The 72,089-nt window shown below is 35.3% G+C and overlaps 4 protein-coding genes and 1 long non-coding RNA gene across 6 annotated transcripts; 1 reads left to right on the plus strand and 4 right to left on the minus strand.

Moving 5' to 3' along the window:
- The first annotated feature begins 12,068 nt into the window (after positions 1 to 12,068).
- Positions 12,069 to 16,939, plus strand: LOC126726980 (uncharacterized membrane protein At1g16860). Its single transcript, XM_050432423.1, has 4 exons — positions 12,069 to 12,973; positions 15,726 to 15,881; positions 15,964 to 16,175; positions 16,319 to 16,939. Exons 1-4 carry the CDS (start codon positions 12,233 to 12,235, stop codon positions 16,509 to 16,511), a joined length of 1,302 nt encoding a protein of 433 aa, XP_050288380.1. The 5' UTR covers positions 12,069 to 12,232; the 3' UTR covers positions 16,512 to 16,939.
- Positions 16,940 to 20,808: 3,869 nt separating this feature from the next.
- Positions 20,809 to 24,829, minus strand: LOC126726983 (tropinone reductase-like 3). Of its 2 annotated transcripts, XM_050432426.1 has the most exons (6): positions 24,540 to 24,826; positions 23,195 to 23,308; positions 21,961 to 22,095; positions 21,520 to 21,645; positions 21,316 to 21,417; positions 20,809 to 21,205 (listed from the first exon to the last, which is right to left on the minus strand). In XM_050432426.1, the coding sequence occupies exons 1-6, from the start codon at positions 24,675 to 24,677 to the stop codon at positions 21,056 to 21,058; spliced, it is 765 nt and encodes a 254-aa protein (XP_050288383.1). In that variant the 5' UTR covers positions 24,678 to 24,826; the 3' UTR covers positions 20,809 to 21,055. The 2 variants fall into 2 exon arrangements, with proteins under 2 accessions (XP_050288383.1, XP_050288384.1); XM_050432427.1 differs by lacking the exon at positions 21,961 to 22,095 and having other exon boundaries at positions 24,540 to 24,829.
- A 2,579-nt stretch (positions 24,830 to 27,408) lies between these two features.
- On the minus strand, positions 27,409 to 32,839 carry LOC126726984 (uncharacterized). Its single transcript, XR_007656110.1, has 2 exons — positions 32,768 to 32,839; positions 27,409 to 27,839 (listed from the first exon to the last, which is right to left on the minus strand). It is a non-coding gene; the product is annotated as an uncharacterized LOC126726984 (long non-coding RNA).
- LOC126726981 (tropinone reductase-like 3) lies at positions 27,930 to 30,348 on the minus strand. The gene is made up of 6 exons (XM_050432424.1): positions 30,140 to 30,348; positions 29,518 to 29,634; positions 28,961 to 29,095; positions 28,569 to 28,694; positions 28,389 to 28,490; positions 27,930 to 28,274 (listed from the first exon to the last, which is right to left on the minus strand). Exons 1-6 carry the CDS (start codon positions 30,275 to 30,277, stop codon positions 28,125 to 28,127), a joined length of 768 nt encoding a protein of 255 aa, XP_050288381.1. The 5' UTR covers positions 30,278 to 30,348; the 3' UTR covers positions 27,930 to 28,124.
- Positions 32,840 to 38,321: 5,482 nt separating the features above from the next.
- On the minus strand, positions 38,322 to 41,513 carry LOC126726982 (tropinone reductase-like 3). The gene is made up of 6 exons (XM_050432425.1): positions 41,354 to 41,513; positions 40,736 to 40,852; positions 40,179 to 40,313; positions 38,956 to 39,081; positions 38,776 to 38,877; positions 38,322 to 38,661 (listed from the first exon to the last, which is right to left on the minus strand). Exons 1-6 carry the CDS (start codon positions 41,489 to 41,491, stop codon positions 38,512 to 38,514), a joined length of 768 nt encoding a protein of 255 aa, XP_050288382.1. The 5' UTR covers positions 41,492 to 41,513; the 3' UTR covers positions 38,322 to 38,511.
- Between the last annotated feature and the right edge of the window lie 30,576 nt (positions 41,514 to 72,089).

Below are 72,089 nucleotides of genomic sequence, written 5' to 3' on the forward strand. Positions count from 1 at the left end.
TAATTAATTATTAAGGGCCTAGGCTCATTGGCTTACATACTAACACATACAACAATATCCTCATCAAGTCTTCAATGGTACACATAGTACCTTACCATTACGTAAATGAGTTCATATAAAAAATTAAAATAAAATAAACCTCATTTTTAATTCAGGAAAAAAAAAAAAGTTTGAAGGAGATTCAAATTCAAATTTTCCTTCAAAAGTGGTATACTTTGAAGAGAGATATTCGTATAGTTGTTATTGTTTAACATATTTGGATCTACTTTGTAGCCCCAAAAAAAGAAAAGAAAAATAGCAAACCAAACCATCTAATCAATTGAGTTTCAACTAATCAGGGAATAACAACAAACATGAAACAAGTCATATCTATCAACAAAAGCAAAATGTGTTTTATCCGTACCACAAGGTGGGGTTTCTGAAAGGAAAAGTGGGAGGAAGCATGGTCCATGAAAGAGTTACGAAAAAGTTGAGGTATTAATTATAAAATCAATCCAAACCACTAAAATAATAAAGAAAGAAAAAGAAAAACAAACAAAAACAGAGTAGGAATTGAAACCCAAGAGTATCACTGCATGCGTTGCCGACTACATCTCTCCAGCTATTGAGTGTGTCATATTGTCACTCAATTTATAAGTCAATTAGTTCACCTTCCTACTTAAAATCATTGCCCCCTCAATTATATATGTCAATCAATGCACCCTCCTCCCTTAAAATCACTACTTTTTACACACTAACCATATCAAGTTTGCCATGACAGGACACAACCTAGTGTCAAGTCAGTCTTGTTGTGACAATGAAGTTGTATCTTCTACGGGATAAGTTAGCTCAACAACGACTTAAAAGATCAAACAAATTGAATATACAATCTACGATTTTCAATTATATGTTAAAAATAAATAAACATTAGTCGTTAATCCGTACAATACAAGAAAGAGTCAAACAAAAGTTGTAAATTTTCACTTATAAAAGTTAAAACTTAAAAGGAAAAAAAAATTACTAAGACCAATAGTGATAACTCTAACACCAATACTGTTATATGGTCTCAACTTTCATATGAATAAAATGACTTTGTTAGAGAGTGAAGACAAATAAATGTACCAAATATTGAGTAAAGATTGCTTCAGTCATCTGGCATAAATAGTAGAACTATTTAAAAAAAAAAAAAAAAAAAAAAAAAAACTTCCTTTGGACACTTTTAAGCCAATAAACAAAACAAACCCTCATCACATGTACAAATGGGAGAAATTTGAAAAGAATAGATTTTGAAATATATGAATGTAAAAAAGAAGTACCAATTGAAAGGCAAAAAATAGCATTAATGGAGTAAAAATGCAAATAGATCATATATATGAAAAAAATAATAATAATAAAGGATGAGGTATTAAATTCAAGTTGAAGATGAGCTACTAATAACATATTACATTTCATAATTTATATCAAAATTTAAATTTATAAAGATGTAATTCATGCCTCTTAGCTAACCTTTTCTTTACATACCAACAATAAAAAATAAAAAATAAAACAAAGTTATAAATCAAAGTTTACAATTGTTTTATGTGTTAGTTTTTTATTTATTATAATTTATTATAGTTTCTTGATTACACCTAGCATCATTGTATATGAATGCTAAATACAAATGTATTCATAACAGATTAATGCTGAAGTATGTCTGGTATTCCATAGCAAAAATGATTCTCAATAGGATTTGAAATCATGAAAAAGAAATAAACTAACAAAAAAAAATATCCAAAATATTTTCTTTCCTTTTCAAATTAGTGGTGAGGAAAAAAAAAAAAAAAAACTACAGCTCCTCGAGTATCTTTAGGGTATTTGTTAATAATCCATTTAAAGAAAGTTTTTATGGGAAATGAAAAAAAGTAATTAATATTTTGACAACTTTTTTCATTTCCCATAAAAGTGGTATCAAAACTTTCTTAAAATGGATTATTAATGAGTGCCCTAAGGGCACTTGTTAGCATTATCCATATATATATATATATATATATATCTACCAATCCTTCATTGAGGCATTCCCTTAACTTGACACTAAAATCAATGTAATAAACTCCAATATACCAGAGCTAGGAAGGAAAACTGATTAAAAAAAAAAAAATCTACCCAAACTCCTTTCATAATTCATACCCAACAAAAGCTAACATGTATATATATATATATATATATAGATGGGTTCAAGTTACACCTAGTGTAACTCTTTAGAGTTACACTTTTTTTAAACCGTTGGATTTAAGTAAATCCAATGGTTAAAAAAAAAAACACTCATTATTACAAATATTTTTATTAAGATCTCATTAATTACCTTCATTTATTACCTTCTAAACCTATCTCTAAACCCAAAAACGTTTGACATTTCTCTCTCTCTCTCTCTCTCTCTCCTCCACCATTGTTCCACTTCTATAGGTTGCCAGAAGAAGAAAAAAAAAAACCAAGCCAACACTAAAAATACGCCATATATATAGATGAACATTCAGCAAAAAAAAAGAAAATATATATATAGACGAACATATTGGTGGAAATGATGTATAAAGATTTTTAGTCTTCCTAAACTCGTGGAAATTAAGGTTCACAACAATGACCTTGAGAGGTTTGAATTGGAAGAATCAAATCGTTATTATCTATGTTAACAGAGAAGCATATATCCGAGCTCAACTTGCTTCCTTTAAAAAATCTGAAAAAGCTAAATCTAGATATGCCAAACTTAATAGAAAAGTGGCTTCATGACCATCTTTCTAGACTTCCAGCCCTTGAGACCTTAGAGATAACTTCTTGTCATATGCTGAAAGGAATAAAGCTTTCTAGTTGTCATCATCATCTTAAATCATTGGGATTGTCGTCATGTGACAATATGGTAGAAGTCATGGTTGATTCTCCTATATTATGTGGACTCTCATATTATGGCAATACTAGCAATATATCTATTTCCTTGAATGCTTCAGATCTGTTAGAAGTTAAGTACTTATGTGGTTCCGGCTATCGTTCTTGGAATGCTGAAAGGATTAAATTCCTCTCAAAGATAGGAAATTTAAAAGTATTCGAATTGAGTAGTTTTTCATTTAAGGGATTTCCTTATTTGATTATATATCTTATTCATAAAGTATTCGGCTATGTTTTTTTTTTTTCTTCTGCTGGCAACCTGTAGAGGTGGAACAATGGTGGAGGAGCAATGGTGGAGGAGACAGAGAGAGAGAAACAGAGAGAAACGTTTTTGGATTTAGAGATAGGTTTAGAATGTAATAAATGAGGGTAATTAATAAGATCCTAATAAGAATATTTGTAATAATGAGAGTCTTTTTTTAACTATTGGATCTACTTAAATCCAACGGTTTAAAAAATATGTAACTTGAACCCATCTCTTATATATATATAATAAAAACAAAACAAAAATGGGGGAAATTTTTATTGCCTTTAGCCTTGGAGCAAGGTTGCTCTCTAAGAAGCTTGGCTCACTCCATAATGGTTTGCAACCACCTACAAATCAAAAAATCTCAAATCAAACTGCTGAATTTTTTTGAGATTTTTTGGTTTACGGTTTTGTTTTTCTATCTCTAAACGTAGGATTATAAGTTAAATAAAAAGAGGCTGCATTAGGTTTGGGGTTAGTGCCACGAAAGATTTCGGGTTAGAAATAGTTTTTTTTTTTTTTTTTAATAATGCTGATGTGTATAAATGTGGGAGCTCTAAAAATGTGGGCTGAGTTTGTGTTTGCGCTTGAGTGACAGATAGAGACTGGGAAACAGTTTGAAACAATTTAGGTCTATGTTTATGTATCAAGTTTTACAAATATAAAATCATAAAATCAGATTTTATGTTTTTTTTATTATTATTGGGTTTTAGAAGTATAAAAATCGGAATTTTTGTTTTTTTATTTAAATAATGCTGATGTGGAAATTTGTGAAGCTTAGCAAAAAAGTAGGAGGCTTCGGTTATATATATATATATATATATTGATTATCTCACATCTCGTAATTCTCATCCAATAATATCATATATAACTTGCTCGATTTTTTTATTGGACTATGTGGAATCTAGTTTTTATGACTCGATTCGATATAAAAGTACTACAGTTTTAATGAGATTTTTTCTAAGGTTTAGTTCATGAAGTAGAAGCTTGGGCCAATAGGCTCAAACTTTTGGCCCATTTTTAGCCTATTGTGGATCCTCTGTGCAAAATATAAATATCATTGTTTCAGATTAAGATTTGTCGTGTTGTTTTGAAAGAGAAACATTGTACTACCACATCTTATATTTTTTCACTAGAAATAGTAAATCATTATGACTTCGTGGACGTTGGCCAATTATTGAATCACGTAATTTCTTGTATCGTGTGATTTTCTTGTATGTGTTATTTTTCTCAAGGACAGAACTAGGATTCGAAATCAAGAGGGGAAAATATAATTTTCTTGAGAGGGACAAATATAATTTTTCATGAACTTATTTTCTAAAATCTTAAATATATACCTATTATTTAATATTTTAAAAAAATTTGGGGGGGGCACAGCCCCCCTCTTCTTCAACATAGTTTCGTCCCTGATTTTTCTGTATGTTGTTCCACCTCTTACAAATCTAAGAATTCGTGTATATTCCATTATTTTCCCTCTTGAATTCTTCTTCTTTTATTTTTCTAAAATAGGAGTAGGCACAACAACAATAACAACAACACCAACAAAAAGTTTCCAAATTTTTTTCTTGTTAAGAAGTAAGCAGATTCTAGGAGCAGATCATAACAAAATGAATGTATAGTAATATTATTTTTCCCTAAATTATAAGAATTACAGCTACACAATATAACTCTTTTCAAAATTTCTTGCCGATCGCCAATGTGAAAAGAGTTTTACTCAACTCAAAATCTCAGCAACACTCTACCTCATCCACACTTTCTTATTATTATTATTTTTTTTTTGGAAGAGTCTCTCTCTGTTTTGTAATGACCAATTGAAGAAAACAAAAGCTAGCATTGATCTCTAACATTAATTTCCAATAAATACATTAATACAAGGCTGTATATATAAATATACAAATTCATTAAGACATTGGCCATGCACGATGTCAAAACGTTTGATGCACATGTTTTTTTGCTTAAGAAAACAAAAGATCACCCACCTCCCCCTTTGACATAAAGATCCGAAAGCGATGGCAATTATCGTAAGATTTCAAAAGCAATTCAAACAAGGTCTCTTACACTCATCGGGTCGACTATCACTAATTATAAGATCAAGTCAAAGGTGCTTCTCCTTAATAAAGGGTCTCAACCAGCTCTTTATGTCATTGTTTAAGTCCTCTCTCTCTCTCTTGATTGATTCATAAGACAAAGTGTCCTTTTTAATATAGATTTATACCTTTGGTCCATACTATTGTTCTGTTAACTTATCATCAACTTTACATACAAATGAAAATTTTAGGTTAGCACTTAGCCATTAAAAAAAATGTTAGTGAGAATTGACTAAACCTATGACTAATTAAGACAACTACTTATGATGTGTCCAAGTCATGATATTAGTAGACCCATGTTGAGATTAGGTTACAAAACTACCCAATTTATTGTAGGGAGAAGTAGAGAAATAATTCTCTAATACATTAAGGGCCGTTTGGTTCTCTGTAATGTGCCCTTGATGTAATGCACATTACGATATTAAATTTTTTTGGTTTATTTTACTTTTTCTAACATTACGATAATTTAAAATTATAAAATATATCACATCATCTTAATCTCACCACATTCCTATACAATATAATATTGTATTCTTGTATTGAGATTATATTAATGTAAGATTATAATAACCTAATATTACGGCGTAATGTAACATCACAACATACCAAATGCCCCCTAAACATATGTAACATCATTATTGAGACTTACACATATTATATGTGAAAATAATTTTATACTATGCATCAAATGCATGAAATGTATGCCTCTTTAAATATAAGGAAAAGATTGGATTTTTTTTTTTTTTTGTATTGCAAAAGTATTTTATGTATCAAATGCATATGTAACATCTTTTTCAAATTGTGTGGAGTACATCCACGTATGAGACTCACATACTTTGAAGGAGATGCTACATACATCTAATATATATAAGATACCACCTCCTTTTATTGAGTTAGAATGGTACTCTAGGGACCATTATTAGGTTGTTGAGTGGTCTTGTGCTACAGTGGTCCATTTGTGGGTGAGTTTAGACTGAGAGTTTAAAAAACAAGCTGTCAATTTTTATGATGAAAAGCTAGCAAACAAATGTAATTTTCACAAGACAAGAATCCTTTGCTAAAAAAAAAAAAAAAAAAAAAAAAAAAAAAACAGGCTTTTAGGGGCAGAACGTCAGAACCAATTATCAACATGCAAGTTTGGCCCACGAGAAATTCAATGACGAAAATACCACCCCTAGTTTTCTAAGGTAATGGGATTTTTGAAATCAATAAAGTTTAGGCACAACTTTTTACAACTTACTACAATAGTTGATTGTGACTGAAAAAAAAAAAAAAGTTTATATAAAAGTTATTTTCTACCATTTTCAATTATTTCAGTAAGTTGACAAAAGATATATCCCAAAACTTATTGTTTTGAAATCTCTCTAGGAAATTTAGAGAGCATTTAAAGCATATAAAAAGAAGGAAGCAATTAATTAAAAGACAAAACTCTATAATTTTTCACAATTATTGAGATGATATATTCAAGATTGGGTCCAAGGTTATGTCACTAAAGGCATTACCTAAAACTTTCGATTAGAAAAATGTAAATATTCTAAAATAATTAATTTTATTAGAAAGTTTATGGGATGTGTAAGCCCTTCACCCCTCAAGGCTCCAAAAATTGCAAGTTGAAACCCTATGTTTCACCCAAAAAAAAATTGTTGTATGTGTGTTGAATCTTCATTGATAATAAATTTCCTACAAAAACTTGAGACTTCAATTTTTGTATGCCAATTATCCACATAGTAACTTATGAACTTAAATCACCCAATTTCCCATTCAGCCACACACCAAACAATTTCTCTCTCTCTCTCTCTCTCTCTCTCTCTCTCTCTCTCTCTCTCTCTCTCTCTCTCTCATGCACACACAACAACAAAATCAAAATTAGAAATTAGATTTTAGCTTTCTTTCACCATGCCTCACCTTACCCATGATAAATTAAATTTCTTTTTTAATAAAAATAAATTTTTAGTTTTATGTTAAATTTTAAACGTGAATTATGATTTTTTATTTTCTATATAAAATTAATCTCCATTTGATTAGTATTAATTTGTTGAGTTATATATTAAATCCGTCTTTGTTTAGATAAATTGACATGGTTAGATAATTCTATCATTATTAAGTGAAATTGCATTAGTAACTTCGCTAATTTGGATAGAAGTTGTGTCTGAGTTCGAATTTTCAAACCTAAATATAAAAATAAAAAAGTGAACAAAATATGGGTTGTTTACACATTTTTTGCTGAAAAAAATATGACATTTTGATTTCTAACTCTTTTTTTTTTTACGTAATCAATAATATTTTATTAGAATACACACAAAAATAGAAATATTAATATTTTAAACCGAATTTATTATATATTATATAAATAAAATACAACTATAAAAAGACCTAACCAATTATAAACTAATGTTATAAACAACGGATACTAAATACACACAATTAATATGAGATAAACATTTTTTTTTTTTTTTTTTAGTTCTAACTCCCTCTTTCTACATGCGAACAAGGAAATATTCGTCCTCATGTGCTTTTTCTCTCTCTTTTTTATTTTTTATTTTTTAACACCTTATTAGCTACTATTGAATTTCACCACCGACTCTCAAGAGTAGTGAATTTCCGAAGTTGCCCTCCTCAATTTCTCAAACTCTAGTCGCTGAAGTGAAGTGTTAAAACTTAAAAGTTAAAACATGGTTGAAATTTTTTTTTTTTTAAAAAGTGTGAACATGGGGCCCAACAAGTTGGGATCCTATGAAATTGAACCTCTTGTTAATAAGTGGAAACTAAAACTATTCAATGAGACAATAACCACATTTATTATTTGATGCCTCACACTTGATTCAATCACGACCGTCCGATGAAACAGTAGGACCCACATTAGCACGATTTAAATGCCGAGGTCCTTCCTCTCGTGGAAAACTGATGTTGGGTTGATTATAGACAACCGCTAGGAGCCTAGGACCAAAACTGATTGATTCATCCCATTTATCACCCTTTTTTTCCCTTCTTTTTTCATTAAATGTTAAATGTGTTATGTTATGAGTTTTTTATTTTATTTTATTTTATTTATTTAAGATACCATACAAAACTTAGATATCTTACTCGACAACAAAAAAATCTTACTAATTGAGCTAATAAAAATCTACCGTATTATATTATAATTGATGTATACTAAAAAAAGTTAATGATTTATATGAAAATGACATTACACTAATTTCAAATTATTATATCAATAAATTTTGAAAAGTGTTGTGAAATATTTTGAGTACCTAATATTGTTATTTAATTTAGGTTAAAATGTTGGAATTGCTTCTAATTAATCCATTAATTTTCCAATTTATGTTATGGTTGGCCACATTTTTGTTTTTTGTTTTTTTAATATAAGAAAGTAGTGTCTTAGTCTCTGGCCAAATTAGTTCACTTGTTGCACATAAGAAACTCAAAAACCTGATAAACTAATAATATGGTAGCTGAAACTTAAGACCTTCAAGTTTATAACATATCCTGAAGTCCATTGAACTCGTCACCTAGTGTCCTTGAAAGACTTCATTTTCATTGTTAACCTATTTTAAAATGAATTTTTTTTTTCCTATTTTTTGTCCAAAGCAACATCATTTTTTATGTGAGTTTACATTAAGATATTTATGGAAAGAGTATATTAATGATATTGTTGTAATATTCAGGGGAGTAAATTGTGAGTTCTCATAAATAGGAATCAATGTAGAGGTACCTTCAAATTTACACAATGCAAATAGTATTAAATAGGTTGAGAAATACAATACCTTTCACAACTGTTTATATAACATGTTCTATATTTGGTGCATACAAAAAGTGGTTTTAATAACGACTACATATAAAAATAACAACTACAATCACACTTTTCACTCTAACAAATTGTAGTAAAAAAAAAACAAAAGTTGACCTCAATTAATAGCATTTTAACCCTAATTTATTTTTTTTATTTTGATTGTGTTTATTACTTGGCAAAAAAGTTTTTTTTTTTTTTTAATTTTAATTTTTTAACTTAGCAAAGGTGTGATTGGAATTAATCATGCACCGTTCACTCCATCCCATCGTTAAACAGAATGTAATGCTACACAACATATGTAGAAGATCTTCTGGCAAGCAAATCTAAATTGTAGGACCCAATCACCCTCAGTGCCAACTTCCTAATGGGACAAATGGATGCAGTTCGACCACGACAGATGATAAGAAGTATAACTTACTTTGAATAAAAAGATAATGTTACTATGAGGGTGCTCTCTTTTGTTATCAGTAAGCTTTGGTTTTCATTGGATTCATTACAAAATAGATGCTTACTTTTTTTCATTGAATCATTTATTTGGATGGGAATAACTTGCAAAATCAAGATTAATTCAAACACTTCCATTGTACCGGTTTAGTCATGCAAACAAAATATTTAATATACAAAAAGTTGGAGGAAAGTGAGAAGATTTTGTAGAAGTTAGACTTAAGCATGACTTAGAGCCTAAACATTGAGTTTAAATAATTTATATGTAATAAAATCAGTTATTTTATTACTCTTATTAGTAATAACTTATTATTTTTTTTGTTTAAAATTATTGGGGAGGGAAGGGAGATATTGTCGAACCCACAACTTTAGTAGTGACAAGAGAAGTTGTAGGTGCCATTGGCCTACAAAGTACAAACTCATTTCCAATGCCATAAATATGATATATATTAGTTAGTAAACATTTATGGCCGAAATAACTATCCATACTCAAAGTTTTTTTTTTTTTTTTTTTTTTTTTTTTTTTTTTTTTTTTTTTTTTGTGAAATAAGAGGCTTGAGTTTTGAATTCTGCCTACACCAAAAATTAAAAAATAAATTGCAAGTTTGCAACTACCTACCATGAAATGTGCATCATACATTCGAAACCGATTGTATTTATTATTTTATATATAGAAAAATAATGATTGATCATGAATGTTAAATGTCTCAATACATTCTTTTTTCATAAGGGTAATCATTATTTAATCAAAACAGATTTTATCATAAAACAGGTCTTATTTTAATAAATAATGTTAGGACCATAATTTTTGTCACAACTTGCCTACATGGAATGTCGTGAATGGTGAAGTTTTTGACCCACTACTCGTAACTTGCTACATGAGTAAATTGTGGCAAAAGTTATGATCTTAACATTTTTCCTATTTTAATATGTGATGGTGTATCAATGGCTACACCCATCCTTTGAAGAGGAACATAATCGACAGCTCTCTGCACCTACAACACAAATGAAAGCTCGGTAGTGGCATTCTAATGCCTAAATTAGTATCTATTTTTCAATATAAAAGCTTAAATTTGGTAGATTTCAGACTCAAAGATCATTCATTTTCAAGAATTGTGTATTTCCATTTAGAGATCAGTCTTCTACTAGACTCTTAATCATTTTTTTTTTAATGAACAATAATATTTATTATAACACACATGAAAATAATAATAGTGTTTTAAACTGGGTTTATAATACATTACATAATCATAGTACAACTATAAAATGGCGTATCCTTTGTAATTGTAGATCATTAAATCGTGAGTTTCTCCAAATATCCTACTTGCAACAGTTCCTTTTTTCTTTTTGGGTGGAAAATTGTTCCACTATCTTGAGCCAACCGACAAGGGATTTAAAAAAATTCACTCTTAAATTCAATATTTTTAATATTAATTTGTTAGTACTTTTTTTCTTATAAAGATCTTGGTCAATTTAATTTGAGAGTCACACCTACAAAACTATTGTCTATTTATTCCATGAATTAATTATCCTAACTCCCATTTTAACTCCAGCCCTTATTAACAACATTTAAAAAAAAAAGGGGGGGGGGGGCTAAAGTTGTGTCCAAGACATTTTTTTTTTTTTTACAAAGGTGGGTGTTTAGACCTCTTCGAGTATCTAACTATTTTCTCAGAGTACAACTATAAAATGACCTATCGTTTGTAATTGTAGATCATTAAATCGTGAGTTTCTCCAAATATCCTACTTGCAACAGTTCCTTTTTTCTTTTTGGGTGGAAAATTGTTCCACCATCTTGAGCCAACCGACAAGGGCTTTAAAAATATTCACTCTTAAATTCAATATTTTTAATATTAATTTGTTAGTACTTTTTTTCTTATAAAGATCTTGGTCAATTTAATTTGAGAGTCACACCTACAAAATTATTTGTCTATTTATTCCATGAATTAATTATCCTAACTCCCATTTTAACTTCAGCCCTTATTAACAACATTAAAGGAAAACGGGGGGGGGGGGGGGGCTAAAGTTGTGTCCAAGACATTTTATTTTTACAAAGATGGATGTTTAGATTTTTTTAGATTTCTTCGAATATCTAACTATTTTATCATGTGTATATAATCCCTGTTTCATATGCATCAGGTTATTAAATGGAGGGTTCTCATGAAGGTGGCCTCAAGATATTGGCAAGAGACTCGCAGATATCATAAGGGATTAGGAACCATTAAACCAGACCCATTGAGGTTGTTAAGTCCAAGATTTGATGAAGGAAGAAAAGAAAAAGTCTAAGAAAAAAAAAATTTCACAACTTCTTACTATAATTGTCAGTTTGTGAGCGGTGGAAAAGAAACTAGGTCTCGTGTAAAAGTGTGAGATAGTGATTGTGGTAAAAATTATGAATTATTATATGTTACAGGAACAAAGAAAAAGGTAAATAAAAATGACTGCATAAAGTCCCATCATGTCCCATCAGTTTCACACAAAAAGCCAAACTAATCACTTCTCTGAACTCAGCCTCAGCATCAAACACACATACAGTTTTACTGTACCGCCATTTCAAGACATAGGACACATCCGTCATTATTCAAACTCCTCAGTCCCTTTTCTGCCATTTCACACACATTCTCTCTCTCTCTCTCTCTCTCTCTCTCTCTCCTACTTCCACCTACACACTCACTCACACACACACTCACAGAACTCTCACACTCACTTCACAACTACTCAACACCTCTCTCTCTCTGTCTCTCTATCTTTAGAAACAAGAAGGCGAAAATGGGTAGTCGAATTCAGTCGCACCAGCTGAGCAATGGGCTGTACGTGTCGGGTCGACCCGAGCAGCAGCAGAAAGATAAGCCAACAATGGGTTCACGCGCCGTCCCCTATACCGGCGGCGACGTCAAGAAATCCGGCGAGCTCGGCAAGATGTTCGATATCCAAATTCTCGAAGGCCCGGGCCCACACCCACCTCCGTCTTTGAAATCCTCACGCCCGTCAACAAGCGGGTCGCTGCGATCCGGATCCGGGTCCACCTCCGGCCCACTGAGTTCCAAGCACACAACTTCCTCCGGCCCAATGACGAGAAAGTCCTCTGGGCCCATGCCGCTCCAGCCCACGGGCTTAATCACCTCCGGCCCGCTCGGATCATCAACTGGGCGTCGGTCGGGTCATCTGGACTCCGGGTCCGGGTTCGGGCCGGGGAAACCGAGCTACGGTGCGGCCGTGACGAGCTTGGGTTCGGGGGCGGAGGTGAGGGTGGGGATTGGGGTGTCGAAGGCGGCTGTTTGGGTGTTTGTGGTGGCGGTGGCGATGGGGTTGCTGATTGGGGCGTTTCTGATGGTGGCGGTGAAGAAGGCGGTGGTGCTGGTGGCGGTGGGAGGAGTGTTGGTGCCGGTGGTGGCGGTGGCGGTTTGGAATTGCCTCTGGGGGAAGAGAGGGTTAGTAGGGTTCGTGAGAAGGTACCCCGATGCTGAGCTTCGTGGTGCTCTTGATGGACAGTTCGTCAAGGTCACTGGGGTAATTTCACTTCCATCTTTTTTTTTTCTTTACTACGTATTTATTATTATATTATATTATATTTATGTTATTAATGGAATCTAAGTAAGATTATAAATTTTTTTTGGGGTTTACATTTAAGGTAACACATGTCAATTAAGGACCCAACCAAATCCTAGGACCTTGTTGTGGTTATTTCGTAATGATCAACAATGGATTAGGTGTAAAAAAAAAAAACACTAAAAATTATTTTTTAATTTTTATTTAGTCTGTTGAATATGTATAGCAGACCTCCAAAGTTTTAGGGATGTGGTGATGATGATTTTGGAAAGGAATATGGGTAGTTTAGTTGGGTGAAAAGAAGAGAGAGGCCTAAAATAGAAAGAGATTTATTTGTTTTTTATATTTACTTTTAGGCTTATATATGTGATGTGTGTACTTGGATATGGAATTATGGATGGATGGGTCTTTTCTTTGACTAAGGCAATCTTTAACTGAGATTGACATTTCTGCTATTTATTTATTTGGGTTTTGTTTTGTTTTGCCTTTTGTTTTAAGATTCCTTAGCTTTGGTTTGATAATGATGTTATGGATTTTTATTAGGGAAGTGAGTGAGATTTTAGATATTGCATATGAGACCCAGTATTTGTTCTTGGGTTTGAATGCCTTGTTTGCACTTTGCATGGTGTGGGATTGCTTTGCAAGTTAGGAACTTGTTGAAGGTACTACTTTGATTGGCATGTGAACTTGTCCGGGGGGACGATATGTTGCAGGTTGGCAAGGTTGCATGTGCTGGTTAGAATTTGGAAGGGACCACATTTTGCTTTTTTGGTGGTAAAAGGATATAGATTTCAGTAAGTTGACTGCCAAACATGGTTTTGGAATGGGGATTTTAAGTAGGAGTAATCTTTTGTTCTACCCTGATGGTTTTACTGCATGAATGCATGTAAACTACTTGGAAGTCATGAATGCCAATTGACTACAGACGCCACTAGACTTTGCCAATTTCTTAAGAGGGTCTCCAAGATTGATTTCAAGATGGGCCTTTTAATGTGATTTTATACCACTGAAATGATCATGTTGGTTCATTTAAATGAATGGTCTCTTTCATTGTTAATGTTGACAAGCTGATGTAATGTTTCATATTTTGTTAGATGAAGGTAGAAGACTTTGTTGAACTTCAAGCAACCTTGTTTACTCTGGTCCACATGAACAATGCATTCTTTTTTCTTCTTCTTTCTACTTGTTACTGGGTAACTTCTCTCTGTTTATTTTTTAGATAGGTAGATGGTGGGGGGTGGATGAAGTTGGGGTTTGAACCACAACCTGTTTGATCTGGACCAAACTGGTCCATCACAGATGGTTCTGTTGGAATACTACGTTGGATCTGGGGTTTAGTTGTATTTCAAAACCTGCCTAGTTTTGGCAGGCACTAGAGGAACCTGGTGAAACTGATCCGAACAAACCCCCCCTCCTCAGTTTCGTGCCTTACCCCTAGTTGCCGGCCTAGTCCCTTTTTCACCTCACCCACTATGCCCCTCACCAGCATCACACAGCATCAGATCTGGCCTCATTGTCACAACTCACCATTGATTGGTGCAAAACTGAGTCAAATTTGGCGTTGGATCATTGTCACCACATCAGATCCAGCCAATTTTTCTTGATCTCCCTCCTTTGGCAACCACTCACCCCCAACCTAGGGAAACCGAGCAATCTGACTGCCGACTCAAAGAGGAATCTCGATCAAGAATCCAACCCATTTTGGTTGGCAACAGTTTGAATCTTCTGCACCTGATTGAGATTGGATTGGATGATGGTTATGCAAGAAATTAGAACTGATACAACCCGTGCTCAGCCTGAACTATAGGGCTATCACTTGAATCCCTTCATTGATTTTAATTTGGAAAGCGTAAGAATCATGTTGAAAATATATGGCAGATTCTGGTTGAGATTTGAATGAACTTGGATGGAGACTCAGGGAATTGTTTTTGGTTAGCCTGAAAAGGCAAAAATTATATTGGGTGGTGGCTAAGAGAAAGAGAAAATGAAGGAACGAAGAAATTATAGACGTTAGAATCTTGACTTTATCAATAAATCTGGTTTCTAATTCCATGATAAAGTGGTTAGGTTGGTTGATATGAATAATAGCCATAACATGAAAATTGAAGTAATAACTTTATGAGGAAGAATATCAATAAGTTGTATGGGAAATCCTGTCAACTGTTTTGGTTTAGAGGTTGCTATTTTAGCCATTTCATTATCTGTTGAGATAGTCTGAATGGCAAAGGACTATTCTTAGAAAATGAATAGAGTAATATAATTTCTATAGGATTTACTAAGCTTGATTTAATGGACGTCCACTCCTCAGGATACTCAAATATTCCATCTCCTGATATCAGAATTATGTTCTGCTCAAACAGTATCAAGTAATCTCCAATGTGAGTTTAGTAGGAAAATACTTTTCATTGAAGCATTTAGAAAGGTTTATCTTATCAAGTTTTGGAATTTCTGTTGTCAGTCAGAAGGCTCTAAATTCATCTCCTGCAACAGAATACGTGAGCTGGTTTTGAAATTTTACTGGTTGTAGAAGTTTCTTATCAATATACTTGTGTAGTTTGACTTTTATATGATTAAATAACTATATTCTTAATATCTTGATTGATAGGGAGGAAAAAAAGAGAAGATAATTTTTCTATTTTCCTATTTTTCAGTTTATTCTTTTATATAAGTTATTTCAAGTGAAGTAATGTATCATATTTCTCTCTTTATGTAGGTTGTTACTTGTGGTAGTATTCCTTTGGAGTCATCCTACCAAAGGGTACCAAGGTGTGTATATGTGTCCACACAACTCTATGAATATAAGGGATTGGGTGGAAAATCTGCAAATCCTAAACACCGTTGCTTGTCATGGGGATCTAGACATTCAGAGGTTAGTATTTCCTATTGGCTTGTTTCAAATAATGGTTTGAGGATCAAAGATTGGTAATAATGTAGTTACTTTTAATGAACAGAAATATGTGGCTGACTTTTACATATCAGACTTCCAATCTGGGTTAAGAGCATTAGTAAAGGCTGGTTATGGGGCTAAGGTTGCTCCATTTGTAAAACCAGCAACTGCAGTTGAAGTCACAAAAGAAAACAAGGACTTATCTCCAAGCTTTTTACGTTGGCTAGCTGACCGCAGCCTCTCTAGTGATGACCGTATAATGCGCCTCAAAGAAGGGTATGCCAATGATTGTTTTGTTATAAGCCTTCTTGTATGCATTGTTTTGAGAATTATAAGATTAGAAGTTGAGATTCTTAGATTTTCAGTTTTCATACTTTTTACAATTGAATGCTTCATAGAGGATGCTTGTTGTCTTTCAGGTATATCAAAGAAGGGAGCACTGTAAGTGTAATGGGGGTTGTTCGACGCCATGATAACATACTTATGATTGTTCCACCTTCAGAACCTGTCTCAACAGGCTGTCAGTGGGTCCGCTGCCTTCTTCCTACCTACGTTGAAGGATTAATTTTGACATGTGATGATAATCAAAATGCTGATGTGGTTCCTGTGTAAAAAAATTTTATCTTGTCTTTATGTTTTGATAAATTCCCAAGTAAATATTGGAAGGGTGGAATTGATGGAAAATTGCCACACCGCCTGAGTACGCTGTTCTTTCCTGTCCAACTTTAAGTGTGTAAATTACCCTAGAAGATCAGAGCAAGAAGCTGAAGATCACGTAATAATCAATGAACTCTAGTTGGTGGTTAAGATGCCACAAGCTAGGATGCTAATGGAGATGATGGGGGAAAATGGATTTCCACCATCAAGAAGTTAGAAGATGTATTGTGAGGAAGTTGCACATTTTGATTTTTGCTAATTTGATATGTACATAAGTCGAGTTGATAAGTTGCGGTAAATGGTTCAAAATGGTTTGCTACTCTCAATTATAGAATAAACTGTAGAATTATTAGTATTTATGTATTAAGATCTGATTTTAATTAGTCACTGTTTGATGGTGTGAATTGTTTATGGGGATCTTGTCGGTAATCATATTCATCTATTCTTGGTGAAATTATGTCTCTGACATAAAGGTAGACCTCATCGCAAGTGAGATTTACATTTATGTGAGAGGAAGGTGTAGTCCACCAAATATATTGAATAATTTATCCTGTTCTTGCTATGTACCAATGAAGTTTTCCATTCTAGTGTTAAGAACTTGTACTAAGAATAATAGGGGTGTTACTTCTTATTCTTATTCCTTTTGAGTTTCTCATTGGTAGATTTGTTTTATTGAGGTATTGAAATGTATGATATTGAGAGAAAGATATAATAAATCTCGCTATTTTTATTGGCTTTCGTCAATTAATTAATTCAGTAACTTATTATTAGTTTTCTCTAATATTTCAATAAGTTTATCAAAAATCTTGTAATATAATTGGTTGACATCTTAATTTCTAATAGAGACATTCATGATTTAGATCTCCCGACTATTGATGTATAAAAAAATTTTCAATAAATTTCTTTGTAAAAAATTGTAATATTTAGTTATTTTATAGACAAAATAGTAAGATATTAAGGGTAGTATAGTGATTTGATTACACTATATATGTGTTCACAAATTGAAAATTGCATGATATAGTGGTTGATATAGATAAGCATGTTTTCATGCTCACTAAAAAAATGCATATATCCTTTAATTATTATTTTTTTTACATTCTTGATTGTGTAAATTCACAAATATTTAATTTTTATGGTTTTTGTGTCAATTGTTGTCAAAACAACTAAACATGAGTAAGAATGTCATATTATAAAATTACTATTATAGTAAATTGCCCATGCGATGTACAGATGTATATATAGGTATATACATGGATAGATTGTAATAATTATAATGTTGGAGTTTGAAGAATATTGTTTTATAAAGTTGTTAAAGTGAAAATTCAAGTTTTGGAATTTTTTAAGTGAAAATTCAAAGTTAGGCATTTTTGATCGATCAAAACTTTGGCTCGATTGATCGAAATGGTAAAGAAAAAATCCTAAAGTCTTTGGATGTCTCGATCGCTGCTTGATTCCTGTTTGACCGATCGAAAAGAGCATTCGATATATAGAAAGTAATTTTCGACCGATCGAAAATCGTGAATTAGGATTTTCTGCAAAATTTTCAGATGACTATTCAGATGGGCTGAAGAAGTTTCAAACCTTGTGAACGGTTTTATGAAACATTTTAACTCTTCATACGTGCCTTTTGATGAAATATAACTCTATGGGTATAAATAGAGGCTTATGTTCTCCCCAAAATAGTAAGATACAAAGAAACACAAGAAATTCTGTGGATATTCTCCAAAATTGTTATTTGTAGAACTCAATAAATTTGGTTGTATCTTGGGGACAAGTTTGTAAAAAACCCTTTAGCAACTTGCATATGGGGACAAATATTGTCTAAGGATAACATTCAATTATGCCTCCAAGTTAATCACTAATCTTCATTTACTTTAAGTGTTCATTTTGTTCTCTCATTGTTACTCCTTGATTTGGTAAGAATCCCCAGCAACAGATTATTTTATGATATTTTATGTAAGATGGTTTTGGAGAATGTTAAACATTTATTATAAAGAAAAAGTAAACTAAATTAAAATAAAGAAATATATACATTTTGAGATATTAACAATTAGTTTAGTAGCTTCACTGCATTTTTGTAGCATTCTTAAGGCAATATTAATATTTAAAAAAAAAATCATTAAAACAAATATAAATGCAAAAGAGTAACAAGATTATGAAAATCAACTAATTTGTGTTATGTTCACAGACTACATACCATGAAACAAAAGCATGTCCAACTCTCTTACCTTCTTCCACTCATCAATATTGCAATATTAAGACATGGTGTGGGCAAGTGTGTATGCATATCTTATAAATAATTTAAAACCATGGTAGAATATGGCTTTACACTACGCACCAAATATTCACTCTGCTTATATACTTAAAACAAAAACTATCCAACCAAATTACCCAAACGTATATCATATTTAAGCCCCTAATTTGAAAAGAAAAAAGAAAAAAAAAATATTCGTAGAGGTTTTGGCAGCTTGATGGGATTGGAGGCTAGTAAGCCTAGTATGACGGAGGTAGCGGATAATAGTCCTTAATTTTTTTTTTTTTTTTTTTTTTTTAAGAAACCACAATAAAAATAAGTTAATTTGAACTTTTGAGTAACAGTAAAAAAAAAACTTAATGAAAAGTGTAGAGGTAAAGTCCCCAAATCAAACAATAGGCCTTGAGCCCCATATAGAGTTCAACCACGTCTGAGGAGAAAGTGCGGGCGCCAAAAGGACTCCCGACCCAATTCTTATGGGCCCAAGCTTATTTAAAAGGCGGTCCGAGGAGGAATGTCTTCTCGGACGTGCCAAGTATGACTCAAACATGCATCCTACCAATAATAAAGAATCACTCCAACGAGTATTAGTAGCAGGGATGATTCCCACAAGCCCGGGAAAGGGAAGAGAGTATAGGATGTCAAGGGAGAGACTACAACTGCCATATTAAATGCAGGGCAGCTACTTTTCTGGCCGCATTAATGTGGAGAGGACAGGCAAACAGTGTTACTTTGGCCACTATAACTCACAGAAAGATAGGGGAGATGTCCGATGGGACGGACACTCAAGTGAAGGTCCAGATGATCAACAAGTGTAAGGTTTTGATGACTTTAAGGGGACTATATAAGAGAAGGGAATCCCCATAAAGAAGGGGATCGGAAAAAAAGAGGAAGAAAGAGCAGAAGAAAGAGAGAAAGACCATAGCCTTTGATCAGGAACAGAGGTGCACCCATACGTCTTCTCGGACCAAATATCCAGTGGACACGGAGACATTCTTATGTTCAATTATTGCATGGTTCAAAGTTAACTAACACTCACTTCGTTAGGGCCTAGTTCTGTAACTCGCTCTCTACAAATTCATTGTCTAGGGCTTCTTGGGCCAGAACCACCTACCTGTTGGGCCTGGGCCCCAAAACGAGTCCCTACAAAAAGAGGTAAAAAAAAAATACTAAATGTTAAATTAGAGCGTCATATAGCAAGATAGTGCATGAGGTCAATGCTTACATATATATATATATATATTGATATTAATTTGCATTATAGAATTTTTTTTTTCTATTTATTAAATTTGTTCACTAAAAAATTGGACTATTTGAAAAGCTAAGGCATGTTCAATAGTAATGTTCAAACTTAAACGTGTTTAGTAATGATGTTTTATTATAGATGTTTGAGTTATGATTCTCAAATTATGATGTTTAAAATTGAAACATGTATTTTGATTTTTGTTTTCAAGTAATGTTTTTGAATGGTAGTTTTGTAAATAAATTGAAAATCGTAAGGCCTGTTGATAAGACTAAACTTTCTCTTACACATTTCAACATTTTTTATTTTTTTCCCATGGACCCTCTTCTTTTCTTTTTTTATTTTTATTTTTTATTTATTTTTATTTTTTTTCTCTCTCTCCTTAAATAAAATAAAATAGTATTCTTTTACTACACAATCATAATTTTTTTAAAAAGAATATACATATTCCAAACACAAATTTTTTTTTTCCACATTTTAAAATATATTATTTGAAATATGGTACTAAACACATATTTTGCATTATGAATATTTTAAACACGTGTTATTATTCAGTCATCACTTTTTTAAAAAGAACATACACATTCCAAACATACAATTATTATTTTTTTTTTACACTTTAAAATATGTTATTTGAAATATGATATTAAACACACGTTTTGTGTTATGAATATTTTAAACACATGTTTTTACAACAAATTTTAAACCAAAATTTTCATTCTTTTTACTCCACTACCAAGCGGGCGCTAAAGCAATTGCCTTCCAAATAAAGCTGCTTGTGTGGAATATATATTGTGTACATGTTACTCATACTCACAATGTGCGGGTCTTTTTAGCCACCTGTGGCCATATATAACGAAATATATAACTTGGCGTCACTTACAAACGAAATACATAACTTATGAATTTATTCTTTGCCATTTAATTAGGGAATTGTAAACCGGTTATCAAACCATTGGGATTTTAAGAGTAGAAGGTATTACGGAGAAAATAGAAAGGGATCTAGAGTCTCGATGGCGTTCCTCCTGCCACCACCAGAGTTTCTCCTGTTATATAAGAAGCATCATCAGATGCCAAAAAGGCAGTAGCAGCAGCCATGTCTTGAGTGGTACCAAGCCTGTTAAGCATAGTCCTCCCCTCGACCTCCTTCCTCTGCAATAAATTAAACACATATTTGGTTAATTGCAAAGGTCAATGCTCAACATTTTCTTAAGTGGGCAAGGTCGGACATGGACTGCAACTTAGGATGGATTTATACTTACAAGGGCATCATTTTCTGTAATGAATGAGGCAAAGTGTGTTGGTACAAAACCGGGAGCAACACAGTTCACACGTGTATTTGGAGCCATCTCAGCTGCAAGTGCCTAGATGATGATTGAGAAAGAATTAAAACAACGAAAGAAGCTTTCCATGATTTGCTTGAATACACAACTAATATAAAACATGGATATGGAGCCAAGTCATACCTTGGTAAGTCCAAGAAGGGCTGTCTTAGTCACCCCATACATAGCCATGGAAGCTGGTGGATGGTAGCCGGCAATAGAGGAAATGATGACCACAGAAGAACCCTTGGACATATGAGGACCTGCATCCTGTAAATTTAATGAAGTGAGACTCAAAAATTAACAAATCATACTAGCAATGTGAGCACACTAAAGACTATAAGGAGAATCTACCGTGGAAAAGGTTATCAAGGCCACTAATTACAGTATACCACAGACATAGTATCTATAATGACTATCTTCACTTCAAAAAAAAATAAAGGAAAAAAGAAAGAAAGAAAGAAAAAGACACAGTATCCATAGAAAAAAAAAATTAAGTAGACCCTATACCATAAAGAATTACAGACATTCTTCCATTCTTATAATCTTCTCTTAAAATGAAAAACCTTTGCTAAAAGAAATTACCTTTAAGATAAGTATGGAGGATTTGACATTTATGTCCCACAGCTTATCCAGGACAGATTCTTGAGTTTGCAAAATGCTATCAACAGATGGATTAGTAGCAGCATTGGATACGACCACATCTATTTTACCATATTTCTGCAGATGAACAATTAAGTTAAGATTATATTTTACACATTCGAGTGTTAGCAAAGACTGACACTCTTAATAATACATGAATCCATGCCATTAAAGGTAAGTAGACTGTTTGTAAATGAACCAAGCCGTTTATAAATAACTTGGACTTGGCTTGTTAAAAAGCTTATTCATGTTTTTTTGTTTTTAAATAAGCCAAAATTGAGCCTTAGTTTTAGGCTTGTTTAATAAACAAGCCAAGCACAAGCAAAAAAAAAAAAAAAAAAACTGTTCATGAACAAGCTTGTGAACATTAGGGCTCCATACAAAACAAGCTGAGCTTAGGCTTGTTTGTGGTCTTGGTAATAAGCTTAATATGAGCTTGACAATTAAACCCAAATCTTACTAAGACTTTAAGTAATTGGAAATTGGGACCACTCGTCCAAATCAAATAGGCTTGATAATAAACTTGATATGGGCTTGATAATGTACTTATGTTGGATATCAACTTCAAAAACTTAATATTGAGCTCAAGCTTGGCTTGATTAATGAATCAATCCAAGTTCAAGCTTTTAGACTTTTTGATGAGCTTGCGCTCAAGCATCATTTATCAAGCTTGAGCCAAGCTTGAACATTTTACATTTGTTGTCAAGCCAAGCTTGAATAGTCACTACTCAACCAAGCTTAACTCGTTTACAGCCTTAAGTAGACACATAAAGTAAACACGAAGGAACCTAGAAACTAGAAAGCAACAATTATAATATCTCATGTATATTAGGGAATGTTTGAATGCCATGATCATTGTGGGAATAACTGTTCATTTGAAAAAGTAATCATCATCTTTGACAGAAAATTAGATTAAAGCTTTCACTAATGGAGTTCTATTAATTACTAACTTTTAGAATGACATAGATTCCATTATCTAATGATGGTGAGACCAAAAGGGATTGCCAAAATCAACTGGGACCACCTGTTGGCTTGTCTGACTTCCAAAGCAAAAACAATATGCAAAAGATGAGCCTTTCCCCTCTCTCTATTAAGTCTAAACTCACACTTTCTATACATTAATTTACTTTTCTAGTGCCATTCATATAAAAATCAATTATTCAACTTCATTTCTCACCTGAATAGTCTTGTCTATAAGGTTCTTCCTTTGTTGTGCATTTGACAAATGACAAACAACACCCAACACCTCGATTCGTGATTTGAGTTTTTCAACCGCCTCATCTACATTTTTCTGTAACAATTTCACCATGTACAAGTAAATCAACATCATATATCTACATAACAAACAACATGAGACTTATCAGTTTATAAAAGCAAATCCTTCTTTTTAACACGCACACACGCATTAAACTGGAGTTGAAAGAAAATCCAACTTGAAGGCATTTCAAGCATAATCAGATACAAAAAGTCAACAACGACAAACAAAGCCTTGGTCCCAAAATTTTGGGGTTGGCTTCAAGCAAATCAGATACGATCCCAAAAAAATAAAAATTAAACAAATTCATGACTCCACCTACAATCATTCACTCAACAGAAGACCATATCAAATATGAATTTAATTCAATAACCCTACTTAGGCTGCGTTTGAATCGACTTCAAACGCATTCCGGAAATGATTTTCTGGAAAATAGGTGTGTTTGGTTGGTCCGGAAAATTCTATTTTCCGGAAATTAAAATCCGTTGACTGAAAAAAAAAGGCTTTGACCACGGAAATGAATTTCCGTTCCTATATTCACTTCAAATGAATTCCGGAAAAAGGGAGAGAGCGAGCGCGCGTGAGGAAGGCGAGCTCCAGTCCAGTCTGATGATTGCCGGCGAACCCAGTCGAGCTCCAGTCCGCGCCGCCGATTGCTAAGCGTCGATCGCGATCGCGCCGTGCTTCGCGAGATCGCGATCTCGCCGCGTCGATCGCGATCTCGGATCGCGATCGCGCCGTGGATCGCGATCGACGGCGCGGTCGTCGGACTGAATTTGTCGCCGTGGATCGCGATTTTTTCCTGGGTTGTGGGTTGTGTTTTTCTGAATTTGTGTTTTCCTTTCTTTCCAAAACAGCAGAAAATATTTTCCAGAAAATTTTTTGAAGTGCAACCAAACACCATGAAAACATTTTCCTTTTCCGGAAATTAGCATTTCCGGAAAATATGTATTTTCCGGAAAACGTTTTCCAGCAACCAAACACAGCCTTAAATTCAGCTATAACCTCTCAACTCTGCACACAACAAAACCTGATACTAAGTACTAACATTAGGATTAGATGAAATCGAAATTTCATTTCCTCAAAACCAAAACAACATGAAATTCAGAGTTGCATGTCCTTTTCATCTCAGTTTCCAAAGCAATCAACCATAAAAGTAGTAGAAAAAGAAACCAACTTAGCTAGAGATGAGAAACCCCATGTGAATTAAAGCCTATCTATCCCAATATATAAATGAAAAATCGAAAATTGAGGGACACCCACATACCTGTTTACGAGAAGAGATGACAACAGAGGCACCTTCCAAGCCAAGCCTCTCAGCAATGGTGAAGCCAATGCCCTGAGTGGAAGCAGTCACAATGGCAACCTTGCCTTCAAATCTCTTGGCAATCTTTGTCCCCTCCATTTTGTTTGGCTTCCTGATCTATGTAATGTAATCGAGTCAATTATTGAACCGAGCTTTGATTTTTTTTTTTTTTTTTTGGAGAAACGAGCTTTGATTTTATAAGCAACAACGTTAAGGTGCACAGTACCTTCCGTTTTTTTGTTTTGACTTCTCATGTTCGCAATTTAGTTTCGACGAGAACAAAGGAATGGATATATACCACATCATTTTCCTGAGTATGGGCCCTACCCCCGACAATTAATTCCATACTTATCTTTTTTTTGAGAATCTAGTACTTATCTTGTAGTCAAGTTAACTTTTTTTATATTATTTTTTTATGAGCTTGGTCTCTTGAAAATATAGTCTAAAAAAATTTAGTGTTTCAGGAACTTCAAAAAATTTATAATATCTCGTAAAAAGGAAAGAGTAAAAGAGAAATAATACGGTCAATGTTCTCTCGTACCAAATTATAAGTAATAGGTCGTTACGAGTTATTATTAGTTGTTAAAAAAATAATTTTAATGGTAAGTTTAAATTAGAATTAATAATAACTTACTATGTGTGTGTGTTTGACTCCAAATTAAAAAGTCAGTTTATTTTACTATTTAGTTTATTTTTGATATTATTTATGGGTCCTATTGCATTTTTTGGTACTATTTATGAGTTCTACTGTAATATTTTAGTTAACTTTTACCTTTATCTATAGTATTTTTAACAAACAATTTTCAGTTTCAATAAAATAAGCAGATCTCAAATAGACCCTACATTTAATTTGTTGTAAAAATGTTATAAAAATATTGTGGATGTAGCACTTTTCTAAAAAAAATGATAGTGTTATAAATAGATTGTTGTGCAAATTTGATAGATACATAAAATTTTAATATATGGTGTGCATTTTATAATAATTTATCTTTATCATCGTGCGACAATATTGATTGGTTTTTTTGTATTAGCAAAGGTTCAAACCCCATATATTTCATTTGACCATAAGTGACTTTATTTGTTAAGCTAATTGGAGTTCATGATAATTTTTTAGTTATTAAATTTATTGTTTTTGTGAAAATAATATATGAAAAAAATTTACTGGTTCTAATACAATAAGAAATAATTTTTATTTTTACAGAGAATATAAGAGATGAGACATAATTTTAAATAACATGATTATATATATATATATATATATTTAAAACTATTAATTACTAAATTTTTATTGGGTCTTTTATTGGAAAGAAGTTGAATTCTCTTCCCAATTATGGTAAGGGAAAAGCCACTAACATTTAGGATGAAGGTGATTTGTATAATAACCTTCTAAAAATATATATATAATGATGCTTCAAAAAAGAAAAATAATAATTATGACAATTACTTTATATGATTAGTGTAATATCAATTTCTATATCTTATGTAATAAAATTTATAATCCCTTCTATATACACACATATTCTTCTTGCATATTTTATATAATTCTTTGTATTTATATCTATATAATACAAAATAATGTTTTTTGTTGAATTATAATGTTTTTATTTTATTTTTAGAATCAACTTCTTCTAATGTTGTTGCATAAACTTTTGAAAGTTCATATTTTTCACATCATTATTCTAATATATATATATATATATATATGAGTTGAGTTCAAGTTATATTTAGTGTAATTCTAAGTAATGTCACACCACTCAATAACGTGTTATAGAATTCATACTTTGAGGATCCTACCGTTAAATTACATGTTTTATATGTTCTTAACATGTATGCCAACTTTCATGTTAATCAAATGTAATTTACTAATTGATCCATAAACTCATATTTTAGACAGTGTTTTAAACTACAAAAACTCGAATTTAAAAAATTTATTGATGACATTACCATTGATCTTTAATTATTTTTAAATTTTATAAGCATAGAGAATATACGAATAATGTAATCTAATGGTAGATTTGTCAAAATTCACATTCAATTAAAAAATATTAAGTGGTGTAACATTACTTAAAGTTACACAAAGTGTAACTTGAACTCAACCCCCCATCTCTCTCTCTCTCTCTCTCTCTCTCTCTCTCTCTCTCTCTCTCTATATATATATATATATACACATATACACATATATAATTTTATATTTATATTACCCATTACAATGCCACATCGTATTTTTCTTAAAATGGTAGAATGAATGGTTCCATTAACAAACAAATTCATAATAAATTTCAATATATAACTATTATCAAATTCTTTTTTTTTTTTTTAATTTTAATTTGGAACAATTTTCTTTATAATCATAATATATATATTAAAAAATTAAGTATTATATATAAATATTTTTTTGTTAAAATTTCCCATATATTGAACGGATTTTTGAGTCCACATATTTATAATTTTGTTTTTTTGATATAGTATTTATAATTTTGTTTGTGTATCTAAATTTTTTTTTTTAAAGATATAGTATGATTTGAACATATAATGTCTACTTCATGATTATTACTCTTTATCATCATGTTTTTTTTGGATAGAAATCAACATGTCAAGACACTAATTATTATTATTATTTTTAATTAGTTTTTAGTGTAAACATGATTCTACTCCAAGTCTCTTATTCAAGGATAATATACTTTACCAATTGAACCAACTAAAATTATGGAGTGTGTTGTCTTTGGATTAAGTCATAACTATTATATGATGATTGCTCTTTATCATAATTCCAAGACACTAATTGATTTATGATAATTGCTCTTTATCATAATTCCAAGACACTAATTGGTTTATGATAAGGGGGTTTAAACCCGTTTCCTTTTTTCTTTCTTATTCATACTTTCTCCTAGATCCTAGGAGGAAGGTGCTTGGGGCATACACAACATTCTGTGAGAGATGATGTAATGGACAATTTATTGCAGACCTAGTATCAGAATCTCCAAGTCAATCCAAAGCGGCAAAGTAAAGCCCTTTGGACGAATCAACCCAACCCAGAAACAGAGGAGTGAAAAGGGTAAAGCAATGGAATCTATGGATGAAGATAAGGACTTCATAGCATGTCGGGAAAACACCAAATTTGCCAAAGAAATGGTGTTGGCATTTCCATCCGCTTCACTAGAACAAGTCATGACACTTGTCCAGAGACACTACGTTGTTCAACAGGGTTGGTAACGGTTGGCTTCAGGCCTTTTCTGCTCATCCCCGAATGGGAGATTGGACCTCTTCTTTCCAATCCCACCACCACCACAGGTGAAACGAGTGCCCATTTGATTCTTGAATGAGGAAGTAGTTCGTTGCCTGAAAATCGTCTGCAGTAAATGCTGCTTGTATTTGATTCTTTGCTTTGTTTGAATAAAGTTTCTTATTCATCAAAAGTAAAAAGGAAAAAGAAAAAAAAAAAAAAAATTCTTGCTTTTTAATTGTTACATTGGAAACAAGTATTAAACTGAAGGGTTTCTATGAGTAGAACGGTGGAAGACAACACATAGCCATATAGAAGGGGATCTAGAGTCTAGAAGGCATCCCTCCCGCCACCACTAGAATTTCACCTGTTATATAAGAAGCATCATCAGATGCCAAAAATGCAGTGGCAGCAGCCATGTCTTGTGTGGTACCAAGCCTGTTAAGTAAAGTCCTCTGCTCAATCTCCTTCCTCTACAATAAATAAAACCAATATTCAGTTCATTGCAGAGGTCAATGCAGCAATGCTCAAAATCTTGTGAAATGGGCAAGGTCAGTCACGCAATTAAAGGATGGACTTATACTTACAATAGCATCATTTGTTGTAAGGAATGCGGCAAAGCTTGTTGGTACAAAACCAGGAGCAACACAGTTTACGCGTGTATTTGGTGCCATTTCAGCTGCAAGGGCCTGAAGGAAACAAGGAAAGAAGATATCCATGATTTGTGAAATTCTTGAACATAGAACTAATAATGAACCAAGTTATACCTTTGTAAGCCCAAGAAGGGCTGTTTTAGTCACCCCATACATAGCCATGGTAGCTGGTGGTTGGTAGGCAGTAAAAGAGGAAATAATAACCACTGAAGAACCCTTCTGCAAGTGAGGAGCTGCATCCTATAAAATTAATGTAGTGAGTATCAAACGTTACAAATCATACTAATAGTGCCAGCTCATGAAGACTGCAAAGAGAAGATCTACCAACTATGAGACAATAATGAAAAGATTATAAAGGCCAACAATTACTGTACACCACTAAAAGCATCCAAAAGAACAAAAAATAGGTAAGACACTTAAACATATTATAAAACTAGTATTGATGCCCATGCATGCCCCACAATGGCATTATTCCATTACAATGAAGAATCTTCCAAAGAAATTACCTGTAAAATAAGTATGGATGATTTGACATTTATCTCCCATAGCTTATCCAGGACAGATTCTTGAGTTTGCAAAATGTCATCAATTGAAGGATTAGCAGCTGCGTTCGATACAACCACATCTATTTTCCCATATTTCTGCAAATGAAATTTTAAGTTAAAATTATCTAATAGAACCACATTCAACATTAGTAAAAGCATGTTCTTACTTAAAACATAAATCCATTCCCTTCAAAAATAATATAGACACAGATAGAAATAAAGACTGAAGAACCAGGAAAGCAACAATCACAATTAAACATGTATGTTAAGATATGGCTAAATGCCAAGCAAATTACTGCCTTTTAACATGATACAGCCTCCCCATTACTTACTAATCACGAGATAAAGGGATTGAGTAAATCAATGGAGTCCAGCTGTTGAACTTTTTGATTTCCATTATTCCATAGCATAAACCATATGCAAAACCTTATAAACTCACACTTTCTAAAGTTCCTCCATTCATTTACTTTTTCTAGGGTCATTCACATAAATGTCAACTATTCAACTTCATTTCTCACCTGAACAGTCTTGTCTATGAGGTTCTTCCTTTGTTGTTTATTTGACACATGACAAACGACACCCAACACTTCGATTCCTTGAGCTTTGAGTTTTTCAACTGCCTCATCTACATTGTTCTGTATCAATTTCACCACACACAAGTAAACAAGTAAATCAACATCATATATCTGCTTAAAAAGCAACATGAGACTTATCCACTTATAAAAGCAACTAAGAAAAGAAAAATCCAAATTCCTTTTTCATAATCAAAACATGACATTCTATTTCTTCTTTCCTTCCTTCCTTTCTTTTCTTTTCCACAAGTTTCTCAGTAACCAACCAGAGCGTAGAAGGAATCAAATATGAGTCAAATTCAATAACCCCAGTTGAATTCAGCTCCTAAACTATCCACCCAACTAAACCAGATACTAACTTTATGCGTAGCTGAGATAAAAATTCATTTCCTCAAAACCAAAACAACATAAAACTCAGAAATTTCAGATCAATGACAATGAAACATAAGGGTAGAAAAAGAGACACCAAGTTTGGCTAGAATTGAGAAACCCCAGATGAATTAAAGCGTAGAAACCTAAAAATATGAATGAAAAATCGAAAATTGAGGGGTGACCCACGACCACCAACCTGTTTGCGAGAAGAGACGACGATAGAGGCACCTTCCAAGCCAAGACGCTCGGCAATGGAGAAGCCGATGCCCTGAGTCGAAGCTGTGACAATGGCCACTTTGCCTTCATATCTCTTGCCAAACTTCGACTTGTCCATTTGTTTGACTTCCTGATCTACGCATTCGTATTGTAATTACTAATCAGTGAATATATATATGGGACCGAGTTTGTTTTTTTTTTTTTTTTTTTGGAAAAATGATATGAGAACATACCGACGGATATTTACAAGTTGTGAGTTAATGCGCGTTTAAGGTACTTTGAGTTGCCCCACGGGCCACCACGCACCCTACTTTGAGTTGCACTACTAGGCATTTTGGTCTCACAAGACGTGAGAGATAAGGGTGGAAAGTCAAGTCTTCAGTAAGGAGTTTTACACTTATATACAAAGAAGTTAATACCGTACCGAAGGCTATACCGATTTGGTCAACAGTACTATATATTTCGGATACCGATCAATACCAGTATACTGTTTCGGGTTTACCGCTATAAATAAATATATATTCATTAATTTAAGTTTTATTGATTAAATCTCATAAATATAAGTTATATAACCATATTGTCAATTACTCAATTCTTAACTTGTAATTCTAATCCAAGCTCAATAAAAAATAATAGATACACTTATTAAAAATTAATAACAATCAAATTAATATTATATTATATTAAAAATAAGAACCAATCTGCCACACGTGGGACTTTTAAAATTTCAATTCATTTGGTGGCAAAAGTAAAAAAATGCTAGATGTAAAGTAACAACTATCAATAAATATCAATTTGAAGAGTTTTTAAAGCATGCTAGCTGTAAAGTCTATTTCTTGGGCGTGCTAAATATCATTTGAGAGGTTAGAAAAACCGAGAAAGAGAAAGTGAGGGAGAGAGAGAGAGAGAGAGAGAGAGAGAGAGAGAGAGAGAGAGAGAGAGAGAGAGAGAGAGAGAGAGAGAGAGAGAGAGAGAGAGAGAGAGAGAGAGAGAGAGAGAGAGAGAGAGAAGAAGAAGAAGAAGATGAAGATGAAGTAGCAACAGCCAAAATCAGTCCACGCCCCGACTTGAGGTCGAGAATGTAGAGATCGTCGCCAATGGAAGGTGAGAGTGAGAAAGAAACACTTTTCTTTTTCCGGTACAGTATGAATTTATTGGCTGAAATTCGATATAAGTCTCCGGTACAGCCGAAACGACCTGGTAAGGCTGGTATATTTTCCGAAACGAAACTACCTTGTTTCTGTACCGGCATAGGCACCGGTATGATAAATTCCGGCCGTACCGACTGGTACGGTACGGAATTAACTACCTTGCTTATATAGGCTTAGATTAAGGTAGAGTAAAATTTCTATATTGTTAAAAAAAAAAAAAAAAAAAAAAAAAAGATAATTTGAGTTGTGACACTTTTTTTCTCCACTTTTAGAGAGAAACATTTGAACTCATTTGTTTCTATTTAACATTAGTCTTGACAAATTAATTGTTAGATTGCATTATTTTATTATATTTGCAAAATTTTAAAAAAATTAATAACTATATTCTCAATTAAATGTTTAAAATTTCAAGTTTTTGTAATCTTAAATCATACATAAAAAAATAGGTTTATATATCAAATAGTAAATAACATTCAATTGGAAAAAAAATTTAACATATGTGTTAAGAACATAAAAAACGTGCAATCCTTGCCTCCCTTTTTTTTCTGTTTTTGATTTCCTGAAACTATGGCATGGAGCTTTGTTTTGCTTTTCTTCTTTTCTTTTCTTTTCTTTTTTTTGTTTAATTAGACATGATTTTTTTTTTCAATAAATTTAGGTGATTTTTTTTTTTTTTGGGTTGCTTGTCACTTTTTTATTTTAATTGTGCATCATTTTATAAAAAGGGTATATGAGTAAATTTATAAAACTCACTTTTTCTATCTCTCCACTTTTTCACTCCCAAGCAAACAAAAATGAAAGAAAATAAAATATTTTCTATCATCATGTTTTTTTGCTAGAAATCATCATATCAAGACACTAATAATTATTATTATTTTAATTAGTTTTTAGTGTAAGCATTATTTAAGGATAATATACTTTACCAATTGAATCAACTAAAATTATGGAGTGTGTTATCTTTGGATTAGGTATATCTATTCTATGATAATTGTTTTTTTATTATCATAATTCCAGGACCCTAATTGGTTTATGGTAAGGGGGTTTAAACCTGTTTCCCTTTTTCTTTCTTATTCATACTTTCTCCTAGATCCTAGGAGGAAGGTGCTTGGGGCATACACAACATTCTGTGAGATATGATGTAATGGATAATTATTGCAGACCTAGTATCAGAATCTCCAAGTCAATCCAAAGCGGCAAAGTAAAGCCCTTTGGACGAATCAACCCCACCCAGAAACAGAGCAGAGTGAAAAAGGTAAAGCAACGGAATCTATGGATGAGGATAAGGACTTCATAGCATGTCGGGAAAACACCAAATTTGCCAAAGAAATGGTGTTGGCATTTTCATCCGCTTCACTAGAACAAGTCATGACACTTGTCCAGAACACTACGTTGTTCAACAGGGTTGATAACGGTTGGCTTCAGGCCTTTTCTGCTCATCCCCGAATGGGAGATTGGACCTCTTCTTTCCAATCCCACCACCACCACAGGTGAAAAGAGTGCCCATTTGATTCTTGAATGAGGAAGTAGTTTATCAGACAATTAAGAAGAAAGGATCAGAGAATAAGAAGATTGAGAAGAAGAGTAAAACGACACCACAAACAAGCTAAGCTGCAAAGTCTACTTAGAAGAGCAGTTAAACGGCATGTAGTCTTAGTTGTATTTAACTCAGATTATATCACACGTGTGCTGTAACTAACTCCTGCACGTGTTTGTAACTAACTCTCTTAGCTCCCTTATTTTTCTGTTATTCTTCTGTTATTCCGTTGCACTCTGTTTTGGGTATTTAGATTCAGAGATGTATATAAGCTTGATAAGTGTACAGATTCATTCAATACAAGAATTAGAGAAAGTTTCTTATCTTTTCTCTCAATTTCTCTCTCTTTTCTTTCTGTGTGTTCACACATCTTTTCTTTCTTCATTTCTATTTTGTTACATGGTATCAGAGCTTGAGCCTTCTTCAATGGCGTCGAATACTCAAGCTACTCAGGCTACTCAGGTTTTCTCTTCTCAAAGAGAACTGACTCCGATGGAGGATCCACGAAGTCCTTTCTTCTTGCATCATGGTGAAACACCAGGTGCGATTCTGGTTACTCAACCATTAACAGAGGACAATTATCCTATGTGGTCCAGAGCAATGAGAATGGCTTTGGATGCCAAGAGCAAGCTTGGATTTGTTGATGGTACTATTAATGCATCAATGGCGATCACACCATTAGAGAAGCAAGCTTGGTCCAAATGCAATTCAATGATCTCCTCTTGGATCTTGAATCCAGTTTCTCCTAACCTCACTGCCAGTGTAATTTACAGAGACACTGCATTCGAAGTGTGGAATACTCTCAAGAAACGATTCTCTCAAGCAAATGGACCTAGGATCTCTTAGCTTCAGAAACAAATCTCAACTATGATGCAAGGTGCTGCTACAGTCACAGGTTTCTTCACTGATCTTCAAGCTGCCTGGGATCAATTATTGAATTTCAGGCCTTCACCTTGTTGTTCATGTGGAAAGTGCACCTGTGGTGTGAATGATAAGATCACAACCTTCCAGCATCAAGATTCTCTCATGCAATTCTTGAACGGATTGAATGATTCCTATTTTCAAGTGAAAACACAAATACTCATGATGGAGCCTAGTCCTTCCATTGATAAGGCATTTTCTCTGGTGATTCAAGAGGAATGGCAAAGGTATTCAGGATTTACTGCTGTTCCTTCTGTTGAATCAACTGCCCTTGCAGTCAAGAATCAAGGATTCAATCAAGGGATTCCATATCCAGGATGCAACAAGAGCACTAAAGGAATCAATGCAAAAGGGAGGCCTGTATGTAGTCACTGTGGCAAGCTTGGACATGTTGTAGAAAAATGCTACAAATTGGTAGGATATCCTCCAGGTTACAAGCAGAAGGGCAGAGTGGCCATGGCCAATCAAGTCTTGACTGAAGATGATCAAGGAAATTCTAACAATTCTGGCAATCAACAGGTCAATTCATTTCCCTTTACTTCAGAACAATATCAACAGTTAATCTCAATGCTCAGCTCTCATCATGCATCCACATCTGGTGTTGCCAATGATGCATTGCACTCAGCTAATTCTGCTCTTTCAGGTAATGTGTGTAATACTTGGTCAGATTGTGTTTCCTTAGACTTGCAACATTCAGTTTTTGCTGTTAATCCTGTCAATAAGAATGCCTATGGTACTGATGTTTGGATCCTGGATACCGAAGCCACAGACCACATAGTGCATTCTTTATCTTTGTTTACACACATCACTAGCTCCATTTCCACATTTGTTCAATTACCTAATGGTGAAAGGGTCACAGTTACACATATAGGCACAATTCAGGTTACTTCAACTTTGAAACTTGAAAATGTATTGTGTGTCCCCTCTTTCACCTTCAACCTGATTTCTGTTAGCCAATTAACCAAAACACTTTCATGTTGTTTCATTTTTCTATCAAAATTTTGCTTTATACAGGACCTTACTTGTTGGAAAACGATTGGAGTGGGTGAATTACATGACAATCTGTATCTGCTGCACACTTCATCCTCTTGCAAATCTGTTTCAGAAGATTCTTCAACTCTTGAGTCTGTTTTTCAATCTTTTGTCAATTCTGTATCTGGTTCTATGTCCATTCCTAGTGTTACCAAGTCTTATCTTTGGCACATGAGGTTAGAACATGCTTCTGATAATAAGTTTCAGGCCTTACACAGTCATATACCTGATGTACAAAATTTTCATAGCAATAAAAATTGTGTTCTTTGTCCCATTGCAAAACAGAAGAGGCTTCCATTTCCCTTTTTTAATCATGTTTCAAATGATGCTTTTGATTTGATCCATTGTGATGTTTGGGGACCATTTGCCAAGCTCACTCATGATGGATTCAAATTCTTTCTTACCATTGTGGATGATGCCACAAGATCCACTTGGATTTATCTTATGAAATCAAAAGCTGAAACTAGACCTTTGCTGATTTCTTTCTATAACATGATCAATACACAATTTCATGCAAATATTAAGACCATTCGAACTGATAATGCCCCTGAATTTTTCTTAAAAGACTTTTATGCAAGCAAAGGCATCATTCACCAACATTCATGTGTTGCCACTCCACAACAAAATTCAGTTGTGGAGAGGAAACATCAGCACATTTTAGGCATTGCAAGGGCATTAAAATTTCAATCTAATGTTCCCATTTGCTATTGGGGTGACTGTGTATTGACTGCTGTACATATAATCAATAGATTACCTTCCAAAATTCTAAACCAGAAAACTCCCTTTGAAAAACTCTATGGAAAGCCTCCTTCTTTTATTCATCTAAAGGTATTTGGCTGTCTTTGCTTTGCCTCCACCTTATCCCATAACAGATCAAAATTTGATCCTAGATCATCCCCTTGTGTCTTTCTTGGTTACCCGTTTGGAGTTAAGGGTTACAAATTACTTAATCTGACTACCAAAAGAATTTTCATATCCAGGGATGTTCATTTTCTTGAGACTGTATTTCCTTTCATTTCACAGCCTCATTCTCTTTCTCCAAACACAAATATCCCTTTATCTCACCTTTTTCCTTCAGTGGCTGAACCATCTGCCTCTTTCTTTGATTTTGAAACCTCTGGCACTTCTTCTTATGTCCCTCAGGTTCCTCTCACTGATACTCTTTCCAATCATGATGTTCCTTTAGCTATTGATATCTCAGTTTCAGCTCCTGCAGACTCACTTGTTCACAATTCTGCAGACTTACCTGTTGAAGATTCTGCAGAATTCCTTGTTACAAATTCTGCAGATCCTTCACCTTCTCAACCTATCCAACCTATCATTCCTTCAACTCTTCCATCTTTTATTCCCTTAAGAAAGTCATCCAGACTCTCTAAACCACCTGCATACTTAACAGATTTTAAATGCAGCACAGTTGTTACTGCTAATCCACCTTCCCTTTCTGCCAACAAGTCAGGTATCCTCTTTCCCTTGTCTCAATACCTTAATTCTTCCAAATTATCCTCCAATTATGCACATTTCTGCTCCCTCATCTCTGCCATACCTGAACCTACATCTTACCATGAGGCAATCAAAGATTCTAATTGGCAGGATGCTATGGCATCTGAAATTGCTGCTTTGGAGGCCAATCAAACCTGGTCTATTACACCTTTACCTCCTCATAAAAGGGCCATTGGGTGCAAATGGGTCTATAGAGTCAAATACAATGCTGATGGCTCTTTGGACAGATACAAAGCCAGGCTTGTTGCCAAAGGATTCACTCAACAAGCTGGCTTAGACTTCACTGATACATTTTCACCTGTTGCTAAGCTCACTACTGTCAAAACTCTGCTTGCCATTTCTGCTGTGAGAGGCTGGCATTTGGTCCAACTTGATGTGAACAATGCTTTTCTTAATGGTGATCTCCATGAAGAAGTCTATATGCAGTTACCTCAGGGATTTCACAACAAGGGGGAGAACCTAGTTTGCAAGCTTAACAAGTCTTTGTATGGTCTCAAGCAAGCATCAAGACAGTGGTACTCCAAGTTCTCTTCAACTATTTTAAAGTATGGTTTCAAGCAATCCAAATCAGATTACTCCTTGTTCACTAAGAAGTGCAATCAGACTTTCACAGCATTGCTTGTTTATGTTGATGACATTCTAATTGCAAGTAATGATATTCAAGCAGTTGAAGATCTTAAAACCTCTCTGAATCAGGAGTTCAAGTTGAAAGACCTTGGTAATTTGAAATATTTTCTTGGTCTTGAGGTTGCTAGATCAGAGAAAGGAATTTCATTATGTCAAAGGAAGTATGCATTAGGGGTTCTTAAAGATGCTAGAATGACAGGTTGCAAACCCAGCAAAGTGCCAATGGAACAAAACTTAAAACTAAGCAAATTTCAAGGAGAATTGTTGACTGATCTGGGTGTTTATAGGAGGTTAGTTGGAAGGCTGCTTTACCTAACCATAACAAGACCAGATATTACCTATTCAGTTCATAAACTAAGCCAATTCATGGCTAAGCCTAGAAAGCCACATCTTGATGCAGCCTACAAGGTGTTGCAATACATTAAAGGATGCCCTGGCCAAGGCATTCTCCTATCATCAAAATCAGATTTGCATTTGAAGGCTTACACGGATGCAGATTGGGCCTCTTGTGTAGATACCAGAAGATCTACTACTGGATTTTGTGTGTTTTTAGGAGACTCATTGATTTCATGGAAGTCTAAGAAACAATCCATAGTTTCTAGATCCTCAGCTGAAGCTGAGTATAGGGCAATGGCCTTAAGTGTTTGTGAAATGACTTGGCTGTTGGCTCTGTTAAAGGATTTTGAAGTTGATCATCCACAACCGGGCATGCTTTTCTGTGATAACCAGGCAGCAATCTATATTGGTGAGAACCCTGTCTTCCACGAACGTACAAAACACATAGAAGTAGACTGCCATTTGGTTAGAGACAAGGTACAAGAAAAGGTGATTCGTTTATTCTTCACTCCTACACATACACAGCTAGCAGATCTGTTTACCAAGGCATTATGCAGTCAGCAGCTGAAGTTCTTAATTTCCAAGATGAATGTATTAAACATACATAGTTCTGAGTCTCATCTTGAGGGGGAGTATCAGACAATTAAGAAGAAAGGATCAGAGAATAAGAAGATTGAGAAGAAGAGTAAAACGACACCACAAACAAGCTAAGCTGCAAAGTCTACTTAGAAGAGCAGTTAAACGGCATGTAGTCTTAGTTGTATTTAACTCAGATTATATCACACGTGTGCTGTAACTAACTCCTGCACGTGTTTGTAACTAACTCTCTTAGCTCCCTTATTTTTCTGTTATTCTTTTGTTATTCCGTTGCACTCTGTTTTGGGTATTTAGATTCAGAGATGTATATAAGCTTGATAAGTGTACAGATTCATTCAATACAAGAATTAGAGAAAGTTTCTTATCTTTTCTCTCAATTTCTCTCTCTTTTCTTTCTGTGTGTTCACACATCTTTTCTTTCTTCATTTCTATTTTGTTACATAGTTCGTTGCCTGAAAATCGTCTGCAGTAAATGCTGCTTGTATTTGATTCTTTGCTTTGTTTGAATAAAGTTTCTTATTCATCAAAAGTAAAAAGGAAAAAAAAAAAAAAAAATTCTTTCTTTTTAATTGTTACATTGGAAACAAGTATTAAACTGAAGGGTTTCTATGAGTAGAACGGTAGAAGACAACACATAGCCATATAGAAAGGGATCTAGAGTCTAGAAGGCAACCCTCCCGCCACCACTAGAATTTCTCCTGTTATATAAGAAGCATCATCAGATGCCAAAAAGGCAGTGGCAGCAGCCATGTCTTGTGTGGTACCAAGCCTGTTAAGTGAAGTCCTCTGCTCAATCTCCTTCATCTACAATAAATAAAACCAGTATTCAGTTCATTGCAGAGGTCAATGCAGCAATGCTCAAAATCTTGTGAAATGGGCAAGGTCAGTCACGCAATTAAAGGATGGACTTATACTTACAAAAGCATCATTTGTTCTAAGTAATGCGGCAGACCTTGTTGGTACAAAACCAGGAGCAACACAGTTTACGCGCGCATTTGGTGCCATTTCAGCTGCAAGGGCCTGAAGGAAACAAGGAAAGAAGATATCCATGATTTGTGAAATTCTTGAATATAGAACTAATAATGAACCAAGTTATACCTTCGTAAGCCCAAGAAGGGCTGTTTTAGTCACCGCATACATAGCTATGGTAGCTGGTGGTTGGTAGGCAGTAAAAGAGGAAATAATAACCACTGAAGAACCCTTCTGCAAGTGAGGAGATGCATCCTATAAAATTAATGGAGTGAGTATCAAACGTTACAAATCATACTAATAGTGCCAGCTCATGAAGACTGCAAAGAGAAGATCTACCAACTATGAGACAATAATGAAAAGGTTGTAAAGGCCAACAATTACTGTACACCACTAACAGTATCCAAAAGAACGAAAAATAGGTAAGACACTTAAACATATTATAAAACTAGTATTAAGGGTCATCAAATAGCCCATGGTCCACGGCCCGACCTAGAAACCCGGTAGCCTATCGTGTTAATGGGCGGCTCGGCCCGTTGTTATTGAGGCCCATGGGTAGCCCACTAGCCCAATGGGTTAGGCCGTGGGCTAGTTTTTATGCCCATGGGCACCCGGTGGGCTAGCCCAGTAGCCCAGTCCGTTGCCCAGTCCAATAACTTAGAATTTATAGCAAAAATATATAGGAGGTGTATGAAGGATTAATCTTGAGATATTGTAGAGGAATTTCTTAAGAGAACTCTCCTAACCACTAAGATACTTAAAGTAATTGTGCTAAATTTAGTTTATTAAATATATATTTTTCTAGTAGTCTAGCAAATTTGAATTAACCATTTTATATTTTTTTATTAAAGATAAAAATAAAAAACTATTTGAAGCCTTAATAAAAAAAAAAAAAAAAGTTTCCATCAAACAAAACAAAAAATTAAATTGATTTGATTGTAAAAAAAAATTGTAATTAAGTATAAAATTCTTTGATTCTTTCCTTTAAAAAAAAAGATTGATTATTCCCTTATAAAAAATGATTCTTTATAAAAATAATAAAATAATATGCTAATACAATCTCATTGGTAGCTCATTAGACCCAACCTAGTAGCGTAGCCCGTTTTAGACAAAATGGGCATTGCCCAAGGGTAGGGTCGTGGGTTGGGGTTTTCTCTTTTGGCCCGACCCGACCCGACCCGTTAACCAGTTAATAGCCCATTATGCCCAGTCCATTGTTCCCTTGAGCCAAGTAAAAATGGGCCGGGCCAGCCCGACCCAGCCCATTGACAACCCTTAACTAGTATTAATGCCCATGGATGCCACACAATGGCATTATTCCATTACAATGAAGAATCTTCCAAAGAAATTACCTGTAAAATAAGGATGGACGATTTGACATTTATCTCCCAAAGCTTATCCAGGACAGATTCTTGAGTTTGCAAAATGTCATCAAAAGAAGGATTAGCAGCTGCGTTCGATACAACCACATCTATTTTCCCATATTTCTGCAAATGAAATTTTAAGTTAAAATTATCTAATAGAACCACATTCAACATTAGTAAAAGCAACTTACTTAAAACATAAATCTATTCCCTTCAAAAATAATATAGACACATAGATAGAAATAAAGACTGAAGAACCAGGAAAGCAACAATCACAATTAAACATGTATGTTAAGATATGGCTAAATGCCAAGCAAATTACTGCCTTTTAACATAATACAGCCTCCCCATTACTTACTAATCACGAGATAAAAGGGATCGAGTAAATCAACTGAGTCCAGCTGTTGAACTTTCTGATTTCCATTATTCCATATCATAAACCATATGCAAAACCATATAAACTCACACTTTCTAAAGTTCCTACATTCATTTACTTTTTCTAGGGTCATTCACATAAAGGTCAACTATTCAACTTCATTTCTCACCTGAACAGTCTTGTCTATGAGGTTCTTCCTTTGTTGTTCATTTGACACATGACAAACGACACCCAACACTTCGATTCCTTGAGCTTTGAGTTTTTCAACTGCCTCATCTACATTGTTCTGTATCAATTTCACCACACACAGGTCAACAAGTAAATCAACATCATATATCTGCTTAAAAAACAACTTGAGACTTATCCACTTATAAAAGCAACTAAGGAAAAATAAATCCAAATTCCTCTTTCATAATCAAAACATGACATTCTATTTCTTCTTTCCTTCCTTTCTTTTCTTTTCCACAAGTTTCTCAGCAACCAACCAGAGCGTACAAGGAATCAAATATGAGTTAAATTCAATAACCCCGGATGAATTCAGCTCCTACATTATCCACCAAACCAAACCAGATGCTAACTTTATGCGTAGCTGAGATAAAAATTCATTTCCTCAAAACCAAAACAAAATAAAACTCAGAAATTTCAGATCAATGACAATGAAACATAAGAGAAGAAAAAGAGAAACCAAGTTTGGCTAGAATTGAGAAACCCCGGATGAATTAAAGCGAAGAAACCCAAAAATATGAATGAAAAATCGAAAATTGAGGGGTGACCCACGACCACAAACCTGTTTGCGAGAAGAGACGACGACAGAGGCACCTTCCAAGCCAAGACGCTCGGCAATGGAGAAGCCGATGCCCTGAGTCGAAGCTGTGACAATGGCCACTTTGCCTTCATATCTCTTGCCAAACTTCGACTTGTCCATTTTTTTTTGGCGCCCTGATCTACGTATACTTATTGTAATTACTAATCAGCGAAAATATATATCTATATATATAATAAAAGTTAATATTAGACGCCGTGGTTGCGTCGTGTGGCTTTACAAAATTACAAAAATTTTAATAAATTTTTAAATTTTAAAAATAGATATATACATATTTTTTGGATAAATATGACAAATTAAATAACGAAAGAAAATGGTATTTCATTTACAACTATAACAGTTGTGTTTATCTAAAATGTTATACACAAAGCCTAAAATCAATAGAATAGAATTACCTAAGGCTATAATTTAAATAAAAAAGAGAGATAAAAAAACGTAAAAGAAATAAATCGAACTTTCATTTTTTTTCCTACGTTTCTTTAAAAAAACATAAAAGGAAAAAAAGATAAAACTTGCATGTTTTTTTTCCTATGTTTAATTTTTTTTTTTTTTTTTTTTTTTGGTGGATGAAAGCATACATACTGTTAGAGTCCCATTTGATATAAAATTTAAATCCTATTAAAAATATAATTGTTAAAAAAAGTGTTATATTGCCATACTAAAAAAAAATAGAATTAAAAAAAAGAAACGTCATATGAATAGAATCAAAGAAAAAAAAAAAAAAACGAGATTGATGGTTGAAGCAATAAGGATATAAGATAGATTTTTTTTTTTTTTTTTTTAGGATATATATTTTTAGAGTCCCATTTGTTATAAAATTTAAATCTTATTGAAAATAGAATTATTAATCAACGTGTTATATTACCATACTAAAAACAAAATAGAATTAATGGTTGTAAGGAAATAGGATATGATTTTTTTTAATTCAAACCTAATTATCAAACGTAGAAAGTTTAAAATAAATTAAAAAATCCACAAAGAACAACACAACTTTATCCTAAGAAGTGATAAAACAATAGATGAAATTAAAGTTGATAAGAACAAATAATATGTTATATTTATGTTAAAAAATCATTGTAATTAAATATAACAAATAATATGCTATATTTATCACCCTTCCTACCTATTTACAATACTATACATCTTAAATTACCAAATATCAAGCTTTTCAATTGGAAGGATCAAAATTTTCTCTAATAGTTTTTTTTTTTTTTTTTTTTTTGGTTTTTCTCTTGCAATAGGCCTCTGAATATTTATTTTTCCATGATTTATATTTCATTGAGTCCAAACATATTTCTTATTTTGTTATTATAACCATTTGAATGAAATCAACAGTAAAACAAACAAATGATTTAAATATCAAAATAAGAAATAAAAATTAAATTTCTTTTAAGTGTACAAGTACAATTTATTTTTTAATCTGAAATTTTGAATTAATTTTTTTTTCATTTTATTTGTTATTAAATTTAATTTAATTATATTATCAAAATATATTTTATTAAGCCGTGCATCGCATGGGCATAATACTAGCTATATATAATAAAAGTTGGGTTTAGATGCCATGGTTGCGCCTTGTGGTTTTACCAAATTGCATAAATTTTAATAAATTTTTAGATTTTAAGAATAGATATATGCATATTTTTTGGATAAATATGACAAATTAAGTAATGAAAGAAAATTGTATTTCATTTACAACTATAACAGTTGTGTCTATCTAAAATGTTATCAACAAAGTCTAAAATCAATAGAATAGAATTACCTAAGGATATAATTTAAATAAAAAAGAGAGATAAAAAAATGTAAAAGAAAAAAAAAATCCAATTTTCATTTTTTTGCTACGTTTCTTTAAAAAACATAAAAGGAAAAAAAGATAAAACTTGCATTTTTTTTTCCTACGTTTAATTTTTTTTTTTTTTTGGTGGAAGAAAGCATACATATTGTTAGAGTCCCATTTGATATAAAATTTAAATCCTATTAAAAATATAATTGTTAAAAAAACGTGTTATATTGCCATACTAAAAAAAATAGAATTAAAAAAAGAAACGTCATATGAATAGAATCAAAGAAAAAAAAAATGTGATTGATGGTTGAGGCAATAAGGATATAAGATAGTTTTTTTTTTTTTTTTTTTTTTTTAGGATATATATTTTTGGAGTCCCATTTGTTATAAAATTTAAATCTTATTGAAAATAGAATTATTAATCAACGTGTTATATTACCATACTAAAAACAAAATAGAATTAATGGTTGTAAGGAAATAGGATATGATTTTTTTTTTAATTAAAACCGAATTATTAAATGTAGAAAGTTTAAAATAAATTAAAAAATCCACAAAGAACAACACAACTTTATCCTAAGAAGTGATAAAACAATAGATGAAATTAAAGTTGATAAGAACAAATAATATGTTATATTTATGTTAAAAAATCATTGTAATTAAATATAACAAATAATATGCTATATTTATCACCCTTCCTACCTATTTACAATGCTATACATCTTAAATTACCAAATATCAAGCTTTTCAATTGGAAGGATCAAAATTTTCTCTAATAGTTTTTTTTTTTTTTTGGTTTTTCTCTTGCAATAGGCCTCTGAATATTTATTTTTCCATGATTTATATTTCATTGAGTCCAAACATATTTCTTATTTTGTTATTATAATTGTAGGAACCAAGTATGAGACTTCTGGGCCTTAAATCACTTGGGCTCACAATTTATTTGTATTGGGCTTGAGGATTTCCTACTCTGGGTTGTTCTCGGCAGAGAGACTCAAAGCAACACTCAGTTTAGACTTTCTCACTTGACTATTTTCTCTCCGTTTTTCTGAACCCCTTCTTCTCCCAAACTTCTGCTATTTATAGCTAAGGTTAGTGGGGACAAATGATTACAGCCACCGCTAGTGCAATAGAAGGTCCAGTATTATCTGATTTAAGTGGGTGTTTAGGTGAGAGTGGGGAGCAGCATTTATAGCCTTGGAACTTGGTTCCAGCCTAATCGATTATGCTCGGCAATGCAGTTTACCGCGAATATCCTATTCTCCCAGACACGGTTCATATGCCTGTTCGAGGAAGCTTGAGCCGAACACCTCTTGGAATTCAAGGCCCAAAATCCGTTTTCGCGCTAAGGCAGTTTCAAGAAGGGCCCAGGGCAACAGGGGTATTCTGTTGGGCCCGGCCCAGGACCTACATTGGTCTTGGGGTCTCGACACCGTACATTAGCCCCCCCTTGATTCGTGCCCGGTTCCCGGGAGGAATCAAGGAGCTGGTTGAACCTTTTGACCTTGGAGATCTTATTGCTTCGGCCCGGGGTTATGGTTTCTCATTAATGTTCATCTCAAAAGACGCACCGTCTTGCGGCGTCAGGTACAGTTGCCATTATTTCCTGGAGGTTCGTAAACCGAAGCGGCGCGCAGATTGGTTACGTTTGGCATTCGCAGGGCCGTTTGTAAGTCGTGCCCATTTATTGCTTGATTAAACGTCTCTTCGCCTTTCCCCCCCCCCCCCCTTTTCAACTCTATAAATAGTCTCCTTCACAACATTCATTCATTTTTTACTTCTTCTTTTATATTTCACGCTTACTCTCTGCCGACCAAATTTCTTGTGCGCCTACCTACTTGCCCAGTGTTCCTTTCCTCCTTAGAACCTAAAGTAAGTTTTTCTTCCCCTTTCTGTTCCTTCAGCTTTATTTCTTCAAGTTCCCTTTTATATCTTTTGACGTCATAGATGGGTTATTCTTACCTTCTAGAGTCCCCGGCTGCCTTGGCCACTTTTAGGAACAAATTTAATATTCCCGATGACGTGGACGTGGCTTACTGCCACGAGAGTGATATCGATCTCCACCGAGGGCTAGGGCCTGTGTCCCTCTTTTGACAGATACACTTAGGTACTACGGCCTGTGTCCCGACCAGCTTGCCCCTAACTTTTACCGGGTAGTTAGCTATGTCAGTAAGTTGAACCATACCTTTGATTTGCAGCTAAATTACCATGACATTAACCATATGTATAGCCTATGTGGGAACAAAGCCACTAACTACTACCTTAAGACAAGAGATAATCGGGTACGGCTGATATCATGCTTACCTGATTCGAACAGGAACTCCACTGGGGAGTTTGTTCGGGTGCGCGGCAACTGGTTTGCCGGAGACGTCCCTTGCCCCCTTTCATGGCGTGAAGTGGGTTTGTACCAATCCCTTGATCTAGTTTCTTTCCTCCACTTTTCCTTTTTATTTTATGGAAGTAATTCTTTATTGTCAGATATTAATATGATACTTACTCTTTTGCAGACGGCAAAGTATTCGTTCCGGACATCAGAACCGTTCATGCCAAGGATTTGAACTTCATCCTCCGTTCCGAGATATACGTGCACTGGGACGGGCAACTCCGAGCTTCACATTTGATCCTCGGGGTTGAGCCAGTTTATTCCACCTGGCAAAGTTTTAAGCAGGCACTTCTTGTTGATAGCCCGTTGCTTTCATATATAGACGTCCGGTACGCAAACTTCTTGCCGCTAAAACTTACAACCGGGGAGGCAAGGGAGTTTGGTCGGCGGTTCACTTGCTCGGACGAGCTAGCTCCTTTGCGAGACGAGTCCGCGGAACGGGTATCTCGGCGCCTCAGAGAGATAGCCCACGAAGCCATACAGCAAGAAGACCAAGCCCAAGAGCAGCCCAATCCCGAGAATCCGCCCGCCGAGCCTCAACAACAAGTGATAGAAGCGGCCGCCTTGTTAGCTGAAGCTATCCAACCTGGTGGAAGGATGGTGTCAAGGAAGGTCATGACCATCGATTGGTTCGTGCCCGGTGCCCGGCAGCCCAATCAGCCCCCACCTTCTTAGGGTCGGGGTCAAGTGCCTCAGCCTCCACCCTCTTCGCAGGCCGGACGGGCCCGTAAGAAACAGAAGGTAACCGATCAACCTTCCACGGGCCCGGGGGATGCTGCTGTCCAGACTCCTCCCCAACCAACAGGAGGAATCGTTATCCGTGAGCCGCCAACCCAAGCTGGTACGGGGGTTGCGTCCTCCTCTCAGGTGGCTCCAGCGTGGAAGCCCAAGTTCCTGTTAGACGGCAAGCCGCTGCCCTCAACCGCCTGTGTTCGGATGTGGGAGAAGGGCGAGGGCGGCCATATTGCCCAAACTTTGGCTAAAGGTCTTCTTTTTCCCGAGGACGTGCGTGCCTTCGAGGAGGGATCCGAGGAGTCTGTGGGGTGCCGGTTAGAGTGGCATGCCATTGCGGTAATTTACTTAGCCTATTCATTTTCCTTCCATACATTCACTTCTGCTTCTTTATTAACTTTTGTGCTTGCTAGGCTACCCAACTGGCTCACATAGTAGCCAGCAGGACACGGGATCTCGCCGAGGAAGTCGAGCGCAAAAAGGGAGCGCGGGAGTCAGCAGCCAAAACGGCGAAGGAAAAGCTCAAAGTAGCTGAGTCTGTCGAGAAAAAGGCTGCTGCCGCGGAGAAGAACCGGGCATTGGCCGAAAAGAGGTGTGCGGAGCTCTTGGCCAAGCAAAACGAGATGGAGGTCAAGTTAGCTGAAGCCATCAGCCTCAATACTGCCAACGCCGAGGAGTTAGCCGACCTCAGGGCAGCCTTAGCGGCCACGGAGCAAAAATGGTATAACGAAGGCTTCGCTGATGCCGAGAATTCTGTAAAGCCGGTAGTGGCTCGGGCTCGGAACCTGGGTTTTGAGGCCGGGTGGTTCGTCGCTCTCCAGGCACTAGGTGTTCCTGAGGATTCGCACCTGAGAGACCCTAGCCAAATTCCCTTTCCAAGCCCCGTCGCTGCCGTCCAGGACACCCCGGCTGCTATTGACGAGGAGGAAACGACCAGCATGAGGGAGCTGGTTGAACAGATTGATGCTCATGCCGAGCCAGAGGATATGGAAGCCACCAGCATCCCGACTGTGCAGGAGCTTCTCGGTGAAGACTCGTATTTCCCCCTGACCGACCAGCCAGAAGTGACGGACCCTGCCCGACCTTCCAGCTGATTTTCTTACAGTCCTTTTATGCTTTCACTTTGTGTTTATCATATTTCTAATTTTAATGGTTTATTTGCCTAAGGCACCGGGATGTGGTGCACGAACAATTACCCTTATTTATTTGATTGGTAAAATGCTTTCCGTTTGACTTTCACTTTAATCAGTTGAATGAATTTCTGTCTATTTGTATGTTTCACGTGGATTATGCCAGTGTTTTGGCCATTTGGCTTAACCGAGAGCCAGGCTTCTGTCCCTTGTGTTTTTAGTTATAAGGTCTGAACCTGCTCGGCGTTTTTAATCGAGCCGAGTGTCAGGTCTCTGTCCTTAGAGATTTATTTGTAAGGTTTCCACCTGCTCGGCGATTTTGATCGAGCCGAGGGTCAGGTTTCTGTCCTTAGAGATTTATTTGTAAGGTTTCCACCTGCTCGGCGATTTTGATCGAGCTGAGGGTCAGGTTTCTGTCACCTGCTCGGTGATTTTGATCGAGCCGAGGGTCAGGTTTCTGTCCTTAGAGATTTATTTGTAAGGTTTCCACCTGCTCGGCGATTTTGATCGAGCCGAGGGTCAGGTTTCTGTCCTTAGAAATTTATTTGTAAGGTTTCCACCTGCTTGGCGATTTTGATCGAGTCGAGGGTCAGGTTTCTGTCCTTTGAAATATTATTTGCAATTCTCTTGGTGCACAGTCACGAAACCAAAAACAACATATACAAATAAGTTCATCATAATCTTGATTTTAACGAAATACAAGTTCTGGCTTACACGGATGATCATGCGTAGAATTTCTTTAAGTTGTTGGCGTTCCATGGCCGGGGAAGCGGCCTCTCGTCGAGGTCTTCCAAGTAGTAGGCCCCTGCACCCGCGGTGGCTGTAACTCTGTATGGTCCCTCCCAGGTTTGAGCAAGCTTCCCTGCAGCTATGTCTCGCATGTTTCCCACAACCTTTCTTAGCACTAATTCCCCGGAACTGAATTCTCTTCCCTTTACATTTCGGTTGTATCTTCGGGCCAGCTTCTGCTGATACTCGGCGAGCCGTATGGTCGCGGCCTCCCTGCATTCTTCTAGCCAATCCAAACGCTCCATCATCAGGTCGGTGTTCTAGACGGGGTCAAACCCGGCGACCTGTACGCTGCATAAGCTCACCTCGGTTGGTATCACTGCCTCCGCTCCGTATGTCAGAGAAAACGGGGTTTCCCCCGTGGATCTCCTGGGGGTCGTGCGGTAAGCCCACAATACACTGGGTAGCTCTTCTGCCCATCTTCCTTTCGCCCCGTCCAACCTTCTCTTGAGCCCGTTCAAGATAGTCTTGTTTACTGCCTCAGCTTGGCCGTTGCTTTGTGGGTAAGCCGGGGTTGAATACTTGTTCCTGATGCCGAGTTTGCTGCAAAAGGTCCAAACAGCTTTGCTGTCGAACTGTAGCCCATTGTCTGTTACTAACGAATTTGGCACCCTAAACCTTGTAACTATGTTTTTCCATACAAACTTTTTCACGTCAGTATCTCGGATATTGGCCAAGGCCTCAGCTTCTGCCCACTTTGTGAAGTAATCTACAGCCACCAATACAAAACGGCGGTTCCCCGTTGCTCGGGGGAATGGTCCGAGGATGTCAAGCCCCCACTGTGCGAACGGCCACGGGCTGTTAACAGGATTTAGATGTCCTGCAGGCTAATGGATCAAAGGGGCGTGCTTTTGACACTATTCGCAGCTCCGAACATATTTAGCGGCATCCTTCTGCATCTGTGGCCACCAAAACCCCTGGGTCATCGCTCTGTGTGCTAAAGACCGTCTGTCCCCTAACATGTCGGCCACACACTCCCTCATGTAGCTCGGTCAGAAGCTCTCTGACTTTCTCGGGATGTAAGCACAAGAGGTAAGGCCCTGCGAAGGACCTTCGGTACAATTTTCGGTCCGAAGACAGCCAGTACCGGGGAGCCACCCGACGAATCTTGTTGGCCTCGTCTTCATCCTCTGGAACTTTATCCTCGGCAAGGAAATCTATGATTGGGTTCATCCAACACGGATCAGCGACTGCTACCTGCGCAACCTTTACTCCGGCTTGGTTGGGAACACTCTTCACACAGATACTTGGCTCCCTTATAAGTTCTATTGTGACTAGTCGTGGTGTGTCCTCGGTAGCCGATGAGGCTAACGTGGCAAGGGAGTCAGCATGCTTGTTTTGTGACCGAGCTACCTGGGATACTTTTACTGTTCCAAATTGACCGATAATCTGCTTTGCCGCACTTAGATAAGCTTTTATTCGAGAGTCCCGAGCTTCGAAGTCCCCTGTGATCTGATAAACAACCAACCGAGAGTCCGAGTAAATCTCTACATCCTTTGCGCCCAGCTGCAGTACGGCCCTCAAACCGGCTAGTAGGGCCTCATACTTGACTTCATTGTTTGAGGCTTTGAATCCCAACCTGAAGGAGTGTTCCAATCGTATGCCCTCAGGGGTGATTATGACGATACCAGCCCCGGCCCCCATAGCATTTGATGCGCCGTCCACAAATACCCTCCACGGGCGAATTTCTGCACTACAGATTACCTTGCCGTCGTTCTTGGGTGTGAATTCTGCGATGAAATCTGCGAGAACCTGTCCCTTCACCGAGCTTCTAGGTCGGTATCTTATGTCAAACGATCCCAACCGAGTCCCCCATTTGGCAATTCGGCCTGTGAAGTCTGATCTCTTTAACAGTGACTGCAATGGATACTCGGTGAGGACGAACACTGTGTGAGCCTGGAAGTAATGTGGCAACTTCCTCGTGGCGTGCACCAGGGCTAAAACTAACTTCTCCAGGGGCAGGTACCTTGTCTCGGCATCTACTAAGGTTTTGCTTACGTAATACACTGGCATTTGTACTCCCTGGTCCCTTAGTAACACAGCACTTACGGCATGTTCGGTGACTGAGAGGTACATAAACAAATCCTCCCCAGGCTCCGAGGCCGTCAACCTCGGCGCCTTTGCTAAGTATTCCTTCAGCTCTCGAAAAGCCTCATCACATCCCTCGTCCCAACGAAACCCCTTCCACTTCTTCAGAAGTTGATAAAACGGCCGGCAGCGATCGGCAAACTTGGAGATGAATCGGTTCAGGGCGGCTATCATTCTAGTGAGCACTTGCACCTCTTAAGGATTGCTTGGTGGTTTGAGGCGGTTCACGGCCTCTATTTGGTCGGGGTTAGCCTCTATTCCCCGAGTAGAGATCAGATATCCCAGGAACTTACCAGCCCCCACTCCGAAAGTGCACTTCTCGGCATTCAGGCGCAATTTGTGCCGCCGTAGTATCTCGAATACTCCCCGGAGGTCTTCGGTATGCTGTGACTCTTTTCTGATTTTTACCACCATGTCGTCAATATAAACTTCAACCGTGCATCCAATTTTTTCTCGGAACATTCTCGTCATCTTCCACTGATACGTGGCTCCGGCGTTCTTTAGTCCAAACGGCATGACCTCGTAGTGATAGTTTGCATTCGGGGAAATAAATGCTGTCTTTTCTCGATCCTCGAGCGCCAATGCAATCTGGTGGTAGCCTTGGAAGGCATCCAGGAAGCTCATCCTCGGGTGCCCATACGTGGCATCTACTAGTTGATCAATCTTGGGCATTGGGAATGGGTCCTTGGGACATGCCCTGTTCAAGTCTGTGAAGTCCACACAAACTCTCCATTTGCCGTTCTTCTTCTTCACTACGACAGTGTTTGCCAACCATCTCAGGAAGAATATTTCTTTTATGACTCTGGCCTCCTTCAGCCGCTGGACCTCCAGGTTTACTGCATTGACGTGTTCTTTTGACACTCTTCTCGGTTTCTGCTTCTTCAGGGGAAATGATGGGTCCACGTTGAGTTTGTGGACAATGAACTCGGGATCTACGCCGGGCACTTCATATGGGTTCCACGCGAAAACATCTATGTTCTGCAAAAGGAACAACAACGTCTCTACCCTTTCCCGGTCATTCATGCTTGTACCTATCTGGAAATATCTGTCAGTATCTGGAAGAATTTTAACTTTCAATACCTCCTCGGCCACGTCCGCCCCTGTTTCCCCTCGGGGTTTCTGTAATTGCTATGAAGTTTCTTTCTCGGCCTGCTCGGCTTACCCGAGCTGTTCATTTTTCCATCTGGCCGCGGCAATAAGGCACTGCCTTGCCACTCGTTGGTTCCCCCTTACCTCGGCAACTCCATACTCAGTAGGAAATTTTGCTTTCACGTGGAGGGTGGACAGAACAGCCTTCATGGCGTGAATCCACGGCCTCCCCAGGATTGCGGTGTACGGTGAGAATGATTGGACTACTATGAAGGTAACTATAACTCCCTTGCCTTCCATGTCCACCGGGAGAGAGATTTGTCCCTCGGGAATTACGACTCTCCCGTCAAATGAGACCAGCAGCGTGTCATACTTCGCCAAATCCTGGGTCTTTAATCCGAGCCCTTCGAAGAGGTCTGGGTACATGACGTCAGCTCCACTCCTTTGATCAATCATTACCCTCTTCACCAGGAATCCGCCTATCCGGGCTGTCACTACCAAAGCATCGTCGTGAGGTTGGACCGTTCCTTCCAAGTCGTCTTCTCCGAACGAGATGGTTAGCCGTCCAACTTTCTTCTTCTTCTCGGCTGATTCTCCCCTCGTGCAAGCCACTGTCAATACCCTTTTTGCTGCTGCTGTTCCTCTAAGTGCGGCATGGATGACTTCGATTACCCCCAGTGAAGGTGGGAGGGGGTTCCTTTTCTGTTGGACGCCCTGTCTGAATTCTCGGTCAAGGGAGTCTGCTACAAACTCTTTCAGGTACCCTGCCTTTACTAGCTGTCTGAGATGATCTTTTAACACCCGACACTGCTCGGTGGTGTGTCCTTTGTCTCTGTGATAGATGTAGTATAGGTTTTGGTTCCTCCGAGATGGGTCGCCCCCCATTTTGTTTGGCCACCTGAAGAATGACTCGTTCTTAATTCGCTCCAAGATTTTATGCACGGGCTCTTTAAACGCCACATTAACCCCTTCGATTTGCACCTCCGGTTCCTGCATTCTGAAGTCTTTTTTTGGTTTCGTCGGTAAAATGCTTTGCCGAGATCTCCCAATTAATGGAGCTTTCCCCCTGCTCTGCAGCCGGTCGTCCTCCAGGCGTTTGTACTCCTCTATGCGTCTCATCAGTTGCCTCATATCCTCGAGGGGTCTTCTCGTCAGCGACTCCCGTAATTCAGAGTCTTCGGGGAGCCCCATCCTGAAGGTGCTTGCAGCAATTTTCTCGTTTCCTCCACCAATCTCGTTGTAGAGTTCCCAGTATCGGCTGGCATAACTCCGAAGGGTTTCCCCGACCCTCATCTTCATGGAAAGTAACGCGTCAACCGGCTGTTGCACTCGGCTGCAGGTCACGAACCTACTGCCGAACTCTTGAATCAGCTCGGCGAAGCTGTGTATAGAACTTTTCCGTAACCCATTGAACCATCTCAGGACAGTTGAGCCGAGACTAAAGGGGAATACTTTACACATCAATGCATCATTGTGTGCATGCAAAGACATCATGTGGATGTAATGACTGACATGCTCCACAGGGTTTGTCCTCCCCTCATAAGAATTGAATAGCGGTCGCGTAAATCTGCTCGGCATAAGGGCCCATTCAATCTCATCGGAGAATGGAGACCGGGCCGCCATCCGCAAGGCTCGGCTCATGGCGTCCATGGCGGCATTGTGATGCTGCCGTTCCTTCGGCGATTCTGATCCTCGGTCATCGTATCCATGCGATCGTGAATGGTCCCGTTGATGACGTGGTTCCCGTGGGTGTCGGTGTGACTCTTGAGAGCGTGATCGGTCTCGGGATCGCTGCGTACCAGATCGGCTGGAGCCCTCCTCGCCCCGATTTCTCCTTTGCTGGGGGTTGCGATTCCTTTCTTGGCGCCGACCCCTTGCTTCCAGCTCTAAATCCATTACCAGTCGGCGCAACCGCTCCAGCTCTCGGTCTCTATCATCATATTGCCGATGCGCCGAGACACCTGAAACCATCCGGTATGTCTGGGCCGACCCTTCTCCCAATCCGGACCTTTCCTCTCCTCTTGGGTGCTCCCTATCCTCCTGCCGTTTCTGCCTTCTCTCCCTCCACGTTGATCCCCGAGAAGATCCTATGGAACTGCTCGGTGCACGCCCTCCTGAACGCTCCTCAGACATTCCCCTCGTTTGAGTCTCAGTCGAACCACAGCTTCGTAGGAGAGCCCCACAGTGGGCGCCAATTGTAGGAACCAAGTATGAGACTTCTGGGCCTTAAATCACTTGGGCTCACAATTTATTTGTAGTGGGCTTGAGGATTTCCTACTCTGGGTCGTTCTCGGCAGAGAGACTCAAAGCAACACTCAGTTTAGACTTTCTCACTTGACTATTTTCTCTCCGTTTTTCTGAACCCCTTCTTCTCCCAAACTTCTGCTATTTATAGCTAAGGTTAGTGGGGAGAAATGATTACAACCACCGCTAGTGCAATAGAAGGTCTAGTATTATCTGATTTAAGTGGGTGTTTAGGTGAGAGTGGGGAGCAGCATTTATAGCCTTGGAACTTGGTTCCAGCCTAATCGATTATGCTCAGCAATGCAGTTTACCACGCATATCCTATTCTCTCGGACATGGTTCATATGCCTGTTCGAGGAAGCTTGACTCGAACACCTCTTGGAATTCAAGGCCCAAAATCTGTTTTCGCGCTAAGGCAGTTTCAAGAAGGGCCCAGGGCAACAGGGGTATTCTGTTGGGCCCGGCCCAGGACCTACGTTGGTCTTGGGGTCTCGGCACTGTACACATTTTATTTGTTATTAAATTTAATTTTATTATCAAAATATTTTTGTAAGGTCACAATTTAGGACCCAAGCCCAAAATGTAAGGAACCTCGGTCCAATGAGCCCGATACAATGAATTTTGTAGAGAAATGGGTTGGAAACTTGGGCCTTAACGAGTTAGACACGCGACCAACATGTCCAAATGATAAAGAAATAAAGATAACATCCATTTACTAGGGAATGTCGTCCCCGGATCTTATCCGAGGAGGAGGTTGATTCTTAATATGTTGTTTTTCTCCTTTTATTTTTATTTATTTTTTTTATTTTTTTGCTCTATCATCTATTTTATACTGTCTTCCTTCCATCTCCACCGCCCACATGTAGATTCAGATTTATGGTGCTGATACTTGTCCCATCAGCCCCTCCCCAAAGTTGTTGGGAGTGGTTGTAAAAGCTAGAAAGCTGGGTTCAGTTAGTTGTAGAACACTTAATACATTGGCAGCAGCATTCTCTTAGAAATTTCCATGCCTTTTTTTGTCCTTTTCTTCCTTAATACTTATCCTTTTTCATGGTGTGGTCCAATGCGTCACCTTCAGATGACTGACCATCTCCTTTCTCCTTGGCTTGGCTTGGCCGAGGAGGAGTTCTTCCTTGGGTTGGGCCCCTGGCCCAACATGTACATTGGTCTGGGCTTCCCCGTTTATCACCCCCACAATAGCCCATCGGGATTCTTCTTTTCTTTTTCTCGAGAGGAAAGGAGGATCTTGATGTGATAAAAACTCCTTCGAGCCCATTTTACCCCATTTCTGTCAATAGGGTTATTTCTTAATTTACCCAGGTCACGTTCCTAACGTTTCGATACACGAGGCACGCCTCCATTAAGGACCTTACAAAGTGATGCAGATCTAACAGTTTAAGGACTTCTTTGGAAATTGTGCGGGATTTATTTTCACCCATAACTTTCTCTTTGAAACCTGGGTGAATTAATTTCTACTAGATTTCGCCTCCTATATAAGACACTTTTGGGGGAACCATTCTTCCTTATTCACAGATCCTTGAGTTCTGCAGGAACTTCAAGTTCTTATTCCTTTAGGCATTTCCAGGGACCCTACCATGATGGTGATCAAAGTCTAAGGAATGAGGTGGCCAAGGATAAAGGTGAGGGCAAGGAAAACAAGCCATTCTCGAAAATCAAGGATGCTGCCAAGATCCAAGATAACACAGTTAAGGCAAGGGAAGCAGAGGCCAAGGGCATTTCTTCCTCTCAACCGAGCAAAAAGGAGATTATTCCTTCTCGAGTCAGGACCCGAAGCAGGTGTAGATCGCATCAGATTTTTGGTGCGACAAGGTTCGAGTCTCATCTGTTTCTCAGCCTTGATAGCAGAACATCCCGTAACTAGGAGAAGGGGCGTCCATCAAGCGTTCCCACCTCTTCTTCTTTCTCATCGCCAATACCATCCATGCTTGCTTATCACCGGTACCATCCATACTTGCTCGATTGCTGTTAGAACAAGATTGTGGACCTACCATTCCTATGAGCTTTCCCCCTTTTTTTATAGTTAGCTTTTGAAACAAGCTTGCCTAAGACATTTTGTATATGATGTACTTTCCCTTTATTTAATAAATGAAAACTGCATTTTCACTTTATGAGTCTTCCCTTTTTGCAATAATCGTTTCATGAATGGGTGTGTTTGGTTTTTTTCTTTCAAATAGGGCTTAGAACGGATGTTGTTCATTGTAATGAAAAGTTGTCACCTTACCTTAATAAAAATTGACAGCGGTACACAACTGCTAACTTTGAATTAGTTAACTATATAGGATTAATCAAGAAAATAACCATATGCTCTACACTGCGAATAGTGCAATCATTAAAGAGTGTAGAATTTGAAGTAAGTGATCCGAGGGGACCATCGTGTACTAGGGTTCTGTTTGACGTTTATGATGGTGTTATAGTGTTAATTCCCCTAAGCATCTGGTCCGAGGACTTAGGCGTGCGTTAGGTTCTATCTAAATAAATAAAAGGATGACAGTGTAGTTAGTTTCCCCTAAACCTGTGATCTAAGGAGCCATCTAGGATTCAGGTTCTATTTAAGCACTTCATAGATATGTGATAGTGTTAATTTCCCCCAAGTATCCTTAAGAATAGATATATACATATTTTTTGGATAAATATGACAAGTTAAGTAATGAAAGAAAATGGTATTTCATTTACAACTATAATAGTTGTGTCTATCTAAAATGTTATCAACAAAGTCTAAAATCAATAGAATAGAATTACCTAAGAATATAATTTAAATAAAAAAGAGAGATAAAAAAACATAAAAGAAAAAAAAAATAGAATTTTCATTTTTTTTCCTACGTTTCTTTAAAAAACATAAAAGGAAAAAAAAAAAAGATAAAACTTCCATTTTTTTTCCTATGTTTAATTTTTTTTTTTTTTTTTTTGGGTGGATGAAAGCATACATATTGTTAGAGTCCCATTTGATATAAAATTTAAATCCTATTAAAAATATAATTGTTAAAAAAACGTGTTATATTGCCATACTAAAAAAAATAGAATTAAAAAAAGAAACGTCATATGAATAGAATCAAAGGAAAAAAAAAAAAAACGTGATTGATGGTTGAGGCAATAAGGATATAAGATAGATTTTTTTTTTTTTTTTAAGGATATATATTTTTAGATTCCCATTTGTTATAAAATTTAAATCTTATTGAAAATAGAATTATTAATCAACGTGTTATATTACCATACTAAAAACAAAATAGAATTAATGGTTGTAAGGAAATAGGATATGATTTTTTTTAATTAAAACCTAATTATCAAATGTAGAAAGTTTAAAATAAATTAAAAAATCCACAAAGAACAACACAACTTTATCCTAAGAAGTGATAAAACAATAGATGAAATTAAAGTTGATAAAAACAAATAATATGTTATATTTATGTTAAAAAATCATTGTAATTAAATATAACAAATAATATGCTATATTTATCACCCTTCCTACCTATTTACAATACTATACATCTTAAATTACCAAATATCAAGCTTTTCAATTGGAAGGATCAAAATTTTCTCTAATAGTTTTTTTTTTTTTTTTTTTTTCTCTTGCAATAGGCCTCTGAATATTTATTTTTCCATGATTTATATTTCATTGAGTCCAAACATATTTCTTATTTTGTTATTATAACCATTTGAATGAAATCAACACTAAAACAAATGATTTAAATATCAAAATAGGAAATAAAAATTAAATTTCTTTAAAGTGTACAAGTACAATTTATTTTTTAATCTAAAATTTTGAATTAATTCTTTTTTCATTTTATTTGTTATTAAATTTAATTATATTATCAAAATATTTTTTATTAAGCCGTGCATCGCATGGCATAATACTAGTATATATATATATATATATATATATGGGACAAAGTTTTTTTTTTTTTTTTTTTTGGAAAAAAGATATGAGGACATATCGACGGATCACAAGTTGTGAGTTGATGCGCGTTTACGGAACTTTGAGACTTTGAGTTGCCCACCATGCACCCTACTTTGAGTTACACTACTAAGCATTTTTGTCGCATAAATATTTGTGGGATGTGGGAGATACGTTTAAGATACTTTGAGAATTTGAGTTGCCCCACCACGCACCCTACTTTGAGTTGCACTACTAAGCATTTTTGTCGCATAAATATTTGTGGGATGTAGGAGATAAGGGTCAGAGTTCAAGTTTTCAGTAAGAAGTTTTATACTCATATACGCTTAGATTAAGGTAGAGTAAAATTTCTATCTTGTTAAAAAAAAAAGAAAAAAAGAGTAATTTGAGTTGTGACACTTTTTTTCTTCACTTTTAGAGAGAAACATTTGAACTCATTTATTTCTATTTAACATTAGTTTTGACAAATTAATTGTTAGATTGCATTATTTTATTATTTTTGCAATTTTTTTTTAAAATTAATAACTATATTATCAATTAAATGTTTAAAATTTCAAGATTTTGTAATCTTAAATCATACATAAAAAAAAACAGATTTATATATCAAATAATAAATAACATTCAATTGGAAAAAAAAATTTAACATATGTGTTAAGAACATAAAAAACGCGCAATCCTTGCCATTTTTTTTTTCTTTTGATTTCCTGGAACTATGGCATGGAGCTTTGTTTTGCTTTTCTTCTTTTGTTTTTTTGTTTAATTAGACATGATTTTTATTTTTTAATAAATTTAGGTGATTTTTTTTTTGGTTGGTTGTCACTTTTTTATTTTAATTGTGCATCATTTTATAAAAATGGTATATGAGCAAATTTATACAAACTCATTTTTTCCATCCCTCCACTTTTTTCACTCCCAACCAAACAAAAATGAGGGAAAATAAAATCTTTTCTATTTCCCCTTTTTTCCACCTCTCCAACCAAACAGACTCTAAGTGATGAGAAAAAAATAGTGTGCCCATGTCATAGTCAGAACAATTGTGACAAAATGTATATAGAAATGTGTAGTATTAGCATTATTGTTATTGTTGTGGGGCGAGAAATATTGGAACCTTGAATATTTATTTGGAAAAATTACACTTTACCACCATAAACTATACCTCATGTTACACTTTGCACCCTAAACTTTTCAAATGCATGTTTTGCACCCTAAACTATGATTCATGTTACACTTTGCACCCTGCCGACTGCTGTTAAGTTTACTGTTAACTTGAATGAAAATTCAAAGTTTAGAGTGCAAAATGTAATAAGGAGTATAGTTTAGGATGGTAAAGTGTAATTTATCTTTTATTTTTAAAGCATTGAGAAGAGCAGCAATTAGGTTTTTTCACGTGATGTCATATTTTTCCATCCAAGTAAACTGCAAACTTAAAATCAGGTTGCAAAGCATAACAAGGGTCATAGTTTAATGTGCAAAAAATACATTTGAAAAGTTTAGGGTGTAAAGTATAACATGAGATATGGTTTAAGGTAGTATAGTGTAATTTATCCTATTTATTTGAACACCAAGATTTCTATGTTCTACTGGAAAGTCGAAGTGAGGAACACAAGATTGTCTTGCCATAAAAGACGAGGAATGCAACCTTAAAATTCGCCCTCCACACATTTTCCTTTACAATTCTACTTAAATATTTACACGTTATTTAGGAGAAGGCACTACAAAAAAATCGTCCTGTCCCAATGTTTTTTTCCCGACATTTTTAAATAATAGATAAGCATGTATTAGCGCTTTTTGAAAACGCTGGTATAGCTAGGAAATCCTATTACGGCGGCTCAAAGTTTTGTAATCATGAATTTTGAAATGGCAGAACTGTATTGAAAGATTAGTTGATTGAGCTAAGATGACAATATATATATATATATATATATATATATGTAACCTTGTAAAATCTGGTGTTTGCATTTGTGCGTTGTCTTGGTGATCATGCTAAAGTTATCTTACCTAAGTGTCAAGACATTACTTTTTTATATAAGTGTTTTCCTTTTTTTGAACACATAGATGCATTATGGATAGTGAAAACTGAATGAATCAATAGTTTAGACTACAATACAAACATGTAAACATCATAAATAAAATAAAAACTATTGTTTTTATCCCTATATATATGTACTTAAATGTTACATGTCCTTTTTCTCTAAAAGACAAATCCTATTCATTGAATGCAATAATCAAAACCTCATCATCTTGAGTCGTGTGCAACCTCATCAACTGGATGTCCTTACTGTTCTCCCAATCACCCATACCTTATATTAGTTTTCTTTTGTCTCATACTATTACTTTTTTTCTTCCTAATCTTGTTATTGCTGTTGTTTTTGTTTTTGTTTTTCCTCTCCTTTTTGTTCATGCCCATACGGACCATTAATTTCACAACGAAAACAACTTTAAATCCCAATCAGAGAACTTTTGGAACCTTCTCAATTTATGGGAATCATTTGAGAAATCTTCAAAGAAAATGTTTTCCCAACCAAACTATCCTCCAAAGGAATCGCTATCCATTGGTCTTATTGTTGTGGAATATCATGTCACAAAAAGGTCCTTCACAACTGCCCCACTATTCAATCATTGCATCACAGTCCCTCTTGACAAGTAATTTATTTATCTTTTGCTTACCTTCACATATATCTTTACTTCATGAAGTATTGTGTCATGATATTCCACAATAATAAATACAAATTATTTAATAAAAAAATATATGATATAAACTCAATATATATAAATATATATATATATATATATATAAAGTAAATTATTATTAGGAGTGAACACATGCTATTTTTACTATGTACATAAAAAGTAAGTTCTCTTTAATAGTTTGAGAAAGTTAATTCTTATGTTAAATGGGTTGTGTTTATTAGGGTGAGATACTCCTCAATTGTGTTATAGAAGTACTATTTTTATTATACTAATTATAATGTGTCGTCTTTAATTGGTTTTGAAAAAAAGTTAATTCTTATATTAAGGTGGCTTGTATTTATTAGGGTGCCCAGAATACACAACAATTATATTCCATGAGTATTATTTTTATTATGTACCAATTATAATAAGTCATTTTTAATAGGTTTTGAAGAAAGTCCATTCTTATATTTGGTGGCTTGTGTGTATTAGGATGGAGTACAACTCGGTTGTATTCGAGGAGTACATACTAATTATAATAAGTCATTTTTAATAGGTTGTTAAAAAAAGTTAGTAATTCTTTTCTTGGGTGGATCTTGTACTTATTAGGGTAGAATACTCCTCAATTGTATTTCATGAGTATCATTTTTAGGAAAAAGTTAATGGATATTTTAAGGGTATTGGTTTAGGAATTATTTAAAAATATTGTCATGGGAAAAGAAAAAATAATTAACTTTTTTGACAATTTTTTATATTTTTCATGAATTTTTTATTATTATTATGTACCAATTATGATAAGTCATCTTTTAATAGGTTGTGGAAAAAAAAAAGTTGCATCTAGACTTATTATTTTTCCTAAAACAAAAATGAAAAAACAATTAATTATTTTATCTTATAACCATAAGGGGGGACCCTCTAATTATGGTGGCCAGCGTTCATATTTGGATTCCATGGGTTTTGAACACTTGAACTTCATAGTCTTCATTTGAGAGTGTTGCACTGAAACTATTGACTATCAATGATTGAAGTATCAAACTATCAGTGAGTGAGAACATATGGTCTTTTGAATTATAGGTAATAGTTTTAGGAGTTTTAAAATTTGTTGTCTTGAGGACATGAATATTAGACAATTATTCATATATAGTTCTATCTAAATGGTTCTATTAGGCAATATTATATATTACACAATACTAATACTACTTACGTTGACTACACTATATAGATGATATTTGGATTTTGGAATGTCAAAGTAGGGTTCACATTGCATGTGCATTCTTGCCTTGCATTTCTATTCATGTCTATAGAAGTGGGGTCTATTCAAAGTAGTGTATTTTCAAAAGCACAAAAAAAAAAAAAAAAAAAACAAAAAACAAAACAAAAAAAACCAAAAAAACCAAAACAAAAACTATAAATGGCTAGAGAGAATATCAATTATATAAAATAGGCTGTTGTTTGTATATGAAATCAGTTTGCGTCTCACATTAAACTACACAATTATTGAATAACAATGAATGTAAAAAATGAAAGGTCCATTTAGACAAGAGCAAATCAAACTTTTCTGTCCTTGGCTTTAGCAATTGCATGCATCTATAATTTAGTAAAGTAATTTATTATTTTTAAGCTAAAATTTTTAATTACACCGTACCCTAAGTTCAATCTCATTTTCATTTCACCTTCTTAAATTAAAAATTTTAGATTTTTTTTTTTTTTGAGAGAGAGTTTCAACCTATGGCGTCCGTTCCTGATGATAGCTCTTTCTCATCAGACCAAGACACCAATCAGTTTTTGGTGTAAGCGGAGATTGAACCCCAGATCTCTTATTCAACCATCAGAGACTTTACCAGTTGAGCTAGCTGGAACCCACAAAAATTTTAGATTTTAGTCCCTTACATTAGAGTGTTTTGATTCTTTTGAATTTCATTTAATCCTATGTCAATTGATAAGGTCATTAAATACCACATAAACTCAAAACGACGAAAATTTACAAAATTATGTTGTTTTTAAGCCCTATTTAAGCCTCAATAACAATTATTTATTAATCCATATAATTTAGTTTTTATTTTTATTTTATCCTTTTTACTTATTTCATTCATGGCTACTATTTTGGAGATTATGTGGTTTTTAAAGAGCATAAATGCAAGTAGGGAAAAATATTCAAAACTTTACACAAGGGAACAAAATCAAAATAACTCAAAATTTAAAGGATGTAACTTGTAATCTAGTTTTGTTTTTAGTATCAAGAAAGCAATGGAGGATTATCACAAGAAATAATGACAACAAATTAGCTAATGTAATTTCTAGTTTTGCTTTTACCCAACTCCTTTACCCATGTCCAGAACTTTAGCTTGGGTTCATAATGGTCCATTAGGTGTAAGATTCTCCTAGGAATTTGTTGATTTTTTTTTTTTTTAATGTTAGTTGCATATTACAGCAAACGATCTTCTTCCTCTTTCTCCTTCAAATCATATGCAATATTTCAACACTTTCCTTTTCTGTAATTGTTGGTATGGGATAAAGGACTCTCTAGAAATAAACTTTTTTAACATGAGAATGGCTTTGTTGATTGAGCTAAGTTGTGGAATAAAATGTCTATCGGTTATATTTTATGTGTGTGTGTGCTGACTCTATATCACTTTGATTATATGATCATTGCTGTACATTTGTTTACATATTATGTTTGCATTGTATTACAGATTCCACTTGGGGTGGTTTTAGCCATTCCCCCATTTAACTATCCTGTCAACCTTGTTGTGTCAAAGATTGCTCCTGCACTAATAGCTGGAAACTCCATTGTGCTCAAGCCTCCAACTCCTCAGGTACTTTGCCCTATGAATAAAATTATGTGTTATATTGCCAATTGCTCATCATGATAGTGTATATAATCTCCATACATATCCACCTCCAACCCTCATTACTGAAACTGAATGAAGAGGTTTAGAAAAAGTAAATATATCCACAGCATTTGAAGGAGGAAATCTCCATCCTTCAAAGGGATTCTATGCCAAAGACTGAAGTCATGGCCAAAAATGAGTAAAAAACTAAGATCAAATACTTATTCTGTCTTTGTTGTTCTTATTATAGTATTAATTAATTTCTTTATTTTTTGTATTTGGAATTTTTGTTGAAAATTTTGTTGCTGTAATGGAAGTAGGACTAAATAAAAATGAAATGATACTAATCACTGCAATGGTTGAGTCCACAAAACCAAACCAAAAATAAACAGCAAGATTTCTTGGCAATGACCATAGACTAAGACTCCTAGAGTAAGTGTAAAAAGTCATAAGTAGTGCACAAAGATCCCATTTTAGCAGCTCTTGGAGAACTCATTGGCAGTGGTAGATCTTCTTCTTCTTCTAGAGACTTTTTCATTACTCAGACAGACCCACTCTACGCATATCATGTATATTTGATATAAGGTAGTGCAGTGCGTATTATACAGATACTTGGATTGTTCCCTTGTGTGCAGGAAATCCTGCACCCTTGTGTGCAGGAAATCCTTGTCCATTGAAATATATGATATTTTGTCAAATTAAATGCTACTAATTAGTTGTCATCATAAATAATTATCTTGAGAAAGTAGAAACCAATTGGTGAAGCAATTATTTCTATATTTATAAATGGTCACTTTGCTTTTGTAGGAGTGGCAGCTTGTTTGAAGTTTACCTTCTTTCCATGGGCAAATAGTGGGATTGGCTAAGGGGTGAGTAAAATCTGCTTCTTAATTCCCATAAATTGTAAAATGATGTGTCTAAATTACTGCTGTGGTGGGTTGTTGTTTTGGAGCAAGCGGGTGGCTTGCATGGAGAGAAAAGGTGGAGTATTTTCTATTAGGAGTGTTGCTTGTTTTGTGACTTACATTTTTGAAACTCAATGTGCAATGGTGAAATCGTAGTGTAGGTGCGCCTCATAACATTCTAGACACTTGGGATGTATTATTTTGTGTATAACATTCTAGACATTTGGGATGTAATTATTGATATGGTGTAATTAAATATATTTAGTTTCTTGGTTTAATGTGGTATTGTATTTGCTATTGGAAAATATGAATTGTGGTTCATTACAGTTGCTATAAAATAGGTATTGGAAAATATGTATTGTAGGTACATTACAGGTGCTAAATTTTTTTTTTTTTTTTAATTTTTAAAAATGACCTATCCCAGTGCTTTGAAAACCGCTGGAATAGGGTTTGGAATAAGTACTGCCTATGCCAGTGCTTTCAAAAGCGCTGGTATAGGCCTTTTAAATTTTATTTATTCAAGACCTATACTAGTGCTTTTAAGAGTGCAGGAATAGGTACTGCCAATACCAGCGCTCGTATAGGCTTTTTAAATTATATTCATTCAAGTGCTATGCCAGCGCTTTCAAAAGTGCTGGTATATGTTATATTCATATTTTCGTAAAGGCTATCCCGACATAAATAAAAACGCCAGAAGATGGTCTGAAAAGCACCGAGACCTATCTCAACGCATTTGAAAAGAGCTAGAATAGGTCCGGCGACCCTATACCGACATTCAAACTGTGGCGGTTTGAAGCACTGGGAAAAAAAAACGCCGGGATAGGAATTTTGACCCTATCCCAGTGCTTTCTGGGGCTATCCCAGCAGTTTTCAAAATGCTGGGATAGCCTCGTTTTTCTATAGTGAGGAAAAGGATGAAAAAAAATGGAATGAAAAAAATTATTTTGAAATATTCTTTTCATTTTATTGTTTAAAATTTTTAAGGATAAAGTTTAGTTAAAAAATTAATTGTAGCTTAAGGCTACAACATTACTCAATATCTTTTTATTGGAGGTGAATTTTGACAAATTCACTGTTCGATTACATCTTCTTTTTATATCCTCTATGCTTGTAAAATTTCTAGAAAATTAAAGATCAATAACTATGTCATCAATAATTATTTAAATTGTAAGTTTTTGTAGTTTAAAATTATGCATAAAATATAAGCTTATAGATCATATAGTAAATAATATCTGATTGATACAAAATTTGACATGTGTATTATGAGCGTAAAGAACATGCAATTCAATGGTTAGATTTTCAAAATATGTAGTAATATTTATTTTATTGAGTAAGGTTGTAACTTTAGGCTATAACTAATTTTATAGCTAAAGTTTTTTTAAGGGAGCGAATATAAAATAACATGCACCTTGAATGACATTCTTCATGTACCATTTTTGTGAAAACAAAAAATAAGCAATATTTTTTCTTGAAGAATGGTTGCAATGTTCTTTGAAGATATTGAAGACAAGCAAGCTCACTCAAGTGAAAACGGGGAAGGAGGATTTGAACTATCCAGTTTAAATTTTTTAATAATTTGATAATTACAATGAGAGATGAGGATTTAAACTCTGAATGTCATATGGCCCGTTTGGTCATAGTTTTCAAAAATTGTTGTTTAAAAAGATGTGAAAATTGTGGTTTAAAAAGTGTTGTTGAAAAACGTGTTTTTAATGTGAATAAAACAAAAAAATGTGTTTGGTATCATGGTTTAAATAACATTTTCAGTGTTCAAAAAATATAAAATATGTGTTTGGTATGTGTGTTTTGGATGGTAAAAAAAGCTGACCAAAGTACGAAATAACATTTTTTTAATCAGGAGAGAGAACATCCATATATTCCTATTGCTCCTCTCTTTCCTTCTTTATCCCTTCTCTTCCTTGAGAGCAGAAAACCAAACCCACGCATAGTCCTCATCTCCATCGACGCCAAAGAAGATCCATGGCTGGGCTTCACGTTCCTCGGATCTTATCTCCACTGTCAGCACTCCAAGACCCAGCAACTAATCGAGCTTCTGTCACCACCGAGTTGCTGACCCATCACTCCAAGATCCAGGTTTGAATCTCACTTTCACCTTGCTTGTCAATGGGTTTTTGTCTAAAGACCGAACCGTTCCTTCTTCAGTCAAAAATTTCTCACTTTTTTGTTTGTTTTTTTTTTTTTTTTTTGTCTTCCTCACCAATCAGGAAAACCCCCAATTTTTCTGTTCTTTGTTTGTTGTTGAAACAATATTTGATTTACAATCCAAACATACACGCCCTACATTCTCGAAATCTTTTAGGTACATTCTCTAAATCTTTTGCTGTTGAAACAATGTTTGATTTACAACCCATTTGATTTTTCATTTTTCTAAACACTCTGTTTGGTTGTCAAGAAAGCTAATTATTAGTTTTATTTTACTGTTAGTTTTAGTTGATTGGGTTTAGTTTAATTATTCATGAATTTAAGCTTGGTGAATTTGATGATTTTGTGGTCGATTTGACTAAATTTCGTTAGTGAATTTTTACTATTAGTTTTAGTTCATTGGGTTTAGTTAATTATTCATGAATTTAAGCTTGGTGAATTTGATGATTTTGTGGTCGGTTTGACTGAATTTCGTTAGTGAATTTTTACTATTAGTTTTAGTTCATTGGGTTTAGTTTAATTATTCATGAATTTAAGCTTGGTGAATTTGATGATTTTTGTGGTCGGTTTGACTGAATTTCGTTGAATTCAATTTGGATATGATGGATATAATGTGGTGCTGTTCAAGCCAATTCCTCAATTATAGTGATCAATAGAAAGGTTTTGTGAGGTTTACTTTTGGTTTTCTCTGTTCTAGTTCTGTGAATGATGGTTTTCTAATTCAAAATTTTGAAAGTTTGTATTAATCTGCACTGAAAATTGAAAACAATTATAGGAAATTGCATAGCCATAGGGTCAGCTTGGATATCTTGCAATATTTTTTGTTGCACGAATTGATAGCATGTTCAAATGGTTGTTTAATAGTGTTGATTACGTTCTGTAACGTGTAAGTGAGTAGGTTTGTGGCTTCTTCTCGCAAATGTCGGACGCAATGCGTGAGGATATTGACAATGGCCTTCAGTTTCGAAATTCCAACTGTTTTTGTGGCTTGAGAGCAAGCATGAGGATTTCGGATAAATGAAATGAGAACTGGTACAGGCTATTTCAATGTTGCCCAAAGGATGCATGTGGGTTTTTTCAATGGTGTATTCCCTTGAAGACGTCATTGTCATATGCGGCGGATTTCCAGCAACTACAAGAAGAGTTGTGTGTATTGTGAGAGGAATTGAGGGTCATGCATGACAAGGTCCACCCCTTAGATCAAACCAAAAAAATGGTCAAGATAATGTTCATTGGATGGTGTTTGTTATGCACTGTGCTTGCACTACTGCTAACTATGACAATGGTCTAAACCAAACAGTTATGATGATGTCCTGTAACCATATTATCTTATTATGTACTACCGACTCCTCATGAACTTGATACGCTGTGTACTATTTTTGGACAATCTTGAGTCATCCATTTTGCTAGTGCTAGGTATATGTATGGGGCTGACTCTTGACTCTTACAACTGTATGTTATTGGCTTAATAGTACTTTTACAATAGTATGTTATTGTCGCATTCCTCTAGCTTTCCTTTTTCCTACATATATATTGTACCAGCACAATAGTGAATGCTTAAAATTTAATTTTGTCAAGAAATTGTTAAGTTGGAAGCTTCTACTTAGCCAATTGTTGGAATTAATGTTTTAAACAATAGACCAAATTTACTATCTTTTACTAGCAATTTCAGTCCAAAAAACAGTCTCAAGTTAATTGCCACAGTACCTATAAATAAAAGAAAACCAACAATGTCAACAACAGTTACAGCTTGCGTTATAGACTTTCCAAGAAATACAAATGGTTCATAATTTTTGCGTCTCAACTGCTTCATTATATATTGAATTGCCTTCACACAACCTAGAAACTATATTACTAACCTTCATTTAGCACTTTTACTGTATCCCTAAACATAATAATTTCATCACAATACCTGATAGGGTCTTACACCCATCTTTCCTTTCAATAGGAATGAGAACCATATCAAACCTCAAATAGAGTACTTAGGTGCCTTGATAAGGGAATAATATCTTATGGGACAATCACATAAGATATGACCTCCCTAACGAGAGTGGTCCAATCTCAAGAGATCTTACTAACCACTTGAGAAGCACAAAAGGAACAAACCAAAAGGAAAGAAAAAGAAAAGTCCAGTTAAAAATGCAAACATAGCATGATGTCATTGCCAAATGCCTCCATAACTAGCATCTATTTTTGTCACAACATATTCTTCAACAAAAACAAGGTTAAAACTTAAAACAGAGTTTGAATACTGTAATATCCACATTTTTTACAGTCTATTCCCAAAAAGCTCAATCACGGTTACCTGTGTAATCTGCCCACATAGCAGCAGTTATCGCATCACGATACTCTGACATCGCTCGTTGTGCCCGAACATTAAAAGCTTCTTCAGTGCCCCCACTGCCTACGCATGCAGCTCCCGCTATGGTTGCGTCGCTGTTACGCACAAATGATCCTTCCCACATATGGAACATTTCATCCGCCCGGTTATGCATGCGGATAAAGTTATGCAGTACACAGCAAGCGGTCACAATCAGCCGTTGTCTAGAAAGGGAGAAGGAGTGCATTTCATTCAGGATTGGGAACCTCGCCTTCAACATGCCAAAGCATCATTCAATCACCATCTGCAATGACGAATGCCTATAATTGAACAATTCTTGTGGGGTAGTAGGCTGCCAGTTCGCACCCCGAAACTTTTGGGCATGGTAGTGTGCGGACTTGTGTGAGGGGGAGGAATGCACTGCCTATTGCGTACCCTAAGTCAATGAGGTAGTACGATCCTGCAATAAGAGTAATAACAATTGGCAATTAATGTTACCCAACATAACTATTTTTAAGTGACAATAAAAGAAAAATTGCAAAAGGATCACTATACACAGAAACATAGTTACCATTTATAGAAGTGATGATGCCTATTAGCTGAAGTTTACAGGAAAATTATTTCATAGGATGGGATAAAGGAATGTGACATGAAAAAATAGAAATTTTCTTCTTCAATTTCTCATTCTCTTCTTAGCTGTCTAATAAGATTATGGCTCACTGTAATTAGAGGTACCTGCCCTGCTTTCAATTGGAGAGTTTTTAGCTAGCAGTGAAGTTTATAGGCAAATTATTACATAGGATGGAATAAAGGAATGTAACATGAAAAGACAATTTTCTGCATTTATTTCTTATTCTATGTCATTCATTGTGTTGTCTTTTGTTTAGGCATATAAATTAAAGGTTGAAATGTTGTGAGAATAAATGTTCTAGGATAGAAATGTGACAACTGTAACACACCAAGAGACGAACATAAGATAGCATAGAAGGTCAAAAACTTGATCTTGCTTATGAAAAATCACCTTGTTGAATCCTACCTCAAGACATGAAATTCACGAAAGCTGTGTTTTTCCCTTTTCTTACCACAATACCACGGTCTAGGATTCTACATACTACATAGATCATGCACATACCATCCCAACAACATTTTTTTTTCATTTGTCTAGGTGTACTTGCTCGTCTTCTTCATGATTCATAGTTATAGAATTGTTCTTAGCCATTTTAAACTTAATCCCAAAACTTGTCATGGTAACAAGTTTAGAAGCTACATTATGGGTTTTCTGTCATCTCCTGAAGAAAAAAAAAATCCTAGCAAATTGTTAACAAGAAAACAAAAGGCCTTCAATAAGGTCAACATATTTGTCTTCTTCCTTTTTCCCCAAAATTGTTTTATGCATATAAACCAATTTGCTAGAAAGAAACAGGCAAGTTGTATAGTATGGATTATGGAAGATTAGAATCTAAATTCATAAACTACACATAAAGATGAAGTTAATAAAGATGTGAGAAACTTTAGTATGTGCTCATAAAATCACCATTTCAATATTCAATTCTGCTAGTTATTAATCTATATGTAATTTTATGTTACAATTTGAGAATTGGAAAGATAAATAAAGTTTTGACAAACATTAAACAAAAACACCCATTGCTCCCAACAACAACAACAGCGGTCTCTCATAGCCTTTCCCCGCATACAATACAAAAACATATAATATTGAATGGTCACTAAAAAGGACCACCTTATCCTTACTTAGCCACAAGGTTTTGTTTGTTTACATGTAGAACCTCTTCTCGTGTGTATGTGCATCTACCATTTTTTTTACACAATTTATTCTTTAAGCCAAAAAAGAAATAAATAAAATAAACTCAATTCAACACACACTTTACCAGAAAAGAAAAATGTAAATAACAATTTGTTTTAATTTGCTGTCCAATTATTTGGGTAGCCATGAGAACATTGATCAAAAACTCAAATTATATAGTAATAATAAACATCTTCTTCCAGATGTAAAGTAAAAACCCATAATTATACCTTACTTTTCCTATCAAAAGCTAAAAATTCCTTAACAAATAGTATTAACTTAAAAATAAATCAAACTTGGATTCTTAGCCCCGGCAGTTTAATTATTTAGCTCAAATAAGGGAACCATCTCTGGTAATCCACATTTCAAATCCAACTGAATTACTTGAAATAAGCCCTAAGCAAAAAAAAAAAAAAGAGTGGATGACAAGTGCCTAAAACACACAGCTACTATTATTGATATCTGCATCTTTATGCATCCTATTCATTGGATGCATCTGCATTTTGATACTGACTAATGGGGTGTCTAAGGAAATGAAACTAAGAGCAGAACTAAGAAGCCATCTTGATGCAAGAAGAAGGGCAGAGGCTTCTAGTAACTATAAAAGCCAATTTCTAGCGAACATGAGGTCAGTAATTTCAAGTGTCAGATTTTGTAGATGTTTGTCTTATAAGGTTATGGTTCAAAAATAAAACCTGATGCATTACAGTCATGAACTGAGGACACCTATGGTTGCAGTAATTGGTTTGCTGGACATTCTCATATGTGATGATTGCCTCACAAATGAACAATATTCAACTGTTACACAGATTAGAAAATGCTCAACAGCTGTACTCCGGCTTCTTAACAATATATTGGATTTGAGCAAGGTGACCTATAAAACAAGCCAACTACTGATTTCTACATATTGTGTATCAAAACAACCTAAAGTATATATTCATACAGTTACTAAGTGGAGAGAATTAGTTGATCACCTTCCAGTAACTATCTACCAGACAATTGGAAGGAAAAACACCTAGATTTTTATCAGAAGTTAAAAACCACACTTAATCAGATGACAACATGCTTAGTATAATGTTGTTGAGCAGATTTACCACAATAATTACTTCTTCACTTTCAACTATCACAACAATATTTTGAATTTATAAGAAACAACTCAAAATCACAAGAGTGACAGAATTTTATTCTACATATTATGCTCCTGACAATGAAAATAAAAACACTATGTAGGTTGAATCTAGAAAACTGGTGCTGGAGGAAACTAAGTTTGACTTGGGGCAAGAACTTGAAGGACTTATTGACATGTTCTAAGTGCAATGCATTAACCACAATGTAGAAACTGTTTTAGATATCTCTGGTATGACTTTAGTTCTCATGGTATAAGATAATTCAAATTACTGGCCAAAGATTATTATAAGTTTAGCTATCTGTTTTTTATATGCCTTATCACTATCTATTTCCTGTTTAGATGATATGCCAAAATTAGTTCGAGGAGACTTTGCAAGAGTTGTTCAAATTTTTACAAATCTAATCAGCAATTCTATCAAGTTCACGACATGTAAGTGCAACTCATATATCGAAATTTTGCCAGCCCTAGTTCTGCAATGCTGCAGCTACAATTATGAAAGGTATCATACTGATGCAGATGCCCAAAGAACAAATCCAAAACCAAATGCACCAAATTTTTTTTTTTACATCTAGGCAGCCAAGGGAACTCATACTCGGCATGTCCAAGTGCATCCTACATGACTCATGAATTATTCGCACTCCCTTCCCATCTAGAATGCATATACGTAAACCGCATGTCGAAGTTGCATGCACACATCACGTTTTGGGTGATGTCACTTCGTCTATCTATGAATGCG

The sequence above is a fragment of the Quercus robur genome, chromosome 5 (genome assembly GCF_932294415.1).
Source record: "Quercus robur chromosome 5, dhQueRobu3.1, whole genome shotgun sequence".
NCBI classification, from domain to species: Eukaryota; Viridiplantae; Streptophyta; class Magnoliopsida; order Fagales; family Fagaceae; genus Quercus; species Quercus robur.

Bases quoted from the DNA above. Each gene is read 5' to 3' on its own strand.
- LOC126726980 (XM_050432423.1), top strand. From the start codon at position 12,233: ATGGGTAGTCGAATTCAGTCGCACCAGCTGAGCAATGGGCTGTACGTG. The intron at 12,974-15,725 runs GTAATTTCACTT...CTCTTTATGTAG, and splicing joins AGTTCGTCAAGGTCACTGGG to GTTGTTACTTGTGGTAGTAT. The intron at 15,882-15,963 runs GTTAGTATTTCC...TTTAATGAACAG, and splicing joins GGGGATCTAGACATTCAGAG to AAATATGTGGCTGACTTTTA.
- LOC126726982 (XM_050432425.1), bottom strand. From the start codon at position 41,491: ATGGACAAGTCGAAGTTTGGCAAGAGATATGAAGGCAAAGTGGCCATT. The intron at 40,853-41,353 runs GTTTGTGGTCGT...AAATTGATACAG, and splicing joins TCGTCTCTTCTCGCAAACAG to AACAATGTAGATGAGGCAGT. The intron at 40,314-40,735 runs GTGAGAAATGAA...TTTCATTTGCAG, and splicing joins TCATAGACAAGACTGTTCAG to AAATATGGGAAAATAGATGT.
- LOC126726983 (XM_050432426.1), bottom strand. From the start codon at position 24,677: ATGGAGGGGACAAAGATTGCCAAGAGATTTGAAGGCAAGGTTGCCATT. The intron at 21,418-21,519 runs GTATGACTTGGC...ATCATCATCTAG, and splicing joins CCCTTCTTGGACTTACCAAG to GCACTTGCAGCTGAGATGGC. The intron at 21,206-21,315 runs GTAAGTATAAAT...AATTTATTGCAG, and splicing joins TTACAGAAAATGATGCCCTT to AGGAAGGAGGTCGAGGGGAG.
- LOC126726981 (XM_050432424.1), bottom strand. From the start codon at position 30,277: ATGGACAAGTCGAAGTTTGGCAAGAGATATGAAGGCAAAGTGGCCATT. The intron at 28,695-28,960 runs GTAATTTCTTTG...TTAATTTTATAG, and splicing joins CATCCATACTTATTTTACAG to GATGCAGCTCCTCACTTGCA. The intron at 28,275-28,388 runs GTAAGTATAAGT...TATTTATTGTAG, and splicing joins TTACAACAAATGATGCTATT to AGGAAGGAGATTGAGCAGAG.